We start from the raw sequence: 60948 nt of genomic DNA on the forward strand, positions 1-60948 counted from the left end.
TGTCCATCATATGGACAAGTTTATGCACATCAGTATTGTCCATTAGAATTGACCCTCCTAATGCCATGTATTGTCATTTATTGAAATAATACATCATTTGGGACCCCCCAGATGCCTTCAGGCTCAAGGCTCCCAGAATCCCCTGGGTCTGACCTATTTGTAGTTCTGCTACTGGGGCAGGCTAAAAATGGAAACAGCCAACAATGAAATCCCATAGGTGAAAATATTTGGGCCTCCCTTCCCTATTTTATTTATTTAAGGCCCTCATATGGGGGGTGTTTGGGAAATTATCATGTTAGAACATTCAGTTAGTATAAGCAACCACTTCTGTACTGCAAGCAGTCTGTACTATGAGATTCTCTGAGCCCTTGCAGGGCCCACTACATTCCAGAGCCTCCTACCAGTCAGACTCTCTATTTATGCACCTTCTAACATTAAATATGGGCCACCTTGAGACTTTTCATTGTCTACACCTATGGTAGGTGTTCTCAATATTATGAAAAACATCCAATCACTCCAGCCTTTATACATTACATTTTTGGCTAGCTAACTATATTAGAAACATTTTTTATTTCTCACAATTTATCAATTTACCCAGTTTTTATTTTTACACGGAACTGTTCCTTTAAAGGAAAACTATACTCCCTGAACAATGTAGGGGACAATGTAGGTCTCTATAAAAATGTTACATAAAACAGCTCATGTGTAAAACCCTGCTTTATGTAAATAAACCATTTTCATAATAATATACTTTTTTAGTAGTATGTGCCATTGGGTAATTGTAAATAGAAAAAAAAAATTGTCCTTTGTATAAGCCAAACATTTCTCTCCCAGTGTGCAGAGGCCCCTGTTCACTGCAAGTAGTAGCACCTGCATATACACTCAGCTATGGTATGGGATCCGTTATCCGGAAACCCGTTATCCAGAAAGCTAAGAATTATGGAAAGCCCGTCTTCCATAAACGCCATTTTATCCAAATTTTTCAAAATGGTTTCCTTTTTCTCTGTAATAATAAAACAGTATAATGTACTTAATCCAAACAAAGATATAATTACTCCTTATTATAAGTAAAACCAGCCTATTATTGAAAGATCTGTTATCCAGAAAACCCAGGTCCAAAGTATTCTGGATAACAGGTCTTATGCCTGTATGTCACAAACTGGGCTATGTGTGCCTAGAGTTATGTATAGAGAGCCTTTCCTATAGTAGAAGAGCCATAGACTTCCAGTCGGTTACTTGATCTTACTCTTCCAGTGTGGAGAACAATGTTGATAGAGCTGTATTGTGACTAGATAGGATTACAGAGGGTGTGGATCATTGGAACACTAAACACAATCACACACACATATATACACACACGGGTTAGTTGATAAGCACTACCTAGATCTGACTTCAGAGTTCATGTTTATATTAGTAATGTACAGGGCCAGGAACTAGGGATAGTCAGAAGAGGCATGTGTAGGGTTGCCACTTGTCTTGACCTGGACAGCCAAAGTCAAAATTACCTGCCCAGTTTTCCAAATCAGGAAATCCAGGAAGGATTATCCAAGATTGATAGGGTGATTGTTCAATCACCATGTCATCACCCCGGCCCAATGACGTAATCCCCCCACCTCGTCTACATCATCACCCGCCCCTGTAATGTCCTCTAGCATCCTCCTCTATAAAGGGGGTTGGGGTACCAGGCCTTAATCTCTTCTGTCCTCTACCCATGGTCCGGGAGTCCCCCCCCCCCACTGCCGGAGCCTCATCTAATAAATGCTGTGTGTTTAATGGCTGCTGTAGGTGACTAAGCCAGTAGCAAACTTCAGAGTTTAAAAGTCATGTGATTTAATGGGGGTTTGATACCGTTGGACTAAACACTCAGGGTTTGTCCAAATCCAAATCCTGCAGAAATTGATAGGATTTGGCTAAATCCCAAACAGTATCCTGGAATGAGCACATATCCCGTCGGGCTGTAGGCAGAACTGGTAGCTTTCAGGACTATAACAAAACAGGGAGAACACGACCATTTGCCTATCTTGATGTCTCACAGTGACATACTGCATGTTCTGCTTGGAAATGTGCTGGATTATTGCTCTCTAACGAATAGCATTTAATACTACTCTGGTCCCAAGGTCCTGAAAATGCTTCTATATCGGTTTTACCATGAGTAATGTGATGGCTAAATAATAGCCTGAGTCGTTCACTTCCCAGCATTCCGTGATCAATGGGCTATTCAGAGTCAGGTTTACGCTTATAATGTACTTAATCCAAACAAAGATATAATTACTCCTTATTATAAGTAAAACCAGCCTATTATTGAAAGATCTGTTATCCAGAAAACCCAGGTCCAAAGTATTCTGGATAACAGGTCCTATGCCTGTATGTCACAAACTGGGCTATGTGTGCCTAGAGTTATGTATAGAGAGCCTTTCCTATAGTAGAAGAGCCATAGACTTCCAGTCGGTTACTTGATCTTACTCTTCCAGTGTGGAGAACAATGTTGATAGAGCTGTATTGTGACTAGATAGGATTACAGAGGGTGTGGATCATTGGAACACTAAACACAATCACACACACATATATACACACACGGGTTAGTTGATAAGCACTACCTAGATCTGACTTCAGAGTTCATGTTTATATTAGTAATGTACAGGGCCAGGAACTAGGGATAGTCAGAAGAGGCATGTGTAGGGTTGCCACTTGTCTTGACCTGGACAGCCAAAGTCAAAATTACCTGCCCAGTTTTCCAAATCAGGAAATCCAGGAAGGATTATCCAAGATTGATAGGGTGATTGTTCAATCACCATGTCATCACCCCGGCCCAATGACGTAATCCCCCCACCTCGTCTACATCATCACCCGCCCCTGTAATGTCCTCTAGCATCCTCCTCTATAAAGGGGGTTGGGGTACCAGGCCTTAATCTCTTCTGTCCTCTACCCATGGTCCGGGAGTCCCCCCCCCCCCACTGCCGGAGCCTCATCTAATAAATGCTGTGTGTTTAATGGCTGCTGTAGGTGACTAAGCCAGTAGCAAACTTCAGAGTTTAAAAGTCATGTGATTTAATGGGGGTTTGATATCGTTGGACTAAACACTCAGGGTTTGTCCAAATCCAAATCCTGCAGAAATTGATAGGATTTGGCTAAATCCCAAACAGTATCCTGGAATGAGCACATATCCAGTCGGGCTGTAGGCAGAACTGGTAGCTTTCAGGACTATAACAAAACAGGGAGAACACGACCATTTGCCTATCTTGATGTCTCACAGTGACATACTGCATGTTCTGCTTGGAAATGTGCTGGATTATTGCTCTCTAACGAATAGCATTTAATACTACTCTGGTCCCAAGGTCCTGAAAATGCTTCTATATGGGTTTTACCATGAGTAATGTGATGGCTAAATAATAGCCTGAGTCGTTCACTTCCCAGCATTCCGTGATCAATGGGCTATTCAGAGTCAGGTTTACGCTTACCGTATTTTCAGAGGATACTTACTCTTGTCTTTGCTTCCTCATTTTGCATTAAGGTGGCCATACATGGGCCGATAAAAGCTGCTGACAGACCCTGTCGGCAGATATTGGCCCGTGTATGGGGCCCCCCAACGGGCTTCACCGATCAAGATATGGCCAAAAGTCCTCAAGGTGGGCATATCGGGGAGAGATCCGCTCATTTGGCGACATCACCAAACGAGCGGATCTCTCCGTGTATGGCCACCTTTAGGCTTTCCAAAACCAAACATTCTTTAAAATGTTGTGTACCATTGTTTGGCTTTCTTTTCCAAAACTCTAAATTCCACCACCAAAATTGCACCTCAGACTTACTGAAAAAGGTGTGTCTATAAAAAAAACAAGTGCCATGAGGGAATAGAGGGAGTCCCTGCTACTCAAGAGGAGGCCATGAGAAAGCAGACTGACTCCCTGCTAAATCTAGCCCAGAGTGGAGGCCATGAGAGAACAGACTAACTGTTGAACCTTGCCTAGAAAGGAGGCCACAGAAAGGACAGAGGTAGTCTCTGCTGAGCCCACTCTAGAGGAGACCATGAAGGTCCTTGAGGCTGCAGACCTAAGGAAACGGCCTGACCTACAGTCTAGATGAAACACGGATGACAGGGCCTGATTTCCCGGGCTGACTAAACTGCATGAACTATCTGGATGTGTCGGACCAATGTTAAATGTTTGATGGTGAATGTTAGTAGTTTTAGGGCTATTCCACACGGGGAGATAGCAACGCGTTTGCGGTCGCGGCGACAAAGCGCCGCGACAGTCGCCGCGACCGGCGCAGGCGACAGTTTTGTATGGGCGCCTATGTAAAAACGTCTGTGCTAACCACACGAGGCGATGCGCTTTTCAACAGTCGCCTGAAAAAGCCTGGCGTCGCTATCTCCCCGTGTGGAATAGCCCTTAGATGTAGCAGACAAGGGTGTCCTATTGTTTCCAACAATGGAGCAAGAGAAATCTTAATAAATGTCATTAACAAGCTGAAGGAATAAGCAAACAAGAACCAGCAGCTGTCAGAAGCCTAAATATGCATATTAGCCAGCGGGGCACACACAACAACACAAGACTCTTTAGGAAAGTGTTAGAGGTTAAATAGGAAGAACAAAGGAACGATAATATCCCTTTATCCCAGTCTTTCCCTATGAACTTTAGATTGCAACTAATTTTATCAGCTGATTTCGTTACACGGCAATATAAGGGCTCTTACACACGGCCGTTCCGACCTGCGCTCCCCTGCGTTCCGTTTTTTGGCGTTCAGCCGCAGGGGAGCGCAGGAATAGACGCAAGTCATTATTTGAAATGGGCCTGTACTCACTAAGGCGCGTGTAGGCGCCGAACGCAGGAAAAATGCAGCATGTTGCGTCTGAACCTGCGTTCGCCGCCTACACGCGCCTGAGTGAGTACAGGCCCATTTCAAATAATGACTTGCGTCTATTCCTGCACTCCCCTGCGGCTGAACGCCAAAAAACGGAACGCAGGGGAGCGCAGGTCGGAACGGCCGTGTGTAAGAGCCCTAATAGTTTATAGGGGAGATCGTAAATCTATCAGTGGAAAATAAAATTCCATTAATACTCACTTGGGGAAAAGTAATAGTAGGCTTTTATTGGGAAAAGTGTGTTTTAATCTACATCTATGGGAAGATTATTTTTTATTCTATGTAGTTTATTCAAATTGTCCACAGTATAAAAGGTGGGATGTAACTAGCAATATCTAATGTAAATGCAGGTATGGGACCTGTTATCCAGAATGCTCAGGACCTGGGGTTTTTCGGAAAAGGGGTCTTTGGATCTCCATACCTTATGTCTGCTAAAAATAATTTAAAAATTAAATAAACTCAATGGGCTGGTTCTGTTTCCAATAAGGATTAATTATATCTTAGTTGGGATCAAGTACAAGCTGCTGTTTTATTAGTTTTATTATTACAAAGAAAAAGGAAATATTTTTTAAAATTTTCAATTAATTAATTAAAATCAAGTCTATTGGAGACAAACTTCCCGTAATTCAGAACTTCCTGGATAATGGGTTTCAGGATAACGGATCCAATACCTGTATTAATAAGTAGGATAGCGCACATGACATAGGGCAGCTGGGAAATTGACAAAATGTCTAGCCCCATGTCAGATTTCAAAATTGAATATAAAAAAATCTGTTTGCTATTTTGAGAAATGGATTTCAGTGGAGAAGTCTGCTGGAGCAGCACTATTAACTGGTGCGTTTTGAAAAAAAACACGTTTTCCGATGACAGTATCCCTTTAACAACACAGGTGCAGTCTATAATAGTTACCTGATGCATTCACTTATATAGACTACATGACTGCAGCTGCACATGGTGGGGGCAGCCTAGTATCAGGCATAATGTTTGCCAGAGGTCCTGTAACCCTTAGCAACTGATCAAATATTTAGTTTCAAACAGCAGAGCAGGATGGTAAATGCTGATTGGTTGCTTTGGGCTACTTAAACTGGAGTAAACTCTACATTAACAATTTCAGAGGCACACAGGGGTGGGGTCCTATGTTTCTTTCTAGCCAGGGACCCGGTTGACATTTGCAAGCAGTTTTTGTGTTCTCCCTGTGTCCGTGTGGGTTTCCACAGGGTGCTTGGGTTTACCCCCCACACTTAGGGGCCGATTCACTAACTTCGAGTGAAGGATTTGAAGTAAAAAAACTTCGAATTTCAAAGTGTTTTTTGGGCTACTTAGACCATCGAATGGGCTACTACGACATTCGACTACGAATCGAACTATTCGAACTAAAAATCGTTCGACCATTCGATAGTCGAAGTACTGTCTCTTTAAGAAAAAACTTCGACCCCCTAGTTCGCCATCTAAAAGCTACCGAACTCAATGTTAGCCTATGGGGAAGGTCCCCATAGGCTTTCCTAAGTTTTTTTGATCGAGTTTATTCCTTCGATCGTTGAATTAAAATCCTTCGAATCGAAGGATTTTTACTATTTGCGCTAAAATCCTTTGACTTTGATATTCGAAGTCGAAGGATTTTAATTCCCAGTCGAATATCGAGGGTTAATTAACCCTCGATATTCGACCCTTTGTGAATCGGCCCATTAGTGATGGGTGAATAAATTTGCCTGGCACAAATTTGCTGCGAATTTCTGCGGTTCGTCGGCAGCGCATAAATTTGCTAATCACCAGTGAAAATTCACCGGAGAAAATTCGCCCGCGTCAATTTCCGATTTTCATGATTTTTTTCGTGAAAATGTCAGATTTTCAAGATTTTTTAGTGAGAACCTTCAAATTTCAAGATTTTTGAGTGAAACGTCCGATTTTCAAGATTTTTTTGTGAAAACCTTCAAATTTCAAGATTTTTGAGTGAAATCCTTCAAATTTCACGATTTTTGAGTGGAATTCTTCTAATTTCACGATTTTTGAGTGAAAACTTACGATTTTCAAGATTTTTTCGGGAACTTTCAGATTTCACGATTTTTCGACGTTTCGCAAATTTTGCGGGAAATTCGCAAATTTTGTGGTCAACTGAAATGGGAGAGGTTCGCCCATCACTACCCACACTCCACAATACAGGCAGATTAATTGACTCCTGATAAAATGTATTATCCAAAAATCTGTTATAGGGAAGGCTCTGAAATATGGCAGCAGGCCCAAACTGGCAATCTGTAGGTTCTGACAAATACCAGGGAGGCTGCTGTAAAATGCCAGACACTCATTATTTTTTAGGCTAGTGGGGGGTGCTGTTTGGGTCTCTGTGTAATTGGAGTTTTTGATTCCCAGTCCAGACCTGCATGAGGGCCCGGATTTGTGGAGAGGCCACCAAGGATGTGCAGGAGATACAATAGTTTTTTTTAATATCCTTTGCGCCAATCCCCAATCTTTTTGCACAGTAGATAAAATAGTTTTTAAAATGTAAGTTTTTTAAATTTTTTTAAATTTCCTGTGCACCAATCCCCATTGCTTTGGTCCCAATGATGAAAATTTGAGCAAATAAAAGGGAGGGGACAGGCTATAAATGACAGTAGGCCTTGGGGTGCCCGCTATGTAAATCCGGCCCTGCCTGTATCTGGATGGCACTGCTGTTTCCAGTAGGATAAAACTTGTGTCCCCCCATGTGTCCCCCACCCTGCACCCCTTTCCTCTTATACAGATATAGATCTAGCTGGGGGCTATTCTATTTGTAGGGGACCCCCAGGTGTAATCCTTGGCTCAGCAGGTAGGTGCCCTGTGTCTGGTGTGACCCCCATATTTATTCTCAGAATTATATTCATGAAAAGTAGGAGGTGTCACTTTGGACATAACTGTCCCTTGAACTAGAGCCTGAGGTGCAGCCGGAGAGTCTGTACAGTAGCAGAGACCTCTAACCTGGAAGCCACACACAGTGGGGTCGGCGGGGAGAGGCCTATTGATTGTTCTCTGATCATCTGATCCCGCCGCCTCGGGCTGTGAGTGAGTGGGTGAGTGAGTAAGTGAGTGAGTGAGTAAGTGAGTGAGGGTCTGTATCGGTATTGTTCCCCCAGCAGCAAGTGCTTCCCCCTCCCGCGGCGCCTCCGACCCCTCCTCTCCCCGAGCTCAACCCCTCGCCCCTCCCTCATCTACTCGCGCTGATCTGCTGCTGCTGCTGCTTCACTTGTATTGGGACTGGGCGCTGCTGCTTCTCCGACTCCTCTCGGATTTACCTCAGCTATTTATTCCCTCCATTGGACCCGGACAAACAGCCTGGACTTTTGCACGTGGATTTAGTTCTGTTTATCCGAGCGATGTGTCTGGGGGTCGCGGCTGATGTAGAGACTCCTGTAGCCTCCGAACTGACCCGGGACTGCGTGTAGCGAGCGAGGAGCTGCTGGAACAGGTAGAGGAACTGCTGAGTGTAGCCCTGATGTATTTTACTTGTGTGACTAGTACTGCTCTGATCCCTGCCCATTGCCCCTATGTGTCTCCTAACCCAATAATAAGCTAACAATCTATTGCACCCCATGACTAGCACTGCACCCTATGTGTCTCCTAACCCAATAAACTACAAATCTATTGCACCCTAGCACCGCACCCCTATGTGTCTCCTAACCCAATAAGCTAACAATCTATTGCACCCCATCACTAGCACTGCACCGCACCCTATGTGTCTCCTAACCCAATAAACTACAAATCTATTGCACCCCATCACTAGCACTGCACCCCTATGTGTCTCCTAACCCAATAAGCTAACAATCTATTGCACCCCATCACTAGCACTGCACCCCTATGTGTCTCCTAACCCAATAAGCTAACAATCTATTGCACCCCATCACTAGCACCGCACCCCTATGTGTCTCCTAACCCAATAAGCTAACAATCTATTGCACCCCATCACTAGCACCGCACCCCTATGTGTCTCCTAACCCAATAAACTAACAATCTATTGCACCCCATCACTAGCACCGCACCCCTATGTGTCTCCTAACCCAATAAACTAACAATCTATTGCACCCCATCACTAGCACTGCACCCCTATGTGTCTCCTAACCCAATAAGCTAACAATCTATTGCAGCCTCCATCATTTGCTCAGACCCTGTGTGTGTTTGTGCTGTGCCAGGTAAGCTAGCATTCGTTTGCACACCTATCATCAGCCCTGAACCCCTGCCTGTCCTCTACCAAATAAGATAATCCATTGCACCCCCAACATTAACCCCCAACCAACTGGTGTGCTTGAGGGGGGGGCACACTAAAAATGTGCCTTAAGCGCTGTTTAGCAGGTGAGCTTACACTCTAGTGCATCCTATAAATTACATTGCTGCATCTGTAGGAGCTAACAGCACCCCAGTAAGTGTCTTTAAAGGGTCACTTTATAGAGGTTGCTGGGAGTTATACTTGTGTGACCCTTCACTGAATTGCTGCCTTAACTGGCCGGGTGACAGGAGCTCACACAGGGATTCTGGGAGTTTGTCTTTATCCAGGTGCCGGCGTTACACCTGTTGCTGGGAGCTCTCTGCTGGTGGATCAGGAAGGCTGCATAGTACAGGCACTATCCTGCACACACAGGGTTAACTAGCTCCTAGAGCAGAGTGTAGAGTTGCCAGTTGCCATGCTGATCAGTGTTGGCAGTTGCTGTTGTTTAATAGTAGGAAAAACTGCCGGATTGGAATCGCTGCCCATAGTTAGTGGGTTAAACGCATTGCTGTCTCTCATTCTGCACAATTACAGAAAGCTTTCAGTCCTGAGCACTTCTGTTCCCCTTGTTCCTATAGATCTACTACTTGAGCTGAAAGAATAAATTCATGAAAAGGAGCAGCGGGTCCTTCTGGTTTGGGGACTGGATTACTCGGCACTTGATAGGGAACAGCCGGGGGAATAAGTCTCTTAAGCCTGGGAAGACTTCTTGTCCCAAGCATTGAAGTGTGTGCCGGCCACCCCCCTACTAATCCCACTGTGCATCTTCCCAGCTTCTCTTGTTGCTAAGCGGCTTCACTTCCTGTTTGCCCAAATTCCCATGCTTAGCCCAGAAACCAGCCGCAAGGACCAGACAAAGGCTTTCCCAGCCTAAAAGGCTTTTGTGCTGCTTACTGGCTCTTATTAGCATATAAGTGACGGGTTTCTAGTCCACAAACATGCAAATGACCCATCGGATGGCACTTCAACATGGGGCACCCACTTCTTCTCACCCTGCAGCACCTCCAATGCGCTGAGATTCTCTTTTTTTTTTTTTCTTTAATTAGTTTCAAAAATCCCCAATACGTGAAACTATTTTGCTTAGGATTTGCAAATGTGTCTAAGGATAAGTGGCTTGCAGGCGGCATGATCAGCCCTGGCTCAAGAACGGAGGTCACTGCTCTGACTCTTCCTCTGTCCTAAGTAATTCAATATTCCTTTGCTTCTGTCTTTAATTTAATACTATATGAACCCTCCAAAAGATAAATATAAGGCAGGGGCGTAACTACAGAGGAAGCAGAGGGACCCAGGAGGTATAGGGGGGCCCATAAGGCCATAATTAATGATCAATTTCAATATATATTGGTAAAATAGGACAACCTCTGAATATGTGGGGTGCCCTAAAATGAATTTACTGTGGGGCCCAGTAACATCTAGTTACGCCGCTGATATAAGGAAAAATGTGCCCCCTACTTTAAAATATAAGAATATGGGGTGAGTTCCATGACAATATAAAGGCCCACAGACATCTAACATCCTCATTTTCTACATGCTCAAGTTTCATGTGACCAAGGTGACATCACTATAATGATGACATCACTAAGCACCATTTATAAGTGTGTATTTTACTGGTTATTTGCGGCTCTTGTGAATTATAAAGCTATAAGATGTCAGTGATAGGGTCTGTGTCCTTATAAAGGCAAAAGGAGTTCAAAATCCCTTCCCCCTGCTGCATTGCTAGGGACCCCCCACTTCTCTAGCTCCGCTTCTACTTCTGATTTGGAGCTGTCGATTTTAGCATCCCGAGATAGCTGGAGAGGAACAGCCATGCCAGACATGATATATTGATATATAGGGTTGGAAGCCATTGCCATAACTAATATATGCATGTCTTCTGAAAGACCAAGTCCTAACCAGCTCCCCTTGATCATCACATCCCCAAGGAGCTCAAGGCAACTTAGTGGTAATATGTTGATAGGTCTTGTAGGAAACAACATAAATGTCCATAGAAATGAATGCATGTGCCAACTGCCATACTGAAACACATCTGTATTATGTATCCATATGGAGAACAGGTCCCAATATTTACTTCTTGTGGACTTTGCCCTGAGAAATGACAGTTGGATAACCCACAGAAGCTTCCTTTCCGCAAACTGTGGTTGGAACAAATGCTCTAAAGCAGTGATTCCCATCCAGTAGCTTGCGAGCAACGTGTTGCTCCTCGACCCATTAGATCAGTGATCCCCAACCAGTAGCTCGTGAGCAACATGTTGCTCTCCAACCCCTTGGATGTTGCTCCCAGTGGCCTCAAAGCAGGTGCTTATTTTTGAATTCCAGGCTTGGTGGCAAGTTTTGGTTGTATAAAAACCAGGTGCACTACCAAACAGAGTCTCAGTGTAGGCTGACAATCCACATAGGGGCTACCAAATGGCGAATCACAGACCTTATTTGCCACCTCAAGAACATCTTTCATGCTTGTGTTGCTCCCCAGCTGCTTTTTCTTCTGAATGTTGCTCATGGGTTCAAAAGGTTGGGGATCCCTGCATTAGATGTTACTCCCAGTGGCCTCCAAGCAGGTGCTGTTTTTGAATCCCTGGTTTAAAAGCAGTCTTTAGTTGCATAAAAAAGATGTATACTGCCAAACGGATCCTCCTGTTGGCTGCAAGTCCACATAGGGGCTACCAAAACCCAATCGCAGCCCTTATTTGGAAGCCCCAGGGACTTTTTACATGCTCCTGTTGCTCTCCAACATATTTTGTACATAAATGTGGCTCATGAGTAAAAAAGGTTGGGGACTCCTGGGTCTAGTGGAGCTATGTGCCGTTCATGGAAGTGGCTGTGGGCAGAGCTGTAAGAACAGATTTGTGTTGTGGTTGGTGTATAGTAGGGCTAGGTGCTGTAATGCTTGGGAGCATTACCTGGCAACGTAACTGATTAACAGCTCCTGCTTGGGAAATAAATCAAACTCCTGTTATTGTACCTCCAGCCTCTGGTTGAGCGGAGTCTTGGCTCTCGTTTTGCCTTTCCCAGTAGCAGAATAAATATGCGAGCGTGTAGCTTAATCTCTGTGCATTTACCTTGGGTCCTGGCTGCCAGAATTTAAATTCTAGTCTATTAATCAGCCAAGCATTTCCCATAGGATAATCTTGCACACAGAGCACCTTTCATTGAAAAATCTGGAAATGTTGTGCTTTGGATTCTCTCCCAAAATTTCCATCCAGTGAAACGCTTTGGCTTTACCCACTCTAAAAATAACCCAGCCAAAAATACTCATATAAGAAGTGTACAAGGCATTCATATTTTTATTTAGGATGTATTGGCTGCTTTTTTCCTTTTTTTTTTTTTTTTTTTTTGTCTTTTCAACTCATTTAGTAAAGCTAGCCTAAAACTGAAGAAATACTATATTTTATATGCTGAGCAAACTGTACCAACCCAGAGGTTCAGCAGCTCTAGAACAGTAATGATCAGTCCTTTCAAAGTTGAGTTTCCCATCTTGGGTCTTGTTAGGCTATCTTTTAAGTGCCAGGGGCACTGCACATGCTCAGTGTGCTTTGGGCAGCTGAGCTAAGCTTAGGGGTCGTTGGAAACCATCATGCAGAAAACGGGTTTGTCTGCTATATGAGCTGATGCCACAGGGCTGATCAACACAGAGCATGTGCAGTGAATCAGCAGAAAAGAAGATGGGGAGCTACTGGGGCATCTTTGGAGACTCAGACCTTCCCTGTTTAAAGGCCGTGGTTGCCTTGGGCTGGTACATAACCCAACATTCATTTCTAGACTACGTTTTTGTTAAGCTGTAGTTCTCCTTTAACTGCTTCTCCATACATTACATTTATACATTTATAAATCAGCCCTTTTTAAAACCCCTGCACCTTGGTATGATAACAAATTGATAAAAGTGTGTTTATCTCTATTAAACTGTTACAATAGGACTGACCCTGTGAGAGACAGATGCCGGCAACTTCAAAAGGGACTTTTTTAAATTCTATTTTTCTGTGCCTTAAAAGTACATTATTTTCTGGATGACATGCCCAGCCTCCATTAAGGATGTCTCCAGCTGAAGTCTTGACAACCTACTCTTAATAGAAACAAAGACTCACTACTCGCTCACTTTGTTTTACAGGGGCAAGCAGAAGAGTGACCTATGGAGTTCCACAGACAATAGATGTAAAGACGAGGCATAAAAGAGGTCCAGCCAATGACAGCCTGGATCTCGAGACAATCTGTGAATACGGCTTATTGTTTCTGAACCTGAGATTGTCCCTACCCAGATGCTCACATGGTTGAGAGTATGACGTCACTTTGTAATGGCTGTGAGAATGGCACAATAGCTCATTCTCAGGCTGTTGATAATGTTGACTCGAGAACTTTAGCTGATGGGACCAACCATGGTGGAGAACCCAGCACCAACCAAGAGGATCTGCACAATGATAATCAGAACTCTTCTAAGCTTGTGTACTTTTTTACCACCTCAAAACAACGGACCAACTTGAATAATGACCGCCCTCGTTCCATGATGGCTGCGGGCAACTCATCGACGTGGAATGCTTTGTCTTCCTTGAGAAAGATGGGCTCCTTCAAGAAACTCAAGTCGTCTGTTCTACAGGGAATCCAAGCAAAAGAAAATGCTAATATTATAAGTGACCCAGAGACTGAGTGTCAGAAGTATACGCCCTGCAGAATACCTATATCAAAATCCATGCAGGATGGATATAATCTGACCGATGGGTTACAGTCTGACGGATCAGATGCAGAGGAAAGCGATAACTCCTTCTTGAGGAGCACTCATAGATCTCGCAGCATCAGGCGCGCCTACGGATCTGGCCGTATTAACTTATCGGATACAGGCAAAGCTTGTTCCTCACAAAGCCCCCTCAGACCCTTATCACCAGTTGGCCACGAGCACAGTAACTGTGAAATCATAGTGAAAGACTTAAAAGGCAGTCAGGTTATTTACAGGCGGAGTAAAAGTACGGACAACTTGCATTTCCTCAAAAAGAGCTCGTTCAAGCGGAAATCTACCTCCAATCTAACGGACATCAAGTCCAACAGCGAGAAAGAAATCGTACAAAAGGCGTCACTTAGCACTTCTCCAGATTCCGACAGAATGGCCACAACTCCAGAAAGAAGGTCAAAGCGATGGAGAAGCCCCATTAGGGCAAAAGACTTTGACCGGGTATTGAAAATAATGAGCAATGTCACTGATGGGCATTGGAAAAGAGAGGGGAGTAGGTGCACATCCCCGGCCCCTGAGGAATCCCATAGAAGTAGGCCAAATAGTCGTTTGCATGATGATTACTCCAGGAGAGTGTCCAACAGTGCAGACACCGAGAGACAGAGGTCCAATCTTAATGCCCCCTCCCCAGTTCCTCTGGCTGTATGTCGTCTTAGCTATACTGATTCCAACATGGATTATCCGGACTCTGAAGCCCAAGGGAAATCTGCAGAAAGTTGGCAGTGTGCTGAAAGCCTCTGTACGGAACCCTCTAATAAATCTGATACAAGCAGTAGCATGCAACAGTTGGATAATGAGGTTTTCTATGCAGACAGTGAGGAACCAAAACCTCACACTCCATCTGCCTCTGGTACCCCTGTAAGACCCACTGCTCCTAAGCCTCAGAGCCCCAGTATGGAACTGTACAAATCAGCCATTTCCATCCATTGCCAAAACCACAGCACTTTGTCACTGAGCTCAATGGAAAGTGATGAAAGAACAGAACCAGCTGCTCCTAAGCTTGAGAAGAGCCCTGCGTCCTTTAAAGACTCTGCAAAACTGACTTTCTATGACGATGGCAATGAAGATAGTGGAATCAGCAGCCACTCTCAGCTGAGTCTCAATGCGGTCAGTGAAGAGAAACGAGAAGAGGTAAGAATAAGATTAGATCCTTTTGTTTGTTTGGCACCACTTTATATAAGTTACACTTGAAGTTCTGACAATGTGCTGGTTGCTAAAGCTTTATTGTTAAGTGCAGCACAGATTTAGTGGACTGTTCATATAGATTCTGGGTAAAACTGTCAACAATTACAATTCCTCACACAGTATTAGAATTGAATTATGTGTTATTCAGTTAATCTGAAGCAGGCATTTCCCCCAGCAAGTGGAATTTTTAGGGTGGGTGTGTAATAGTGCAGCTCTATCTCCGCACGCAATTGTATTGGGGGGAAAAAATAAAGTATTGGAAATACTGACTGTAATGAATTGCATCACATGAAAAAAGCAAGTACCAATACTTAACGCAGCAGGAATTATACTAGGGTTACTTTTGTTGTGCTGCTGCCCTCTTGTGGTCAAAACAGGCATAAGGGACAGTTGTAAATTTTCAGTTTTTTTACACCCGGAAAATTCACATAGAAAATGACTGTGAAGTTGCTCCGCTGGCAGAGAAAATGCCACTTCGCTACCCCTCTAACACCCCGTGTCTTTAACCAGTGATATGAATGGCAGGATTGTTACACCAATATGAATTTATGCCTCTTAGATAGGATCATTGAATTGTTTATTTGAAAAAGGGTATTGTGAGAATAGAGTGCCTTATTTTGGAACTTTCTGAATATTGGACTTCCAGATAAAAGAGCCCATAGCATTGCTTAGGGTGCCCTTGTGTAGCTGTGTGGTTTGTGCCACTGAGCTTCTAGTTTCTTACTATTGGCTCTGAGGTTTGCACTTGTGTTTCTAGACATGACATGAGCGTGGTGCTGAGAGTCAATGAATGTGTTGAGAAATTAGGAAGGAAGTCTGATTGCAAATGTAAAGCATAGTTGCAAAACCTTATGCTGAGAATTCTATTTCAGTTTTTTCACTGAGGGAGAATCTTCAAGTGTTTAAGTCTTAGTAAAAAAAGCAGAATTGTGTATTAGGCGCCACAGAGATCATGCTAAATGTCGTTCCTTGGCGGGCAACTGCTGTAAGGCAATAACTTTCTGTGTGAGCCATGGATGCCATCCTGCAAGCTAGGAAAAGGATTTATCCCAGCCACCTGGTGAGTAAAGGAAAACCTAGCTACCACCTTACAGTGTATAAAGTCTGGTCACTTACATGCACCCAGTAACAGGGAATTTGGAAGTTTTTTTAGGTATTTACTTCCAGCTTATAAAATATTTTTTTCATTATTTGGGGTTTCAGATGTTGTATAGGTAAAGATGGTGCCTATAGTAACAGTAGATAATAGTCTCTGGGAAGGGAGTGTGACTGTGGGATAGCAGGTATAGTAACGAGAGATGGTGCCTATAGTAACAGTGGGATAATAGTCTCTGGGAAGGGAGTGTGACTGTGGGATAGCAGGTATAGTAGGGAGAGATGGTGTCTATAGTAACAGTGGGATAATAGTCTCTGGGAAGGGAGTGTGACTGTGGATAGCAGTTATAGTAGGGAGAGATGGTGCCTATAGTAACAGTGGGATAACAGTCTCTGGGAAGGGAGTGTGACTGTGGGATAGCAGGTATAGTAGGGAGAGATGGTGCCTATAGTAACAGTGGCATAATAGTCTCTGGGAAGGGAGTGTGACTGTGGGATAGCAGGTATAGTAGGGAGAGATGGTGCCTATAGTAATAGTGGGATAATCGTCTCTGGTAAGGGAGTGTGACTGTGGGATAGCAGGTATAGTAGGGAGAGATGGTGTCTATAGTAACAGTGGGATAATAGTCTCTGGGAAGGGAGTGTGACTGTGGGATAGCAGGTATAGTAGGGAGAGATGGTGCCTATAGTAACAGTGGGATAACAGTCTCTGGGAAGGGAGTGTGACTGTGGGATAGCAGGTATAGTAGGGAGAGATGGTGCCTATAGTAACAGTGGGATAATAGTCTCTGGGAAGGGAGTGTGACTGTGGGATAGCAGGTATAGTAGGGAGAGATGGTGCCTATAGTAATAGTGGGATAATCGTCTCTGGTAAGGGAGTGTGACTGTGGGATAGCAGGTATAGTAGGGAGAGATATTGCCTATAGTAACAGTGGGATAATAGTCTCTGGGAAGGGAGTGTGACTGTGGGATAGCAGGTATAGTAGGGAGAGATGGTGCCTATAGTAACAGTGGGATAATCATCTCTGGGAAGGGAGTGTGACTGTGGGATAGCAGGTATAGTAGGGAGAGATGGTGTCTATAGTAACAGTGGGGATAATAGTCACTGGGAATGGAGTGTGACTGTGGGATAGCAGGTATAGTAGGGAGAGATGGTGCCTATAGTAACAGTGGATAATAGTCTCTGGGAAGGGAGTGTGACTGTGGGATAGCAGGTATAGTAGGGAGAGATGGTGTCTATAGTAACAGTGGGATAATAGTCTCTGGGAAGGGAGTGTGACTGTGGGATAACAGGTATAGTAGGGAGAGATGGTGCCTATAGTAACAGTTAGTAATAGTCTCTGGGAAGGGAGTGTGACTGTGGGATAACAGGTATAGTAGGGAGAGATGGTGCCTATAGTAACAGTGGGATAATAGTCTCTGGGAAGGGAGTGTGACTGTGGGATAACAGGTATAGTAGGGAGAGATGGTGCCTATAGTAACAGTGGATAATAGTCTCTGGGAAGGGAGTGTGACTGTGGGATAACAGGTATAGTAGGAAGAGATGGTGCCTATAGTAACAGTGGGATAATCATCTCTGGGAAGGGACAGGGTTACCGCAACTATTTTAGGGCAGCTGCAAACCCTTTATACCGATTTCCTTGAATCTGCATCAGCAGCATTAGATTAAGGCTGAGCCTATTCAAGCTCTTCTGCAGAATATAATACTGTATTCTACATACACAAGCCAAGGAAGCTTTAGCTTTGTGTGTTGATGTAATCACTCCCGTTTGAATGCAGAATCTAATTTTATTCTTCACCCTCTGTGTGTTAATAATGAATTGTACATGCTGTAAATGGTGTGACTTCAATGAGTGAGCTTTATTGCGTGACAATGTTTTGTTTTTAAAATGACACTTCGCTATCTTATCTGGAACCGGGTGAATGAATTCCCGGACACTGCCGATCTCCTACCTATAAATAAGTGTAAATAGATCAATGTATGTCATTCTAGGATTCTTCTAAACCTTACTAATGTCCTGCCTTGTGTTATTTTAACTTTTGAAACTGAGATACAAAGGCATAATATAATTCTTTTTGCATATCTCTTTTTATTGCTTCCTTCAGTGTACATATGGACTTGTAGATTATCTATGGGGGATAAGGAAAGGCAATGTTCCCTTAAGTTTGAACATACCTGCAGGAAAGCAAAGCTGCAAAGAGGGGGTGTGCCGATTAGAGCACCTTTGCCCACCTAGTCCTTATCTAGAGCTAATAAAGATATAAAGAGGATGCCGGCTGCACAAATACTTACTACTCACGATATTAAACAACAGGGAGTAGCCAAATGAACTCAAACCCTGTATGTCATCCCTGTAAACTGTACTTATTGCCTCTCTGCTCTTTCAGGGGAATATTTAGAGTCCAATGGAAAGGTATTCTGTGATGAACAACCCATATTTTTTACTGGATACTTTATACAGGAATACCTGTTATCCAGAATCATTGGGACCTTGAGTTTTCTGGATAACAGATCTTTTCATACCTTGTCTACTAAAAAAAATAATATGAATATTAAATAAACTGAATAGGCTTGTTTTGCCTCTAATAAAAGGATTCATTAGATCTTGGTCTGGTTCAAGAAGAAGGTACTGTTTTATTTGTACAGAAATAAAGGGAATAATTCTTGTGAAATGTAATTATTTGATGAAAATGGAGTCAAAGGGAGACGGGCTTCCCGTAATTCAGCAAGAAGATTGGAAACCGGCACAAGTGATCTAACGTTTCGGGGCAAGCCCCTTCGTTAGAAATACTCAGAAATTAGGCAGTGCAATTCTTCTAGGAGAACACCAGTGACATCATCAAAATAAGCATATACAATTGATAAAGAAAATGTTTTGATACCTAAACTCATACCATAAGGTCAAAGTGAAATAATGATTGTCCATAATATAAATCAAATTAAAAATATCCAAAAAGCAAAAGTAGCAAGTCATATGTAACAAAAGAAGCCAAGCAAAATGAAAGCTTTATGGGAAACCGTATTGTAATAAAGTAGTTATTAGCTGTTTTACCCGGTCAGTCGAGATGGGAAATCTGTCCCTGGTTTATTCAAAATCCATATTCTTCTCTGTGAATCAAAAGACATTTATGTGAGTAACAATTAATACAGTATTAAAACTTACATCATTTACAAATAGTAAGACAGGTTAAACTCCTCATTATGGCTAGTGAAGGGCGAATTTATTTGGCAGGCGCGAATCCCCGCAATTCACCACCGCTGAATAAATTTGCGAAACCGCAGCAAGAATTTGCCAGCGTCAAGAAAAATGGACGCCGGCGCATTTTCGCCAGCGATAAATTCGCCCATCACTAATTATGCCCACAGAAGAGCTTAAATCCAGTTAGACTCATGCTGAAGTAATACTTTTGCCTTCTCCTGTCCAACTTTTATTTTTACTTTTTCAAGTATCTGCCATCTTACTTGGGACACCCTAAGGCTGTTTAAAAAAAAAAATGTTTTGCAAATGTAGTTTCTTTTCTTTTTTTGTAACTACTATCAAGCCCTTGGTTCTTATTTGTACTCTCATCCTCCTTGGGTTGGTTGGTAATTTCAGATGGTGGACTTATGTTCATTAAAGGAACAGTAACTAGTGTGCCTGCACTGCTGAATAAAACACATTGCAGTTGAAAATTACTGCCTGGAGCTGTATTGATTCTATATTTTTCCTTGAATTATGCACATGGGGTGTAACACAGACACCTACTGAATCTTACAGCAATAAAGTGAAGAAATTGGAGGCTGAATCATACCTATAAAAAATAGGTGTTTTAAAGTAATGAAAATATAATGTAGTGTTGCCCTGCACTGGTAAAACTGCTGTTTGCTTCAGAAACACTACTATTGTTTATATAAATAAGCTGCTGTGTAGCAATGGGGGCAGACATTCAAAGGAGAAAAAGCTCAAGTTACACAGCAGATAAGCTCTGTTTGTCTAATGGTGTTATCTGTTATCCATTAGTTAACCTGTGCCATATAGCCGTTTTTCAATTTCCGCCATTGCTCCACAGCAGCTTGTTTATATGAACTATAGTAGTGTTTCTGAAGCAAACATATCAATTTTACCAGTGCAGGGCAACACTACATAATATTTTCATTACTTTAAATCACTTACATTTTTTGGTGTTACTGTTCCTTTAAGCCGTGTCTTTAAAGGTCGACTTGTTTGCCTTACATAAGATAACCAACATGAACAATATATAACATCAGCACTGTCACATGTAAAACACCCCGTACAGGTAATTTGAACCCTTTCAAAGGGTGTGTTACACATTCACCACAAATAATCCCATTACAGTGTCCACAATTAAACACAGGGATGTGCCTCCCAATTTGCCAGTGTGCATCCCCTGAATATTGTCATTGACATTGCTGGCTTTCACTAAATTCCCCACCGTTTTAGCTCTGCTATAAGAAAACAATGGTAATTGAAGAGCCTGCCATACTGGGGGTCAGACTTAAAGGGCATATAAAGGCAAAAAAATAAAATCCCATTTTTACTTTAATGAAAAAGAAACCTATCTCCAATATACTTTAAGGGGAGTATTTATCAAGGGTCGAATTTTGAGGGGTTAAAACCCTCGAATTCGACCATCGAATTGAAATCCTTCGAATATTGAATTCGAAGGATTTTAAAATAAGCATTCGATCGATCTAATAAAAATCGTTCGAATCGAACGCTTTGAAAGATTTTCAGCGACCGATTGAAGGATTTTTATTCGATGCCAAAAACGTAGAAAATGCTTGTAGAAGGTCCCCATAGGCTTATAATGCAATTCGGTAGGTTTAACTTGGCGAAGTATTGAATTCGAAGTATTTTTAAAGAGACAGAACTTCGACTATCGAATAGTCGAACAATCTTTTTATTCGAGTCGTTCGAATCGAAGTCGAAGTCCAATTCGATGGTCGAAGTATCCAAAAATTTACTTCGAAATTCAAACTTTTTGAAATCCGATTATTCACCCGAGGCTTAGTAAATCTGCCCCAATGTGTACCATTTTTATAATAAGCCTGACTGTATGCAGTGAAATTCTCCCTTCATTTACTGCTGTGGATAGGAATTGTCAGACGGTCCCTAACTGCTCTGTAGTTCCAGCTGCAGGGACAAAGATCATGGAGCCATATTTAAACAGATAAACTGGGATTCTATTTGGAGGATTATTTTGGTGCAGCCAATGGTTCTGCAGAGTTGGAGAACGTTTGTATCAAACAATTAGGGATGCACCGAATCCACTTTTTTGGATTCGGCTAAACCCCCGAATCCTTCATGAAAGATTCCAAACCGAATACCAACATTTTTTACTTCCTTGTTTTCTGACAAAAAGTCACAAAATTTCCCTCCTCGCTCCTAATTTGCATATGCAAATTAGGATTCGGTTCAGCCGGGCAGAAGGATTCGGCCGAATCCGAATCCTGCTGAAAAAGGCCAAATCCTGGCCGAATCCCAAACCAAATTCTGGATTCGGTGCATCCCTATAAAAAATACAAAAACTATAAAATCCACATTAGATTACATGACACAGGACCCAGTGCAGTCTGTATATTCTGATTATTAACCAGTCTTGCTGTATCGGCTTCTGGCAGATATTATTTGACTTGTGCTGTTTTGATAATTTATGACGATCCCTAAGCAGCCCAGACCACACTGAGCATGTGCACAGTCTTGGTCTTGCAAAGATGTTTAACAAAGTTACAAGATGGTGACCCCCTGTGGGCAACTTTGAAAGCATAAATTATTTGTTTGATTAGGCTTGTGGTGCAGTAAGTCCCCCCAATATTTTAAAATACGATTCTTGAATTACCAATAAACCCTGAAACGAACAGAATGCACGTTCCTTTCCCACCCATATCCCTAGTTTTTAAGAGCTCCTCATCATTATAACTTTTTTCGAAAAAAATCATCTTATTAGACTTGGTCATATAGTTCATATAGTTCATGACTGGAGGTTATACGTCGTTCACTGATAAAGTAAAAATAAAAGCTGGACAGGACAAGGCAAAAGTATTTCTACAGCTCGAGTCTTACTGGATTTGGGCTCTTCAAACTAAGGTCCAATGTGGCCATAATGAGGAGTTGAACCCGTCTTGCTATTTGTAAATGATGTAAGTTTTAATTGCTACATAAATTTCATTTGATTCACAGAAAAGAATATTGATTTTGAATAAACCAGGGACAGATTGACTGACAGGGTAAAACAGCTGACTACTTTGTTGCAATTCAGTTTCCTGTAAAGCCTAAATTTTGCTTGGCTACTTTTGTTACACTTGACTTGCTGCTTTTGCTTTTTTCACTGAGACTTAAAATATGAACTCCTATGGACAGTGGATATTTTGAATTTTAATTTATATTATGGGCAATCATTGTTTCATTTCAACGTTATGGCATGGGTTTTTCTAACAAAAAATGCTTTTGTATCAGTTGTATATGCTAATTTTGATGATGTCGCTGGTTTTATCCTGTAAGAATTGCACTGCCTCATTTCCGAGTAGGTATGTCTGACGAAGGGGCTTGCCCTGAAATGTTACATCACTTGTAATCAATAAACACGTAGGGCTTATCCCGCTTGTAACAACCTTGTCGTGCCTGCTTCTAATCTACTTGCTACAAATTGGAGGGTGCCGATCCTTTAGGAGACATTGATCACCAGGTGGAAGCATTGTACTAAGGGTCAGGGTGTGCTGTTGTGTATCTTGACCTTCCTGTAATTCAGAGCTTTCCAGATAAAGAATCCAATATCTGTATAGGTCTTTTGAACCCTATTAGAAGGCAATTAAACCGCTTGTATGCAGAGTAGGGATGCACCGAATCCAGGATTCGGTTCGGGATTTGGCCAGGATTCGGCCTTTTTCAGCCTGGCCGAACCGAATCCAAATCCTAATTTGCATATGCAAATTAGGGGCAGGGAGGGAAATCGCATAACTTTTTGTCACAAAACAAGGAAGTAAAAGATGGTTTCCCCTTCCCACCCCTAATTTGCATATGCAAATTCGGATTCGGTTCAGTATTCAGCCGAATCTTTCAAGAAGGATTCGGGGGTCCGGCCAAATCCAAAATAGTGGATTCGGTGCATCCCTAATGCGGAGTACCAGAGTACTAGGTATCCAGGATTCCAGGTATCCATGTACTGAATCCAGGATTAAGTTCGGGATTCGGCCTTTTTCAGCAGGATTCGGATTCAGCCGAAACCTTCTGCCTGGCCGAACCAAATCCCATTTTGCATATGCAAATTAGGGGTGTGGAGGGAAATCGTGTGACTTTTTTTCACAAAACAAGGAAGTAAAAAATGTCTTCCCCTTTCCACCCCTAGTTAGCATATGCAAATTAGGATTCTGTTCGGTATTCGGTCGAACCCTTGCAAAGGATTCGGGGGTTTGGCCGAACCCAAAGTAGTGGATTCGGTGCATCCCTACAGAGTACCCCGGGAAATCCATTCGCAGCATACTAACTCAATGTATATCATGCGTCTGAGCAGATTTGGAACCAAAACCCCAGCACTGTGACGCAGCAACGATATCCATATAGTGCAGTCATGTCCTATATTAGTACTGCAATAGCTGCTGTACTGAGCATCTGTGTTTAGACAAGAAATGCATCCTGGATACCTCTACTGGGGTCCCTGGGGATTGGTTTATCGCAATCAGTCACAGGCAGCCAATCGCTTCCTACCCAGGGCATGTAGAGCAGAATCCGAACAGAAAGTGGAGGGTCACATGGAGGATGTAGAGACATATGTATATATATATATATATATATATATATATATATATATATATATATATATATAATATATATATATATATATATATATATATATATTTATATATTTTTTTTTTTTTATTTTTTTTTAACTGCCATGGGAAAATAATATGCTGAAGCTTTTTAATGCAAAGCTCATTGCATTCTGGCTGTAGACGGCATTATTTAGGCCAGAAAGCTTAATCGAGTGGGTGGCCTGAATCAAGCAAATAGAACTGACAGTGTCTGGGCTAGGCTTATGGCTTGGCATTTCCCCTACACCTTTTTTTAGTCTTTTACAGCTCAATAGGCTTCTGATCCCTCTGATCCAGTGGGGATTAAATGCAAGTGCAACGGCTGCTATGCTGGGGACTCTGCCACCCGCTAATGATGTTGCTAATTTGGTTGCTTAAACCATTTCTGTAAGCCTTAAAGGAACAGTAACACTAAAATAATTAAGTGGTTTAAAGTAATGGAAATAGTATGCACAGTTGTGCTGCTCTAGTAAAGCTTGCATGTTTGCTGCAGATATTCTACTACAGTTTATATAAACAAGCTGCTGTGTAGACATGGGGGCAGCCATTCAAAGCCGAAAAATGAGAAAAGGCACAGGATACACAGCAGATAACAGATACCCTCTGTGGTATACAATGGGATTCTTCAGACCTTATCTGATATCTACTGTGTATCCTGTGCTTAGGGTAGGGACACACTGGGCGATTTGGGGAGATTTAGTCGCCTGGCGACTAATCGCCGCGACTTTCCACGACCAATCTTCCCCGAATGCCTCCCCTCACTCTGCGCCTGGATAAAATGAAAAATCGCCTGCGCTAATCACACGCGGCGATTTGTTTTCCGAAGTCGCCCGAAGTTTCCTCGTGAGGCAACTTCGGGCGATTTCGGAAAACGAATCGCCGTGTGTGATTAGCGCCGGCGACTTTTCATTTTATCCAGGCGCAGAGTGAGGGGAGGCATTCGGGGAGAAAAGTCGCTGCGATTAGTTGCCAGGCGACTAAATCTCCCCAAATCGCCCAGTGTGTCCCTACCCTTAAATGGCTGCCCCATGGCTACACAGCAGCTTGTTTATATAAACTATAGTTGTGTTTCTCAATCAAACACACCAGTTTTACTTGTGCAGGGCAAAAGTACATTATATCATCATTACACTTTAGTTTTTGCAGTTACTGTTCCTTTAAAGCAGCCGTCTGCTAGTTCATTAGTTGAGCAGGACTGTGCCTGGTTTTTCGGCTTCGGGGATAGTACTGCCTTTAATCAACAATATAAAAACCAATCTGCACTTCTCAATCAGAATAGCTGTAAGTCACACACTGCTCATTTGAGCTTATTAACCCACTTTGGCACAAAATTGCTCCGGTGCAGTAACCCATGGCAACCAAGCATTTGTTTCTAGCTTTCTGGTTGCTATGAGACGCTGTTCTGGAGCAGCCGTATTATCTTTTTGTAATGTTGTCCGACTTCCCTCGGCTGTAGTGGTGCCAGCAGATTGGAGGGGAGCCAGTGGTTTCCAGTGTTCTGAAAGGAAATATGGCCTCAGCCTGGTAATAATAGAGCTGTAAGTTTGTAGTGGGGAAAATATGTGACATTTTCTTACAAGATCACATACAGGACTTTTGTATCCTCTAAAGCAGAGTTTCGGTAGATTTGCCAATGTGTATGGGGATCAGAGTTAGACTGGGATCCTAGCAACCAAATTGCTAAAATTGTAACCTGGAGAGCTGCTGAATAAAAATTGAAATAACTCAGAAACCACAAATAACTAAAAATTAAAACCAATTCCAAATTGTCTCAGAATATCACTCTCTACATCATACTAAAAATGAATTTAAAGGTGAACAACCCCTTTAATGGAGACTGAATATATAAGACCCCCCCCCTCATGTTGGAGTTAGGGGCTGATTTATCTAGGGTCAAATTTCGAGGGTTAAAAAACCCTCGAAGTAAAATCCTTCGAATAGAACGATTTTAAGCGATCGATCGAATGATTTTTATTCGATCAAAAAAAACTTAGAAAAGTGCTCTGGAAGGTCCCCATAGGCTAACATTGCACTTCGGCGGCTTTAACGTGGCGAAGTATGAAGTCAAAGTTTTTTTTTAAAGAGACAGTACTCAGATTATCGAATGGTCGAACGATTTTTACTTCGAAACGTTCGAATCATTTGATTCGATCAAGTTTGACCAATTCAATGGTCGAAGTACCCAAAAAAATACTTCGAAATTCGAATATTTTTGCATTCAAACTATTCACTCGAGCTTAGTAAATCTGCCTCTTACAGTGCAATTAGTGAAGATTTGAATGATATGTGGTGATAGAGGTATGGGATCCGTTATCCGGAAACCCATTTTCCAGAAAGCTCCGAATTATAGAAAGGCTGCTTCCTATAATCTCCATTTTATCTAAAAAATGGTTTCCTTTTTCTCTGTAATAATAAAACAGCAGCTTGTACTTGATCCCAACTAAGATATAATTAATTCTTATTGGAAGCAAAACCAGCCTATTGGGTTTATTTAATTGTTTACATGATTTTCTAGTAGACTCAAGGTACCAAGATCCAAATTATCCATTATCTGATAACCCCAGGTCCCAAGCTTTCTGGATAACAGGTCCCATACCTGTTCTTTATTTTTAAAAGCAAATAAGTGAGGCTAAAATCAGCAGCAATGTCTCTACTTTACTGCAATAAAGCCTGCCTTCTGGAAAAACCAGTCTGTGTTTGTGCAGTAGGACCGGCAGGTGTGTGTGTTTGTTGCAGTCGTACACAACCTGCCCATGAAATGGTCTTTTGTATGTTAACATTCTGTTGGTTGTTCTAGACCTTTTCTTCCTGTGCAGTTCTGGAATAGCCGGCTAAACATTACTAGGTTAAACATACAGTATAAATGAAAAAACCCTAATTTTGTAGGCATTTATAAGTAATATATGGTGTTGCTTTTACATGGTGCTAAAATTAATATTATCTTTAAAAATAGCCCCTTTATTGGAGCTCCATAGATGTTCACTGGTCCCTGTTTCAAATGAGGGGTGGGTGTGTCCTAATGATCCCTGCCAGAAGCACAGTAGGAGGGGGACAGCCAATCACAGCCCTGCAGTCATACAAGCACAGACAGGCTTCAGTTCCCAATCAGGTCCTGCTAGCTGCTGATTGGTTCCTGTCCTACAGTTAAGTGAGCCTGTACATCCTGGGAATTCAGGGAGCAGGAAGGTAAGGGAGGGATTATTAGGGGCTTTGCAGAAATATTCAATAAATCAGCCTGAAACACTACTCTTTTAAACACAATTCTTCTATGTCTAAATGAGTATAATGCACTGGTACATTCTTATTTTTTACACAAAATGTCTTCCTTATAGTTGAATGTCTCTGGTGTTTCAGTCTGGCAGCTCAGTGATCCAGGTGCAGATTCTGAACTGTTACAATTTGCTACATTTAGTTGATACATTTAGTTGATACATTTCTCAGCAGTATCTGTGGGATATTAGGAACTATTGTATCAATTCTAGGGATGCACCAAATCCAGGATTCGGTTCCGGATTTGGCTGGGATATGGCCTTTTTCAGCAGTATTCGGATTCGGCCGAATCCTTCTGCCCGATTCCTAATTTGCATATGCAAATTAGGGCGGGAAAGGAAATCACATGACTTTTTGTCACAAAACGAGGAAGTAAAAAAAGTTTTTCTCCAAAAAAAAAGAAAAAAAAGTTTTCCCCTCCACACCTTTAATTTGCATATGCAAATTAGGATTCGGGTTGGTATTCGGCCGAATCTTTCGTGAAGGATTCTGGGGGTTTGGCCGAATCCAAAATAGTGGTTTCGGTGCATCCCTTATAAATTCTAACAGCTGCCTTTAATGAAACTCAGGGATTCAGCTCATCAGGGCCAAACATAAGAAATGGATAAACGAAATGTATCAATTTAGAACAGTTTACAAGGTCGGCGACCCCCCTCAGAAAGACATACAAAGGTGAAAAATAATAATTTAAAATTAGAAATACAGTCAAAAATAGAAAGTAATTACAAAAGAATATCTGAAACAAACTGAAATAAAAAAAAAAGTGTTGGACGGTGAACAACCCCTTTAAATCTGGAAAATGGGAACCATGGGAAAATGAAACCAACAGTTTAATATCACACATACAGTATCTACTGTCGGAGGGCAAATTGTAATTAACTGTGTTCCTGAGCTCACATCTATTGCAGCTTTTATCAGTATGTCCAAGTCAATTTGCTTCTCCAGATCAGAATGGAATACATGTCCGATAGCATCACTGCTGGCTGATTAAGCCTGACCATGACCTTGAGGAAGCTGAAGTAAAGCCAACATGCTCTGGGCCCACAGCAGATTAGTCAAACTGCAGCCTAAACAGTGGTGGTTTTTTTTTATGTTGTGTTTAATATATAATCGGTTCATTGTTAGAGGGCATCAGTATTTGTTTTCCCATAGACCTTTGTCCGGAGGAATTGATTTTTTTTTTTTTTTACTTTGTTTCTGATATCCCATGTCCAAACACAGCGGTGCTCACAACTAGGCCACCTGGCTCGGCCAAATACTGAATCCGGATCCTAATTTGCATATGCAAATTAGGGGGTAGGAAGGGGAAAACATTTTTTACTTCCTTGTTTTGTGACAAAAAGTTACGTGATTTCCCTCCCCATCCCTAATTTGCATATGCAAATTAGGATTCGTATTCGGTTTCAGCTGGGAAGAAGGATTCGGCCAAATCCGAATCCTGCTGGAAAAGGCCGAATCCCGAACGGAATCCTGGGTTCGGTGCATCCCTAATATATATATGTTAATACTGTTACTTTATATTTTCCCATATATGCCTTGATCATTTCTTACAAATGATCAGCCCATACCTGCTGTGTGTCGCTAGTGCATTGCAGATTTAGGATTCCTGCTGGAATCGGCCAGGTTGTCAGTGACTGACAGCATCAGTGTGTTGGTTGTAGCTGGACAAAAAATGTTAGGTTGAGGAATTCTTTCATTATAATCTCGAAATAATCAATCAATAATGACTATTTGTGAATCTGATTTCTTAAAACGAACACACTGCACAAAATGTGTAGCTGTATATAATCTGTTTTCATTTGAGCCGGATTTCTATAATGGAAAGTTGAATTTTACTTTTTTGCCATTGCACCCAACTTTATATCACAGAATTCAGACAGAAAGAGCACGAGTTACTGAATCTGATGCTAAAGGTTGTGTTGGGCTATTGGTTCATGCAGAATGTGAGATTCATTCATTAAATTAAATCTGATACTTCCCCATGCAGAGTGTTCTTTCTGCTCTGCATTTTGTCTGATGGTGGAATTTCCTCCATCCAGGTTGTGTTTAGCTTTGACTGGCATCTGCTTTAACCTACCAGCTCCCTGATAAAACACTACAGAGCAAAGCACAACCTAGGGGTATTTTATCATGTCCGTAATCCAATGCTGGATCTAGTTTCACTTGATACCTTGATTGCAGTCATATTATGCACACCACCTTCCTTAAAACAGATCTGCTGATAACGACAACAAAAACTTAACTGCAACGATACTTGGAACCTTCTGTTTGATTTTCAGATTTCTTTTTCTTTTCTAAAAATAAGCACATTTCAAACTTGTGTTTAGAAAAATGTATACACCGAGAGAGATAAGGGGTAAAGTCTTGAAGTGCCACGGCTGATAACTTAAGGTTGTTCTATATATGGATCTTACTGAGGTCATGTAACTGTAAGAGACCCTCTTCTGTACACATGGACCAACCACTACCATTGGCTGTTTAGATGAAGCATTTTAACAACTTTTCCCATTGAAATGAATGTTGTGACATGTTGTGCCACGGTGTGACTTATGAGCCGTGTCACGTCAAAACAACTTCAGAAGTGGAGTTGGTGGCTGCTGGCAATTAAGTATTCACTTACCAGCCTTTAATGGGGTGGTTCACCTATAAGTAACTTTTATTTTTTATAGAATAGCTAATCCTAAGCATCTTTTAATTGGTGTTTATTTGTTTTTAGTGTTTTTGAATTACTTGCCTTCTTCTGACTATTTTGAGCTTTTAAATGGGGGTCACTGACCCCATCAAAAAAAACCCCCAGATATTCTGTAAGGCTACAAAATTATTGTTATTGCTACTTTTTTTTTTACTCATATTTCTATTCAGGCCCTGTCCTGTTCATATTCCAGTTTCTTATTCAAATCAATGCATGGTTGCTAGGGTTGTTTGGACCCCAGCAATCAGTACAAAGACTATGAATATGCTTTCTTTAGGGATTCTGTCATGATTTTTATGATGTAGTTTTTATTTCTAAATTACACTGTTTACACTGCAAATAATTCAAATAATTCAATCTACAATACATTTCATTCCTGAACCAGCAAGTGTATTTTTTTTTTTTAGTTGTAATATTGGTGTGTAGGTGAATCTCTGGTCATTTTGCCTGGTCATGTGCTTTCAGAGAGAGCCAGCACTTTAGGATGGATCTGCTTTCTGACAGGCTGTTGTTTCTCCTACTCAATGTAACTGAATGTGTCACAGTGGGACCTGGATTTTACTATTGAGTGCTGTTCTTAGATCTACTAGGCAGCTGTTATCTTGTGTTAGGGAGATGTTATCTGGTTACCTTCCCATTGTTCTGCTGTTGGGCTGCTGAGGGGGAAAGGGAGGGGATGATATCACTTCAACTTGCAGTACAGCAGTAAAGAGTGATTGAAGTTTATCAGAGCACAAGTCACATGACTTGGGGCAGCTGGGAAACTGACAATATGTCTAGCCCCATGTTAGATTCCAAAATTAAATATAAAAAAAAATCTGTTTTCTCTTTTGTGCAGGATTCTGCTGGAGCAGCACTATTAACTGATACATTTTGAAAAAAACAAAATTTTTTTTTCCCATGACAGTATCCCTTTAAGTATCCCTGGGGTGGTAAGATATATACCCTTTCTGATAATATAAAACAAATCCAAATACACAGAAACAGAGGAAGATGAAAGTTCTTGTTTGTAAAATCCGCCACTTTATATGGGGGGGGGGTCCAGGTGCACATGCCCGAGACCTTCAGCTTAAAGGGATACTGTCATGGGAAAAAAAACAACATTTTTCAAAATGAATCAATTAATAGTACTGATCCAGCAGAATTCTGCACTGAAATCCATTTCTCAAAAGAGCAAACAGATTTTTTCATATTCAATTTTGAAATTTGGCATGGGGCTAGACATATTGTCAATTTCCCAGCTGCCCCAAGTCTGACTTGTGCTCTGATAAACTTCAGTCACTCTTTACTGCTGTACTGCAAGTTAGAGTGATATCACCCCCCCTCCCTTTTTCCCCCCAGCAGCCAAACAAAAGAACAATGGGAAGGTAACCAGATAGCAGCTCCCTAACACAAGATAACAGCTGCCTGGTAGATCTAAGAACAACACTCAATAGTAAATATCCATGTCCCACTGAGACGCATTCAGTTACATTGAGAAGGAAAAACAGCAGCCTGCCAGAAAGCATTTCTCTCCTAAAGTGCAGGCACAAGTCACATGACCATGTTTTCCGATGACAGGGTCTCTTTAAGGAATATATCACAAGTGAACCACTTTTCACATAGGCCCTTTCTGCCCTAAACATAGCCCTGGGCACCTTGAAAACAATAACTGTATTTTGCACCTATGGAAACTTTTCTCTGTCCGGGTTCCAGGACATTTATTTGCCTTTGTGTCACTCTCTGTGGTTAGTAAAAGAAGGGGTTAAGTTGCTTACGTTGGACAGACACTGTGTGACAAGGTACAAGGTCCACATGCAAACAGAGTGAGCAAATAATACTTAGGCGCTCAATGGGAAAAGCCGGTGGCTGAGGGGAAAAAAAGTTACTTCTCTGTGGGAAAATGTGCTCTAAATGCTGAGGAGCCGGGATGCCGTCACTTAGCTGCCTGCCGTTCCGATGTATGTTTGGGACACCATTGCCGGGCTCAGACACAAAGGTGGGTAGGCCTTGATGGAAGAGAAGAGCAGGATTATGGTTAATATCTTCTTCAGATTTAAAATATCTATATTTAACCTCTGCAGCTCAGGTTAAGCACTTTCTATTCCTATATCTTTCTTCCCTGTTCTTAACCTTGGCTTTGATCAAATTTTGGGCTGGTAAAACACTGGCCAGTAGGCAACGGCATCTTCATCTGCTGTTGAACTACATTCCCCAGCATTCCTCGACAGCCAGCAGCTGCAGGTCACACATACTCCAGAATCCAAAACTATGCAATTCTCTTTCACTATAGCAGATAATCTGCACAATGCAAGTCAATAGACCAGACAGAGGTTCCCATCAGAGGGGACAGGCCTGGTATAATCCTTTGCCGGCTCTTTGTTGAAGCATTACACTAGGGTAGCCGCTTGCTGTGCCTTAAAATATCCGTGTGCAATGGTGCATGTGCCGCACAAAAGAAAATAAAGATACAATGATCAGCCCTGAGATCTGTTTTGTATAAACTGCTTTATGTTTAACATGGGAGGCTGCTAATGAAAGCTTTGTTTTTTTTGTACAAAAAAAGTAACACTATCAACCAAAAATCAGTATTTTGTGTCTAGAACAGACCTTTAAAGAATGGCAGAGAGCAATTTGTTTACTTAGATTCTGAGAAAGTTAAAAGTTTTGTTTTTATTTTTGGCTAGCGCGAGAAAAGTGCTGTCCTGTTGCACGCACAGGTGCACCGATGCTTATCATAAGTCATTTATTAATTACCGAACCCTTAAGTACATATCTATATATATCTAGCTGTGTCCAGGTTGCAAATTGTTTTTATATTCTATGAGGGGTTGTGGGGTGTTAAAGGGCAGTGTTGTGAACTCGGCAGTGTTTTGCATGAGACGTTCTCCTCCCAGTATCTTCTGCGTGCCACCAGGCATCAAAGCTTTATATAATAGAGGAACTTGTCTGACTTCTGTGCATTGTTCCGTAGGTTTGCAAATAAAGCAAAGTTGATTATGACTGATAGAAAGGTGGAAATGTGGGTGTTCATCACCACTATCCAAAAAACTGATATAACTGATAAATGCATATTTGTGTCATTGTCAGGGCAGCTTATGGCTACCTTCTATAATCAGTTGCACCCAGTTCACATAAATGAGATTGTCAGAAACAATGTTGGAACAGTATTGTCCTCTTCAGTTGCACATTGGATGTCAGCAGGGGGCATCTGTACAATGGTGTAACATGGTTCCGTTAGCTACTTTGGAAATCACCTTTTTGCAGTGAGCTTCTTATATGCCATTAGGGATGTTCTAGAGCAGTGGACCCCCAACCAGTGGCTCACAAGCTATATGTTGCTCACCAACCAACCCCTTGGATTTTGATTCCAGTGGTCACAAAGCAGGTGCTTTGTTTTCAATCCCTGGTTTGGAGGCAAGTTTTGGTTATTTGGTATATTGAATATCTTTGATGTGACTTTAGCCTTGAAGAGAAAAAGTCAGACTCTTACTATTGGTGCATAAAATGTGCTACTTAAAGGAATTGTTCAGTGTAAAAATAAAAACTGAGTAAAAGGTTGTGCAAAAATGTTTCTAATATAGTTAGCCAAAAATGTAACATATAAAGGCTGGGCTGTAAAGGATTGGATATTGGATGGTTTCTTTGTTGCCACTGATTGGTTACCAGGCAGTAACCAATCAGTGACTTGAGGGGGGTCATATGAGTCATAACTTTTTTGCTTTTGAATCTGAGCTAGAGAGCTGAAAAGCAGGAAGTAGTGTTCTGTTCTGTTAGACATCCACTCATTCCAGCCTTTAGATTCCAATAGAAAGACTATGAATTTAGATTTACATTTTTGGCTAACTAACTATAGCAGAAACATTTTTTTTATTTTGCACATACTATCTACAGTATTTGCCCAGTTTTTATTTTTACACTAAACTGGTCCTTTAACTCCAGCTAAAGCAATTTCTAAAGGTGGTTTCAGGAATTGATTTTGTCCATCTACTGTATATTATGTTATGAAATCCACAATTTGCATGCACTGTTGACATTGTTGAATTACAGCAGTTTTGTAAACAAATTGAGTTCTAGATAGCCGCATATTGGCTAATTCTTGCTATGTGCATGAGGTCAATGTTGTGACCAGATCATCTGAGGAAGTGGAAGGATTTTGCAACATACTGGTCAGTCCTAAATGCCAGGAATAAGGTTAAAGAAGGATCGAATCAGTGCATTTGACTGCATCCAATACAACTGTAAATAGGCACTGTTATGTGCATGGTGAATTATAGATGTATTTAAGTATATATGAAGCTCTTCTTCAACTTTATATTCCTGACCATTCAAAACATTTCACTTTATGTTGTTTTCCTGTTTTATTAAGAGAAGAAATGTATCATAATCCACTTTTCACTTTTTTCGTAAAATACATTGCCTCCTGTCCATGTTCTGCTCAGTTTTCCAACCTGCTCCTGTATAATGTAACGGTTCTGAATTTCTCCAATGCACCTTATTTGCACTGTTCGCCTTTTTGAAAAGGTTGACAATGAAGAACCCTTCAAGAAATCGCCACCTCAAGATGATGAAAAAAAGGCTGATCCTCAAAAAGTGGCATCTCGAAGATGGAACTCTGCAAAATGCAGGTCTAGACAGAGGCCACTGTCTGACTACGGTCAGTCTGCTATCCGTAGCTTCTCCATTCCAGAAGATTCTGTTGCCACGGAGTCCCATGAAACCGATAATGGGTGTCGATTTCCCTCGCAGTCTTTTAGTGCGGAATTGCGGGAGCAAGAGCATACCCCTATGTACCAAGTGAACTATAGAAGACGTCCCATCTCTGTAGGTGGGGTCAACTTTTTTACAACGAGCGAGGATGAAGAAATGGGAGCTATGCTTCAACAAGTAAGAGGTCTTGGAAAGCATGAAATGGCTGCAAAATAAAAACCTTTCAACTCTCTTCAAACTCCTCCTGGGAATGGTGCTTTCTAACCTAGATAGATTTAGTCCTGTAATCCTCAATATTTTCCCCTGAATGAAATAATAAAATGTGCATGTTATCTCACTAACCCCTGATTCCATTGCTTTCCAATTAATCATCTTCCTTCTGCTCTGCAAAGTGGATCATTTGATGTAATCTAAATGTCTTCAGCTGATTTGTAATGGCTTATACATGGAAATCTATGCATAATCCTGTAAAATGTTGTCTAAAGAAATGCCAAATTTCAGGGATTGTTAAAGCTGTTGCCCCCCAGCTCCTAATTTCTCCCTACAGCTTTGAACTTTGGTAGGATGCAAGTACTGTAGTTTCAGTGTGATCTCATAATTAGATCCTGGTTGTACCACTGAGGAAGGAGAAAGGCTGTAACGTGAGTAAATGGTTGGGATGCAAATTAAGCAAGACAAACATGAGATGAGGGAAAAACTATCTGTCTAAATACTGGTGCAGTTGGACACATACTCTAGCTGCCCAACTTTCACAAATACAACCGTTACGTTGGTAATTAGGTAAGGTGTGCATGTGTAGGCTGAGATAACACTATCATCTCCATCATGATGTGGATGTTCTGTCACTTTTTTTGACACTATTTTTGGAAGAGTTTTTTAACCACTTTTCTATATCTTTCTGCATTTTAAATAAGATTGGTACAATCCATTAAGGTGTAAGTGGTGGAGGGATGGAGTAGTCATCACTGCTTTTTACAGTTAAGTGGGATATAAAAAGTATGCAGAAATCGATGATTTTGTTTATTCTCATTTATGAGACGTCCAAGTGGTTCACAGTGTCCATCCCTTAATTTAATTAATAATTTTAGCCAGGTGTATTAAACCCTCTCCATGCCATAACATTATAGTACTGAAGGCCATTAGGCATATGCAATAAAGGGCATTATTGCTAAAATAGATACAGTGCAAACAAAGGCATGCTTTTTGCCTTTTAGTTTTCTATATAAATGAACAAAATGGTGCAAAATAAATGCAAAGAACAGGTACAGTTTGTTTTGCTCTGTTTTAGGGGCAGATTTATCAAAGGTCGAGGTGAAGTTTCGAAGTGAAAAAAACTTCAAAATTCGAAGGTTGTATTTTTTTGAAGTACTGTCTCTTTTAAACTTCGACTTAGACATTCGCCACCTAAAAGGTGTCGAAGTGCCGTTTTAGCCTATGGGGGACCTCCTACAACCTGTATGGAGGCAATCGGGGGAGTTTGGGAGATCGAAGTTAAAAAGACTTTGAGCTGCGATCGTACAATTCGAAGTACTACCCCAAAAAAACTTAGACCTCCATTCGATTGGTCTTTTTGAATTTGAAGTTCAAAGTTTTTTTTAACTTCGACCTTTGATAAATATGCCCCTTAATGTCTTGCCTTTAATTTTCTTTGTTTTTATTGTTTTTTTTTTTAAAAAAAAAAGATTCAGGTTATTTTATTTCTCAATTATGATAGCTATTTTTCCTATCTACAGCCATTAGTTCTAGGGATGGGTGAATTTTTTCATCTTGTTTCAGCGCAGAATTGACGCCCATAGACTTGTATGGCTGCGTGCGTCAAAAAAAAAAAAAGACGCGCAACAAAAAAAAAATTTTGGACGCCCATAGACTTTAATGGGCATCGGCGACAGTTCGCCAGCGGCAAGTTTTTAACGAAATGGGTCAAATTCGCCCATCCCTAATTAGTTCCTAATGTCACCTTTATATATCCTGCCCTTTCAAAATAGGCTTTTTCATAAAAATAATGCCAAGGAAGGTTTATATTGGTAAGTCACCAAGTACAAGTAAAAAATATAATTTAAGAAATAAGGATCAACCTGCTTTGCTTGGGTGGAAATGTAGAATAATGTTTGGACATAACTTGTCCACTTTATGTAATTAGTGTTTCCCTGAATTACATTTCCACACCATGTAATCATACTGTGTGCAGAATGACTGCAAACATCCCAATTTCTTAGTCTGACAACAAATAAGTTGACATATGCATTCCCTTTATATGTCTAAAGATTCCTATTGTTCATTTTGTATTGATTGCCTGAAAATTACCAACGTGATTAAAAGAAACCTAGATAGAATTCAAGGAATTCACGAGAGTCCGAATATTTTATGTAGCCATTTTTTCGGAATGTCTTCTGTAGGTCGGGTTTGGTTGGGCATTATAGGCATTTTTAACAATACAACCTAACCATCTTGCTATATATGTAACCTACAGGATCAACCTATTAAATTTCAATTAATCTGTCCAAAGTAAAACTTCCTCTGGTGATGTATGGTGACATTGAGAGCCAAAGCCCTTCCTTATTCCTGTTATAGCCATTCTTTCAGGTCTTCTGTCCAAATAAAAGGGGCTATAATTAGCCATAACATGCAATGACCAGTTGTACAGTATACCGATGCTCCCTCCTGGCAAATCAGCCTGATATCTTGAAGGTTGACCAGTGTATGACCGCTTTAAGGTCTCACTATGATGTTTTTTAGCTATTCCACCCCTTCCTCCTGGGCAAGTACTAAACGTGTAGGCCATTGAGTATGAACAATATTGTAGCAAGAGTGTTGAAAGAGAGAAAACTTCATCACATCATTTAACAGATGCACTACCTGACCAGAGGAAGAATTTGTTAGGAATAGTATGGCCTAAGGACCAAATGGTAGGATGAAAGATGTGACATAGAAATGCATTACTCAGATAATCACTGACAACGCTTTAGAGTTCAAGGTCTGCATGTAACCTAGTAACAGTAAAATGAACCTACATATAATTAACTTTTGGTGATTCTGGCTTACCTTTCTGCTTATAGGCATATTGGTGGCCCTTGTTGAAATTTAGACTTTTTATTCTGCCTTTGGTTCGATGATTAAAGGTACTCCTTTTTTTGAGATTATACCACCTTCCTCATTGTTAAAGAGGTGTCATAAAGTTTTTTTATGTTTGACATTTTGTTAATGATATGCTTTTTTTGTGTCTTATTGGCAGCCAGTTCCTCGACCCCCAATTCCAGCCCACAAAGTTCCTCCATACAAGGCTGTCTCTGCCCGTTTAAAACCTTTTGCCTTGTCCCAAAGCACGCCAATAGGCCTAGATCGAGTTGGACGTCAACAACAGCTAAGGGCTTCTAACAGTAAGTTCAGAGTATTATTTTACTGCGATGAGCAAAGTGCTACATTATTTTTACATAAATGCTTTATTTACTTATTTACAAAAAGTATGCAATAGCTAGTATATCATATCTCACAGTATTTTTAATTGGGCTTTAATGTATCCTTTACATTCTCTTGTTGTTTTTCTGGATTGTGTTATCACTGCCTGTGCACCAGATTGTGGTATCATTGCCTGTTCCCTGGCCATACTGTGCCTTTGTATGGTTGAAATGGTTGACTCCCTATTTTATCTGTAGACAAATGCAAGACTGCTTAGTTAAAATACCAGTGTGATGGGTGCTAGATGTCGTTTCACAGGAATGTTGACCTCGCAACAAATTCACCGTTAGAAAAAATAGGTGTCAAGAAAGCTAAAGAACTCGTTAACAGAATATAATATTCATAAAAGCTTGAACAAAAGCAGAACAATCCTATTGGGTTCATTTAATGTTTAAATCATTCTTAAGTAGATTTAAATTATGGAGAGCCGTAGCTTTCTGGATAACGTGCCCCATACCTGTAGTGTATAAAAAAGAACATTGAAGTATTTATTTATAATCAATTTTATTCTGCCCTCGACCATTCATGGCATGCCGCTAGTGATGGGCGAATTTCTTCGCCAGGCGCGTTCACACGATTCACCGCCGGCAAATAAATTTGTGAAACCATCGCAAAAATTAGCCACCATTGAAAAACGGACGGCGGCGTCCGTCAAAAACGAGCACATTTTTTGGCGAAGCAAAGCACCCTAAATTCGCCCATCACTACATGCCGCCCATAAAATACTGCCTTGCCACAAATCTGGGCCTGCACACATGGGCCAATAAACTGCTGACTCAATCTGTCTGCAGCTTTTATCGGCCCGTGTATGACCACCTTAAGGCTATGGGCACACAGGCTGGTGGCTCGGGCTGTTGTCAGCTGATGTATATTTGCGGGCTGGGAGAAGCAGATCTGCTCTGTGCCCCTGTTCCATTGATTTGTAATACTCTGGCACAAGGGGCCAAATTGCCCTCCCAGGTCTTTACCCACTTTAACTTGTATTATTTATTAAATCAGGGAGCACAAAGTTTGAGGGACTTATTCCATGGAGTAGTATATCTTCCATCAGGGGATTATCCTTTCGTTTTTTTTCCCCTCAGAAATAGGGTTGCCAATTTTCTGGAAAAAAATACCGGTCTTTCTATTATGTATTATAATCCTATATATTTATCATTTTTCCTTATTAATAACATTGGGATCAACCATCATTTTTGTCGGCCAGGCCGGTAAAATACCGTCCAGGTGGCAACCCTACTCAGAAACCATAATAGATGACATTCCAAAATGAAAATTGGAAACACTTTTTGCCCAACCCTTTTAGCTGTCAAAACCATGCCCATAGCAGCCTGTGTTAAACCGGGATTAGCCCATAACCCTATGGTAAGCCATTTTACATTTATGACAACCAGTTGTACCCATTACATCAGTGTACATATTGTTTTTTTAGCTCTATAAATGGCAGGGGCATAACTACAGAGGAAGCAGATCCTGCGGCTGCAGGGGTGCCAAGGAGTTTTGGGGGGCCCCATGGGGCCCTAATTAATGAGCAATTTTAATATATATTGGTAAAAAATCTCTGGATATGGGGTTGAAAATTAACTTGCTGTGGGGCCTGGTAACATCTAGTTACACCACTGATAAATGCCCATGTAGATGCCACATTGATTACAAAATAAACATAACCGCTCTTTATGGGTTCAGTAAATATTAGCCACGTAAACAAGTACATTGTGAAAGTATAGAAATAGTGAGCCAAAACAAATGAACTCATTATCCATAAAGAGTAATAAATGTCAACTGATTTATCTGCGCCCATCAGCACCCAGACATTTGTTTTGTCCTTGAAGTGCAACCTTTAAACTTCCCTTTATGCTCAATTGCTTAAGTTAATAACCGCGATCATTTGGATCCGCTGGCCAATAACGTGGGCAGATCTCTTGGCAGCTGCTGCCAGTCTGTAGACTGCATCCCTATCGATGCTATTGTATTGTTTCCTTCCCTACGGGTACCCCATGGTGGCGTCAGAAAGCCGTGAAATTCACAGCCACGGGGAGTTTGGAGCTGTCAGCTCTATCCTGTGTGGCCTGAGAGGCAGGCTAGCAAGATGCCAGGCATGAATAAGCTCCATCCACAGCAGCTCTAGCAGAGCCGTGTGAGCAAGCAGCTTTTTAAGCTCTTAATGGTTCTGCTTTTTTTTTTTTTAACAAAAAAAAGGCCAAACCCCTTTTTGTGCGTATTTTTAGCAAACAGCATGGTAGCCAGAGGGGAAATGGCACACTTTTGGAGTCTGGAGAGCCTTCACATGGATGGGTATTTGTGTAAGTGGTACATGTCTCTGTCTGTCTCTGCTTTGGGTATAGTACATCATTCCCTGTGCAGATTTGGTTGTGCAAGTTCCGGGGGCTAAACGTGGGCTGTGGGGCTGCCGGCAGTAACTGGGAGCAGGGGTTACATGTTCTGCAGTGCAATACTGCATGGAACAGCTTGGCTCGAGCGAGAATCAATAGGAATTCAGAATCCACTTTTTTTCTATGTTTAAATGCTATCCATTACAGCAAGCATATCTGCTTCGTTGTGCAGCATAGGGGAATGGGCATTGCAGTAACCCTGGAAATCATTTTAGCAACTTTTACTGTTCTGATTTTGATTAAATCATTTTTTTTTCATTGTGTGAATGTGACGTTGGCACTGTAAGTGGCATGAATTGTATACTGAGAATTTGCAGAACAAATTGGGCAATCTTCTGTTTTTTTTTTTTAATCAGGTCTGCCTAGCTTCCGACTCCTTAGCGTGTTAAACTACAACTCCCAGTACACCTATTCATCTTTTAAGGATGCTGGGAGTGGTCATTCAGCAGATGAGCCTGCTGCTCAATGGAGAGAGAATGTGAATGGCTTTTTTGGAAGCTTTTCACCTTCCATTCATAATTAGAAGGATATGTACTGTATAATAGCCAAGTTTCGACTGCTTTGCATCAGTAGCCTTGAAATTGCTGGGGCAACATAACGCTTTGTCGCCACCTCATTCTTCCCCAGTGCAAGGTGCATTACAGGACTGTTTTGCACAATGATAGATGGCTATTGGGAGTGCCACTTCTGCTTTCAGTAGCTCTGAGTATATTCACAGGGAGAGCTTGTTAGCAAGTATCTGCATAGCAATGCGTGGGCATGATCAATTGCCAGGTGATGGCTGGATTTGCTGCAATTTTGCCATTCTATGAATCACTTCTTTATACTATATCATATGCAGAAGTATGTTTTTTGGGGGGTTGGGTTTTTGTCATGTGTCTTTGAGGAACACAACTTGTTTAGCTGACGTGGAAAGAGGTTTGCCATGTTGCTGCAGTTGGTATATCAGAAATGAATCGGCTTTTGCAAGGATTATTCCTAGTTCCTTGACTGTGCGATAGGCCCCTATAAAACAACTCAATACAATCTCTAGGGACAGATTGTAAAGCTACTTTATATTCTCCATCCTTCTAATGGGGCAACTGAAATAAATGCATCCCCTACAATTTGCAAAACCCATTATCTAGAGGATTTTGGAGTTTCTTAAATGATTTTGTAAACCTAACAAGACATAGACATGAGAGATTAACAAGTGCATGGCTGCTGCATATTCAATACTTTTTACTTTCTTTAAAAAAAAAAAAACCTATCTCCAATTTAATTAAAAAATATGTACCGTTTTTATAAGAAACCTGACTGTATGCAGTGAAATTCTCCCTTCATTTACTGCTGTGGATAGGAATTGTCAGACGGTCCCTTACTGCTGAGCAGGGAAACAATTATACTTATGAACAGCAGGGGGAGCCCCCGCCTTACTTTCCAGCCATGCAGAACTCAAGCAGCTTTGCTTATGACGATCCCTAAGCAGCCCAGACCACACTGAGCATGTGCACAGTCTTAGTCTTGCAAAGATGTATAACAAAGTTACGATGGTGACCCCCTGAAGTCAACTTTGAAAGCATAAATTATTTGTTTGATTAGGCTTGTGGTGCAGTAAGTTCATGTTTATATTTAGTATACAAAATACAGCATTTCTAGCCTTATTCTATTTTACACTTTACATGCCCTTTAATAACATAGAAGCACATTCTCATCTTGTATAAGACCAGAAGACCTCAGTTGTTTATGTAGTGTGTAATGTTCCGGTGATGTGGTGAAGCAGGTCTTCATATTAATGCTAAACATAATTTTAGGGCTTGTGCTGGAGCTTTAGTTTCTCAGGAACTGGGATTAGACAAAGATTCAGATCTTGAACTCATCACTTCAGTTTGGCGGATCACCTCAAGCAGCAATTTCAGAGTAGGATATATCTAAATAGGAGCATCACATCTGGTATTTCCCTATCTCCTGACAATATATACAAGGAGACAATTAAATGTTCTGACAATGAAATGTCTTGTTATGAGAGCTTTTTGCTTTTGAATATAAACCACCTGTAGATTTCCTAATCATGTCTTACCTCAACGTATTCTATAATGCTATTGCTCAGTTAGTCTAAATGTTAACCATGCAAGGATGTTTGACTCCAGTAAATGGCCAGTTTATACCCTCTGCTTTTTCTATAAAATATTCATGATTCTTGCTCATTATCACATCCATTTTGCATTTTCTGAGGTTTCTATCATCTCAATTTACACTGTAAGACCGGACTTCTTTATTTATTTGATAATCAAGGTCTAAAATAATGTTAGTGGCCTCTCTTTGAAACCCAATGCCTTTAATAACTGTATAATAGCTAAGAATGGAAACAAGAATAGTTGCAGACTGCAGCTTCTACTTCTTAAGATGAGCTTAAAACCCCCTGCCATTTTCCACTCGCCAGTCTCTATCACTCTCAGTTTGAAATAACTTGAAATAATGAACTAGATGGAAGGAACAATGACGCAAGTTATGTTGGTTACCATGCAACAAGAGCCAAGTTCTTCTTTAGCTTCATATGGGAAATGATCTCTATGTTATGTATACCTACTTTTGCAGTGTAATTTCACTTGATTGTCGTCTGTTCTTCTTACTTTGCCTTTTTTTAATGCTTTTGCTTTACTGCTGTACCATGTTTAATTCATCCCCCATTCTGCAACCTGGAGTTACTGAAAACACTATATTCCAGATAGATGATTGAGTTTATGCTCCTTCCTCATCTTTGATGTATTCAGATAATTGTTACAAAGGTATCCATTTATAACTACTTTAAATCTTGACCACAGACAATTGTATTATGTTCATGGTGGAAATACTGGAATAATACTTGTATAGGTTCACCAAATGCAGAATTTCAGCTGAACCCAGTCTCAACTCGGAAATTTAAAGAAACAGTTATAGCTTCTGCAGACTAGTACTGCCTTACCAGCAATTCTTGATTGATTGTTTTTAAAAATTAATCTTGAGGCTGTTTTGGCCTCTGAGATTCTGCCCAATGTATACATAAAATGGAGCGCCATACTTCAGGAACTTAATAGTCTGTTTTGTGTGCTCAGTTTCTGCAGATGGAGGGGCTGAGTCTTCTGCTTTGGTTGATGACAATGGGAGCGAAGAGGACTATAGCTATGAAGAGCTTTGCCAAGCCAATCCCAGATACCTGCAACCAGGAGGAGAGCAGCTAGCAATTAATGAGGTTCATAGTCATACTGTTCCATCCAGTTACTTTGGTACTAGCAGAAAAGGAAAAAATGCAAATGTCTGCCCTAAATCGTATCTTTTATCTTCATTGACATGAAGTAAAGTCATGTCAATCCCGCATGCATTATTATTTATTTAAAACCATGCTGGTATTTTCAGATATGTTAGCCATAAACTGATGATAGGCTATGTGCTTTCCTTATCATTGCATTTGTCCTTCTTCTGTCAATTCTTGCACAGGTTTTTTTCCCCCACAAATGCACATTAGAGCCTACCCTAGGGTGCTAGCCTAATCTTATATTTTGTTGTCCTTTAGTTGATAAGTGATGGCAGTGTGGTGTATGCAGAAGCTCTGTGGGATCATGTTACAATGGATGATCAAGAACTGGCCTTCAAAGCAGGAGATGTCATCCGTGTTCTCGAGGCTTCTAATAAGGACTGGTGGTGGGGAAGAATTCGAGACCGTGAGGCCTGGTTTCCTGCTAGCTTTGTACGGGTAAGATATTTTCAGTGGTAAAACTAAATTATTTCTAAGCAAAACATTAGAACTAAGCCAACCTGGAGCTCAAGGATTTCATAGGTTGGAACTGAATAACATATAGCCAATCAGATAATAAACATGTCAAATATGTTAAGGGTTGCAACTTCCAATTCACCTTATAGATGAACACTGTTGTTTTCTACTGAAAATGCAGTATGGTAATAATGAATAACTTCTGCAAGGCTATTCTGTATCTTTATCCTGAACAGTAGTCATCCCTTTCCACTGCGTTTTCCTTTTGTAGTTACGTGTCAACCAGGAGGATGTATCCGAAAACTCTTGTAGCTTCCATGAAGAAGATCATGACATGACTGTTTCAAAGTCCCGCCACAAGAATGCTGAGAACATGGGCCAGATGAGGGCTAATGTAGTTCGCGAAATAATGGACACAGAGCGGGTCTACATCAAGCATCTTAAAGATATCTGTGAGGTACAGTCCAAAACCTATTTTGCAACCGAGAACATATGATGGACACGCTCATACTGCTAATATGGTTATATTGAGTGAGGGCTGTGGAGATGTAGCCAGTCAACATTGCCCAGGGATCTTTGTCATAAAAAGGGAGACTGCTAATTCAAATCTAGACACTACCTGAAAATACTATAGTCCAGTAACAAAAGTAAACGATAATAAGGGAGAAGAGCTCACAGTTCACCCCAGTCTAAGGGTGCACGTATATAAAACCAAACAAAACGATGGGAGTCTTCCCAATAATCAACATAAGGTTTACTCATAGGCTGGTCCTATGAGTTAGTGCTGCAGTAGACACAAAACTCATTCGGCTTTTGTGCTTCATGTGCTAAAAAATGTTTTTTGGATTTTTAAACTTATTTGTTGATTATTGGGAAGACTGGCATCTTTTTGTTTGGTTCATATCTGTGGCATTAATGTCAAGGAGGGCGCATATTTTTGCAGGACCCTTATAGTCGTCCTCTCAAGACTTGCTTTCTTTTTATACAGGGATACATCAAGCAGTGTAGAAAACATACCAGCATGTTCACAGAAGGGCAGCTCAACACCATCTTTGGAAACATTGAAGATATTTACAAATTCCAAAAGAAGTTCTTAAAAGATCTTGAGAAGAAACACAACAAAGATGAACCCCACATAAGCGACATTGGGGACTGCTTTCTCAATAATGTAAGTTGTTGGGTTTTATTTTAAAATAGAACATCAAATGGGGAGGAAGAATAAATTACTAGATCATTCGATCAAATGCAGTTCTGCTGTATGAAATGAAATGGTCTTGCTTATAGGAGCAGTAAAGCTCAATGGCATACTGTAATATATTACTCCTCTGCATAACTACGTATTAATAATAATTATGTGAATAATAATTATTAATAATTGTGTGTGTCTTCACCCCATTAAGATGTTTTTTTTTAATAAGACCACTCTGTAGGTGTCTAGCAGGGACAAGCAAATACCTTCATCTTTATAGAAGGCAGGGGAAGCATTTTTTCTCCTTTTCTTCCATCCCTCTCCTCCTCTTCTTCAACTTGGAAGAGGCTTAGCCTACATTTATCCCTCCTGTAAAGAAGAAACATATGCCAGATTAATTCTCTTGTCCAAACTATAGACAAATAATAGTTGAGGCCAAAGATTGTTTGGGTGTTATTAAACGCCTAATTTTTAAGGCATGCCATATACACGATATATGTGTCTGGGTTCTTGTGTCTTGTCCTGCAGCTAAAGTGGATTTCACTGAAGCAACTGGTACATAAAGCTTCTCTATTTAACAATGAATGCTTCAAAAACATTCCTCTGTCTTTACCTATTAGTAGGCTACAGTATATCGTACTTTAGCTAGCTTTAGATCTATTTTCCTAAAGAGGAAGTTCAGTGCAATGGAAAATTGCTTCCCTTGCCTGGTCTTAATGCATTTCTAACAATTAGTTCTTTAATTTGTATTGTTGTAATTTTCTATCTAGTGGTTTCAATGTTAATTCAATAGTTGTCTCAATTCTTCTCCAGCAAGATGGCTTTTCCATCTACTCTGAGTACTGTAACAATCATCCCAGTGCGTGCTTAGAGCTGTCCAACCTGATGAAGCAAGGGAAGTACCGGCACTTCTTCGAGGCCTGCAGGCTTCTGCAGCAGATGATTGATATTGCTATTGATGGCTTCCTGCTGACCCCTGTGCAGAAGATCTGTAAATACCCTCTACAACTAGCAGAGTTACTGAAGTATACAACTCAGGAGCACAGGTAAATGTAATGTTTGTTTTCATATGGTGTAGCCCTCCTTGTACCAGTGGTAGAAGCATTTACATAGCCCAGTTGTCATTTAGGTTGATGGTACCCTATCTGACCCATGTGGAAAGCTGACAGGCCTCTGTGCCAAAATACTCAAGTGCTTCCTTCTAGAAATGTCTTCTGGCGGTCAAAATACCACGTTTTATTTAGGGATGCACCAAATCCACTATTTTGAATTCAGCTGAACCCCCGAATCCTTTGTGAAAGATTCGGCCGAATACCCAAAGGAATCCAATTTCCCTCCCGCCCCTAATTTGCATATGCAAATTAGTATTCTGATTCGGTTCAGCCAGGCAGAAGGATTTGACCGAATCTGAATCCTGCTGAAAAAGGCCGAATCCTGGCCGAATCCCGAACCGAATCCTGGATTCAGTGCATCCCTAGTTTTATTAGACTTAAGGTTGCCATACACTCTGAGATCTACGTACTGGGCCAAATCTGGCTAAACCAATAATTTGGCTCCTTGAATTATAGCAGAGGACATTGCAGGCCCGTTGGGAGAGGACTGCATCAATGCGCCAATGTGGACATCTCCAAAAAAGGATTTTTGAACCTGTCCTTTTGAAATTTGGATAATTTTCAGCGAGATATCAGCCATGTAAGGCACCTTACTTGGCCAATTAAGCTCCCAACTTGGTCAGAAGGGGCCAAATCAGCAGCTTAAAGGGGACGTGTAACCCAAAAAAAATATTTACAATTTTATCACATTAGTCAAGCAAAATGAACTTTAATTACACTATAGAAATTATTTGAATCTTGTTTCCTTTAGTCTGGGAATTCATAATTATAGCAAGCAGGCAGGAGCCATTTTGTGGACACTGTTATTAAGACAAGCCTTGTATCATCTCAGAATCTTGTTTGTGCACCAGAATGGGGGACCTGATGTCCATCCCCATGCACTGGCTACACAATTAAATGGTGAAGAGAACTGGGGGAATGTAGGGAGAGCAGTGACATCTAGGAAGTGCTGAATGGAAAGTGAAAGTAATTGTCTGCCCCGCCTCTAGAGGGGCAGACAATATCTGATTGACAGCTGAGCTTTTTAAATGAGCTTACAACAGCTATGAATGCTTAAATAAAAAATAGAAATTGGATTTCATGTTTAATTTAAAAAAAGGACTTTTATTATACATCTTTTTGTGTCTGGTCCACTTAAAATGTGCCCATGTTATGTCCAAACTCAGTCTAGGTTTCACCAACTGCCGTTGCTGCGATTAATGTCATTAGAGCAAGCGCTCCCTCTATGGACCTTAAGAAGCAGTATTTCCACCCCTTGCAATTGTGTCTTCATCAGTAGAAAATAAGCCAGCTACGTTCTTATAGGGGATTCTCAGCATTTGCGGTACAGCAATGATGTGTGTTGCCCTAGAAAAGCTTTTCAGTATAACTCGTTGTGCTTGGACTTGTCACATTACCAAATATTCTATCCTCTGTTAATGAGGCTGGTTCCTGAATAATATATGGAAACAAGTATGGCATGTATATACTAGTCATGTTGTGTTCCCTTGGTGGAATGTTCCGGATCACATTTTTCAGCTTGCACACAACGAGCTGCCAGTGTTCCCTTTTCAATTAGGACATTCATCAAATTTGGCTTTTGCTGTTATTTTGCCGTCCCCCCCCCCCCATGCTTATTGTTCCCTTGCCATAGAAACGTATGCCTAATTCCCTTTTCTCTTATCTATGATTTTAAGTATATCGTGTGACCAAGTGGCTTCCCTTCATGTGAGAGAATGGGTTGCCCTATCCGCTGTACAATGGCAGTATTGTTTCAGTGGGTTTTTGGGACCCTGCAGGGGGAGAGCCTGGGACCAGCCATGTGTGACAGCAACAAAATAAGAGTATTCTTTCAGTAGGGGCTCAGGGTAACTTTTTCCTGACCCTCATCTTCAAGTGCTCTGTTATGGGAGATTAAAGGGGCCGGCGGATGCGGAATGAATTTTGCAACAGTATGTGATCCAAATACCCTACTGACATTGAATGCTGTTGGCATCTGCAGAGATCCTGAGCGTAAATTTATAAAGGGAAATCACACTTAAGGCAAAATTATGATTTTTCTGCAAATAAAGTGTTTCTTGGCTGTGTTTATCCTGTTCCATGTAAAATCGGTCATATATGTGGGGTTGTCTAGTAGGATGGTATGGATTTTCTTGACCCTGCAAAAAATTGGATCACTTGGATGACCCATACATATCCCATACCTCCCAATATTTTTAAAATAGAAAGAGGAACAAAAAGTTTTGCCGCTCGTAGTGCAGCTAAAAATGTTGCCCACGCCCTTTGCATGGCCACACCCCCTAATTACCATGTCTATTTTACAAATTTGGTAAGTATGAACACATTTCTTGGAGTTTTAGGGTCCGGTTTTATGTGTTACAGTTTTGCTAATGAAAGTGGATTGCCCTTTAAGTCTCCGTTTCACCAAGAGACCTGCTTATCTTTGCTCATCCTAAATTGTAACAAATGTGCAGCTGCCACGTATTCTAGCCAATTAAGTTTTAGAAACGTTGTATCTTTTATTGGCTGTTCAGTACAGGGGATCAAAGAGGAACTTGAGACATTTCAGTAACAATCCCGGACTGAGCTGTCAAAATCGGGAAAAACAGGATAGTTGTGAGATATGCGTGGGAGGCTCAGGCAACACAGCCGGACAGATTGCCTCAGGCACTCAGCTGGCCTGGCACAGCCCTGTCTACCAGCAATTGCGCTCCCTGCACTAGAAGAGTCTAACTTACCTTGAATAATCAGAAGTTTGTCCCTTAACGTTACTAGGAAAGGTAATTTGCGGGTTGCTGCTACCTGAGATCAGTTTCTCAAACTCGCCACGAGGCAACCACACCCCTGACCCTGCTGTGCCTTTTGGTTTTTCAAGCTTTATCGGGTATCAGCCAAACATGCCCCTATAGTACAGTGCATGACAGCTGCCATTTCAAGTTTATTGAAGCAAATTACCTTTAATATTGTATTTAGATGTATTTGAAGCCCTATAAATAGAAAGTGAACTTATTTATTCATGTCATGCTGTCCTGAGCAATTTATATGTTTTCCCTGTTCTGCAGCATTTTCACGACATTAGCAGTATTACACCGCTAATTTGCTTTAGACTGCATCTCTTGTCACTACGTTACACTGATTTCTCCATTCTGCAGTATCAGAAGAACCATGCTTCTGTATGGGGATCATATTTACACAGCACTGTGGCTTTAAATTAGATTCCACCCACTCCCTCACTCCAAAAACATACATACAGGTTAATTGGCTCATGATAAAATTGCCTTTCTATATGTGAATGTGATAGGGACTGTAAGCTAAGCACTGGGGCCGAGACTGATGTGAATTGTGTATAATCTCTGTAAAGCTCTGCTGAATATGTCAGCTTTATATAAACAGAAAATATAATGATCTCTGCAGAGGCAAGAAAAACTGCAGCGCACAATGTACTATTATTTACTCCCTTTTGTTCAGTTGTTACTTTGATTTCCAACTGCAATTTGCAAGATGCAAAAGTAATTTTTCAGGTCATCTGTTTTTTTGTCCTAATTTAATCAGAGGAAGAAAGTAATTTGCTTTTACAGAGGGGCACGTGTAATTGGAAAACATCAAGGGAAATTAAAGCTTCCTGTTTGTTTTTCAGTGATTACAACAAAATAAAAGAAGCCTACGAAGCCATGAAAAATGTTGCCTGTCTAATTAATGAGAGGAAAAGGCGGTTGGAAAGTATAGACAAGATTGCCCGCTGGCAGGTTTCCATTGTCGGTTGGGAGGTAAGTGTTTCTAGAAATCAGGATTTTGTCTTTAGGCCATGTCATTTTTATTGGACGTGTGTGTAATAATGATAGGTCTCCCATGTTTGTCTTGTGAATGCAGGGGCTGACATAAAGGGGTTGGGGTGGAATGTGCCACGGCTGGGCAGCTTGGAGGGGAGCTGGCTATGAAGGTGGTGGGGTTTGGGTTAATGAGGGTCATGACTGGGCAGGTATGGGGCATAACGGGGTGGATTGGGGTTGTAATAAGTAATTTACTTTGATACATCCAGTACTGTAAAGGTGGATGTACATGGTTTGATAAAAGCTGCTGACTCAGCCCCTCCAGACAAAGTCAGAAGCTTATTGTCCCATATACAGGGTCCTCCTGACATGTCTCCTCTGGACCAAGCCAGCAGCTGATTGGCTCATGCACGAGACCCTCCTGATGGCCTCCCCAGCCAGATTTGTATTGAACAGGTTATAAAATCACATCAGGCGAGGACCATATCACGAGCCCTCCTTAGGATCTGATTGATTGCCTGGGGCCCAAATGAACAGATCAGCCCTTATTGGCACAGCACTTTGGTGACCAAATCAGGCAACGATCCATTATTTACCAGACAAGAATATCTACTGATGTATGGCTGATTTAAGAATAAGGAAGGATTGGTTGCTAGAATGAGACAAATTTTCATGTTTGCTATATAGAGACAATACGTCTAAAAGAGTGCATTTTTATTTCTTGTAACAGGGACAAGATATTTTGGCCAGAAGTTCAGAACTGATTCACTCTGGAGAACTGACCATGATAATTAAACAAGGAAAGAGCCAACAAAGGACGTTCTTCCTCTTTGACCATCAACTGGTCTTCTGCAAGAAAGATCTGTTGCGCAGGGACATCCTGTATTACAAGGGGAGAATTGACATGGACGAGATGGTGTTGGCGGATGTTGAAGACGGGAAAGATCGGGACTTTAATCTGAATATCAAGAATGCATTTAAAGCCATGAATCGATTAACAGACGACGTCAATCTTTTTTGTGCAAAGAAACAAGAGGACAAACAGAGGTGGATCCAGGCCTTTCTGGATGAAAGGAAAAGAGTTCAGGATGACAAAGATATGGGTAAGCAAGTAATGGAGATAATGCAAGTTATACTGTCAATGATAGCTGTGGTTTCCAATCTGTTAGGGTAATCAGTTAGGGTATTCTTTGGAAAGAATGGTCTCCTGGAGACTGATACTGTGTAACCTCCTTATTGTGCCGTGCAGTTATGGTGGACCCTGGTTGGAAACTATTCTTTACCAATAGGTATGGCCCTGCTCAGGTCCATTTTCTTATACCCATAATCAGTAACCCACAATTATAACCCCCCCCTAATCCACTACCCTTACTTACCTTCCGACCTGGGGACACGCAAAAACAGAAGTGACGTCATTTTGGACCAGAAGGGGCTTCACTCCGGTGCCTGATCCGCACAAAGATGGAAAAAAATTGACACAATTACAGTGGCGGGTGGAAGGGCTCAAGTCCGCACCTTTGTCTGTTACCCAGTTGGGTTACCCACCGGGTGTGTTCACGGTCAGGGATCTGGGGACTTTTTGCCCAAACCCTGACCGCAAGTACCCGCAGGTACCCGACCCGGTGCAGGACTCTAATCCCCCCATCAGCCAAAACAATTTCCCTCTGATACAATCAGTTGCTTAGTCTGAAACACACAACACAAGTTTTGCAGTTGGTAAAAAATTTTGAGAGACCTCCCTGGTAAAATGTTAAAGGGGTGGTTCACCTTTAGTATGTCATAAAATGGCTAATTCTAAGCAACTTTTCCATTGGTCTTCATTATTTATTTTTTATAGTTTTTTTTTTATTAATTATTTGCCTTCTTCTTCTGACTCTTTCCAGCTTTTCAGCTTTCTCGAAAAACTAATGCCCTGTATTGCTACAAATGTATTGTTATTGCTACCTTCTATTACTCATTTTTTTATTCAGGCCCAGATTATTCATATTCCAGTCTCTTATTCAAATCAATGCATGGTTGCTAGGTTAATTTGGACCCTGAAACTGCAAACTGGAGAGCTGCTAAATAAAAAGCTGAATAACTCAAAAAACACAAATAATGAAAAATGAAAACCAATTGGAAATTATCTCAGAATATTACACTCCGCGTTATACTAAAAATGAACTCAAAGGTGAAAAACCCCTTTTAAATATCTCACAACTATAAGAGTAAATAGAAGTATCAGAATAATATCTATTTTTGCCTTTTTAGCAATGCTGAATATATTTTATTAATGTAAAGCTTAGAAGCAAACCGGTTTTTAGTCCTTGATACATTATTATTGTGATTATGTTGATTGACCCAAAAAATACCCCGTAACCAGTCATTAGGTTAATTAAGTAATTTGATGCTGCACCTGTCTGTAGTACAAAGTGATTTCTCTATGACCCTTATCTTAATATAGTCAGAGGCGGCTTCATATTTCTTGAAAATGGCAATATGTTTTATTGGAAAAGGATGAAGCACAATTAGGCTGAAGTTAATTAATTGGGGTTCTTGGCAAGGATGCAGCTTACCCAACAGAATCTGTTCCATTATGTTAGAGCAGGAGTCTACCTGAAACATACTAAAATTTTATGCTCCATGGCAGAAAATAATTGTTGCAAGCAGTGGCTTTCTTTAGTGGGGTAGGGACACGCAGAATAGACCAATGGTCTGCTGATGTACTGGTGTTGTACTATATACTGGTGTACTAAGTGTTTAATAAAGGTTATTATTTCCACTGCTCTCTCCCCCTACTGTACCTGCTATCCTACAGCCACACTCCCTTCCCAGAGACTATGATCCCACTGTTACTATAGGCACCATCTCTCCCTACTATACCTGCTATCCCACAGTCACACTCCCTTCCCAGAGACTATTATCCCACGGTTACTATAGACACCATCTCTCCCTACTATACCTGCTATCCCACAGTCACACTCCCTTCCCAGGGACTATTATCCCCACTGTTACTATAGGCACCATCTGTTCCTACTATACCTGCTATCCCACAGTCACACTCCCTTCCCAGAGACTATTATCCCACTGTTACTATAGGCACCATCTCTCCCTACTATATTTGTTATCCCATAGCCATACTCCCTTCCCAGAGACTACCCTACTATTTTACTATAAGCAACTGATTGTGGCTTTTTGTCAAGCAGAGAATAAATAACAAAGCTCAGCAGCAAAGTTGGCTTCTTTCAGTGTATTTAGTTCCAAGCAAAGAGATCCTTCTGGGTCACAGGAGTTGGAAGAATTATTGAGATGAAAGTGTTTGAAAGAATCCATTTATTAGAATAGTGAAAGTCACATGCACCTTATTTGGTGAAACTCTAGCATTTGTGTGTTGTACCTTGGTATTTAGATTCATGAAACAGCCAGCATTGCCCCCTTCTGCTTATCCTGTAGGAGTTGAGAGGATCATATTTTTTTCTGGCGTGTTGAAGTGGAAATCTCTTGTTTACTTCTTTTGTTTACTTTGCATGTTTGTGACTGTGACAACATGGCCTGTCTCCTCCAATAACAGAAACACGAATGTCTAGCCTCTTATGTCAATAGTGTATTCAGCACAGGTGCTGTTTTATGTAAGAATAGCTGATGGGGTTGGATTGCGTGAAGAACGTGGGTCTTTGAGTTCATTGGTGGCATAGAACTACAGGCTGTGTGACATGTCAAAGTAGCAGTATAGCTATTAAACCAAAACATTACTTGCCATTTAAAAGGATTAAAAAAGTAAGGTTGAAGCCTGACCAGGGCCTTGCATGACTTCATTAATTTACAGAATGTCATAAAGAAAATGTAACCTTTATCTAGTTGTTAAGGCCCCACTTATTCTAGCAACCAAGCCGGGATATGAGTGACACACTGAGAGAAGAATACATGTGGGTCTGAATAAAAAGTTAAGCAACAACAAATAAAACATTAAATATCTCTAGTATTATACATACCCAAGATGATGAAATAACCGCACCAAGATTAGAAATAAGAACAGAAATAATATTTATGTATAACACTTGGTCTTCATTGCAGGGATGGAGATCTCAGAAGACCAAAAGAAGCAAGCCATGCACAATGCCAAGAGATCAAGGCAAGGGAAGATGAAAGGTGAGTGGTTGATAACCCAACAGCACCTCCCGGGGGCCCCGGGCCCTTTAGTCAGACACTAAAGGGAGATGTTCTAAAAATAGGCAAGTTTGCTCCAGCTTCAGTAACCAATCAACAGGTTGGTTGCTATGGGTTACTAGACCAGGAGCAAACTATATGCCTTTTATTACATTGCCATCTTTGTTCTACACCTGGCAGTATACTGTTTTTAAGGCAATAAGTGACATTGTAGACTGGGCATGTCCCATAGCAAGCCAGCCTTTTTTTTTTTGCTTTGTTCTCTTCCCTGTCTGTACTTCAGGGGGGGGGGGGTCTAGATTCCATCACTGCTGCACAGAAGGAATGGCCCCTCTGGTAATGTGTAACTTTGGCCCTCAGACACACTTTTATAATTGACTGGAAATCTCATAGAATTTTAGCTTATAAGCTTCGGTGCATGAAGAGAAGCCAAAGGTCACAGGCAATCAGGCGTTATACATCCATAACCTTCCTGCCCAGCCAGTGCGCTTCATACTGATTCTTTTCCATCAGGAAAAATATATTTCTCATTGCCAGCCTGTGTGTATTGCATGCACAGTCCCCTATGTGCTGTTAGCTGCTTCCATCTAGTCACTACTGAGATCAGGTATCACTGGCAAATAAAGGGTTTTGTAAAAGCGGCTGTATGGATTTGTGCAGATATGGGGGTGGGATTCTGGTTTCAGCACCTACATTAGGCCAATGCTCTTCTTGAAGGGAATCTGGGAATTGTAGAGCAACAGCAGCTGGGAGTCCCAACACATGTGCCCTTCTCTTTAATCCCCTAAAACTGGTTCTATTGACTACCTAAACCGACAATTATGCACCTTTCTGTGTAGTATTTAAATGAGAAATATAATAGCATAACTGGTAATCCCTCTTATCTACGAGGCAATAATGAATAATATATGGTGCTGGTTTTACTTTGGGCTAAAAATTATCGTTAACTTCAAAAATAGACGCCTAATTGGAGCTCTCTATAGATCTGCCTGAAAAGATAGGCTTTAGTCTCCTATCAGGTCTGGCAGATTCCTATCCTGCAGTGCAGTGGGCAGAGTGCTGCTTGCTCCCCTCCGCAGCCTGGGAAAGGAGGCAGCAGGAAGTGCAATGGATGGGCTGGGCTAGTAGGGGTTTTGCAGGAATTTTCAAAGAATGAGCCTAAATCAGAACTGTTTAAAGGAACAGTTCAGTGTAAAAACAAAAACTGGGTAAAAATAAAAAAGTTTCTAATATAGTCAGTTAGCCAAAAATTTAATGTATAAAGGCTGGAGTGACTGGATGTGTAACATAATAGCCAGAAAACTACTTCCTGCTTTGCAGCTCTCTAACTCTGAGTTAGTCAGTGTCAGGGACACATGGTACATAACTGTTCATTGAGTTTGCAAAGGATCCTCAGCATTCAGCTCAGATTCAAATGCAACAGTTATGACCCATGTGCCCCCCCCCCTCAAGTCACTGATTGGTTACTGCCTGGTAAACAATCAGTGGAAACCAAGGAAGCTGAAAAGCAGGAAATAGTGTTCTGCTATGTTAGACATCCAGTTATTCCAGCCTTTATACTACATTTTTGTCTAACTAAGTATATTAGAAACATTTTCTATTTAGCCAGTTTTTATTTTCATACTGAACAATTCATTTACAATAAACTCACTCTTGACTTGACTCTCTTCCAAGTCTACCCAAGTGTTTTTAGGCTTTCTTTCTCCCTTAACAATTATTGGGACATGATGTTTGTTTTGTATTTATTCTCAGCTACAAAATATATATATATATATATATATATATATATATATATATATATATATATATATATATATATATATATATATATATATATATATATATATATATCTATACACACACACACGTTAATCTTTTAACCATGTTTCTTCCCAAAGGGGTATCTTACAATGGAGTTCCAACTGTGCCCCCTCATCAGAACTTACACCCGATCCATCAGCGTCACATCACCGTGCCTACCAGCATTCCTCAGCAGCAGGTATTTGCACTTGCAGAACCCAAACGCAAGAATTCTCCTTTCTGGAGCACAATCACCAAGCTTGCTCCATTCAAGAAATAAGACTCTGCACTGGGAAGCCTCTAAAACAGAGTCCTTCTGCCCTCCAGGTGGCACTGTACTTGGTACTGGGTATTGGTCAGCAGCTGGCAGTGGACTGTAACCCTGATCTAAAAGGAGAACTCTTTTGTGGACAATTGAATTCTTCATCCAAGCACAAGTTCAGCATTTCAAGGTTAAATTCCCTGGAACGGAGAATGGAAATCGCCGAATTACACAAAAGAAAATGAAGGATCAAAAAAAAGAGAAAAACATGAAGAAACGCCAAAAAATGTGAAAAAACTTGACACAAAAGAGGGATTTATCGTGCCGTGTGTAATATAAGAATGTTTTGAACACAAATACTTCTAGTGACTATTTAATTTATTGCTATGGACTGGCTGAGCTTGGTTTAGGGGTGTTTTTGAAACTGTAAATACTGTTTTTATTCATTTGTAATGAAATTGGCAAGATTAGCTTGCCTGCGTTCTTTTCCATGGTACTGAATGGCATTTTTAACCTCAATGCCAAAACCTCACCGTCTTTCATGTCCTTAGTGAATGCAGCTTAAAAATTACACCGCCTGGTTTTATTTATAAAGACGGTTACTGAAAGGGAAGTAATCCTTGCCGCATAGTAAGTGTCTTCAAATAAATATGCAACATCGACCCTTGGCCACATTGCATAGTAAGCCTTCTGCTTCCAAACTGACGCAGGGTACATTGTATTGGGGTTTCTTTTCTTCCAGTTGCAAGATATTGGCTGGTTGCAAAGGTAGACTTCCCATCATCCCACTTGCTAGCTATACTGTATGCTGGGAATTGTAGATGTGCAGTAGCATCAGTAAAGGAGAAAGGTTTCCTGGGTGCCTTTTTTTTTTAAAGTCACAATTACGCCCTTATGCCAAGGGTGCTGGTCGAGTGTTTTGTTGTTGCGTTAACAACAAATCTTGTTTTCCTTTAAACAGGTATTTAAGGGAATAACTTTGTACACAGTGACCAGTAGAAGCTGCCATATTCCCTTGGATATGGTAAATAAAAGGGCAGTGGCGCCTGGGACTACTTTAGGTGTTTTAAGCACCACATTTTTGGAAGCCCAAAGCAGCACCCACTTAGAATTTAATGTGTATCACATGACAAGCACTCATGTTTGCCCTTGTCAGGCCTTAGTAGCATATGTACATCTTCCACTATATGTGTGTTTCCAGGCTACAATCACCTGGCAGTTGCTGACAGCAGTAATTGTTTGTTATGTCATTTATATTAAAGTTTATGGGGGTGACTTTCTAGTGGTGCCATGTTTTGAGGGTAGCAAAAAAGAACCAATTGTGCCACAAAACTAACAGAGTGCTCTATAATCAACTAGAACTCCACCACCATGTGACCATTAGGCAGGCAATATGGCAGCCCCTGGGGTTTAATGATAAAGATTAAAGGCTCTGCCTACTGCTGGAGGGCCCGAGGGTATATGCAGACCGTTCGGTTCCTGAATTAGGGTAAGGGCACACCTGGTGATTCGGGGAGATTTAGTCACCTGGCGAGTATTCGCCTCGTGTTTGGGGCGACTAATCTCCCCGAACGCCTTCCCTCTGTCTTGCACCAGCTATAATGAAAAGTCGCCTGCGGCATGGCACACGCGACGCTTCGTATTCCGAAGTCGCTCGAAGTTTCCTTGTGAGGCAACTTCGGAATACGAATCGCGACTAAATCTCCCCAAATCGCCCCGTGTGCCCTTACCCTAATGATTAAATTCAACAGAAACGTGCAGTCGGTTCAAGCCTTCTCCTTGGAGGTCCAATCTTTGTTTAAACTCCCCTTTAGCTCATGACAAGGTTATAGATACAGGAAACCATTGGTGTATCAGCCATTCATCAATAGTTTCAGATTATCTAGGGGAGCAAATACATTTTGCTCCTAAGTGGCCTTTTAGCTGGGCCTTCATGTGTATCTAGGGGAGCAAATTGCTATTCTGCCCAAATTTGAGAACTGGCCTTCAGACCTCAGCCATAACTCCCAAGATCTCCCCAGGAGGCAGCACTACAGTTTGGGAATCACTGCATTACAGGCTTCCATTAGCCTAGGCTTATAAATCCCTAGAATTTTGCTAATCTACGTCCGTTTGTTACAATGACCAAAAGCCTGGAATTTTCAGGTGATTCCTGTAGCTTTATGCTCAGACTCACCTCTCATCTTATCTCTCAACAAAAGGTTCATTTGCACAATATTCCCTTCACACTAGTGCCCTTTAGTCTTTTTTTTTTTAAATCTAAAAAGTGTCTGCATTCATAAAATCCTTTGTAAATTTGACAGCTGTTCCGTTGGAGAAAGTGTATGATGTATCTAAGACATGCTATTTATTTTGTGTACCTAACAATGTTCTCATGTTCACGCATGCCTATTTTTCATAATGAAAAAGACGTATTTTAATTTTGTTGTTGTTTCATGGGCAGAGAGAAGGACTTCGTAACCATCAATGCAAACGAGTGTTAGCGCTGGAATGTTTTTTGTTTCAGAGTTAATATGAAACTGTTTTTTGTTGGTTTTTTTTTTTAAATATTTTTAACGTTTGTATTTTCGGAGACTCTTTCATAAACAAAATGATTTCACTGTAACATTTCACGTGACATGAAATGTTCCAAGTGAAATTGTTCTTGAACATTTAAACCTGACCTCTTGTGTGTGTATGTGTGTGTTTTTGTTATACATATCGTACATGGGTTTACTAGGATCTGTTATCCAGAAAGCTTGCAATATGGGTCTTTCCAGATAAGCCTGTATGTAATCTGGAGCACAGCGCCTTAAAGGAGAACTAAAGCCTAACTAAAGAAGTAGCTAGAAATGTTGTACATTATGTTTTAGGCTTCTGTACCAGCCCAAGGCACCCGCAGCCCTTTAGCAGTAAAGATCTGTGTCTCCAAAGATGCCCCAGTAGCTCCCCATCTTCTTTTGTGCTGATTCACTGCACATGCTCTGTGCTGCTGTCACTTACTGAGCTTAGGGACCCACTCACAATATACAGTACACATAGAATAGAAATGGTGGGTGTCAGATATTGATTGTTAGATCCAATATATATTATAGGGGGCTCCATTTCCTAGCAGATGTATTAGAGCTCACTCAAATAACTGATTCCAGTACAAATAAAATATAACAATTCTGCATGTAGAGAGACATGATGTCTGTTGATTTTAATAACTTGAGCTCTAATACATCTTCTAGGCAAAAGGAGCCCCCCTATAAGATATATTGGGGGTGTCAATAATTGTCTGACACTTGACTCCTGCATGATGAGAGAATTCCTCTTTAACGTGTCATTGTCCTTAGCAAATTGGAGACCCCGTTAAAGGAGGGATCTAAAAGCTGAGGAGGAATTATTTGAGCATGAGGGTGGAACTTATACTACATTCATCACTTGCACTCACTGTGAAACCCTATTATAGGCAAATGCACCTGAGCATGAGCAGCAGGCTACAGACCTCCTAGAAATAGTCATATGAAAAAGTTTGGGAACCTCTCTTAATTCTTTGCAGTTGTGTTTATCATTGGCTGAGCTTTCAAAGTAGCAACTTCCTTTTAATATATAACATGCCTTATGGGAACTGTAGTATTTCAGCAATGACATAAAGTTTATTGGATTAACAGAAAATATGCAAAATGCATCATAACAAAATTAGTCAGGTGCATAAATTTGGGCACCCCAACAGAGATATTACATCAATACTTAGTTGAGCCTCCTTTTGCAAATGTAACAGCCTCTAGACGCCTCCTATAGCCTTTGATGAGTGTCTGGATTCTGGATGGCGGTATTTTTGACCATTCGTCCATACGAAATCTCTCCACTTCAGTTAAATTTGATGGCTGCTGAGCATGGACACCCTGCTTCAAATAATCCCATAGATTTTCGATGAAATTAAAGTCAGGGGACTGTGATGGCCATTCCAGAATATTGTACTTCTCCCTCTGCATTAATGCCTAAGTGTGTTTAGGGTCATTGTCTTGTTGGAATATCCAACCCCTGCGTAACTTCAACTTTGTGACTGATGGCTTCTTTCTCATCTCCCTGCCATACAGATGTTCTTTGTGCAAATTGCGCTAAATTGTAGAACGACGTGCAGATACACCATCTGCAGCAAGATGTTCTTGCAGGTCTTTGGAGATGATCTTTGGGTTGTCTGTAACCATTCTCACAATCGTCCGCATATGCCGCTCCTGTATTTTCTTGGCCCGTCAGATCTGTGTTTTACAGCAACTGTGCCTGTGGCCTTCCATTTCCTGATTACATTCCTTACAGTTGAAATTGACAGTTTAAACCTCTGAGATAGCTTTTTGTAGCCTTCCCCTAAACCATTGTAGCGCTATAGTAAACCGACTTGTGCTAGGGCCGTTTACTCTACTTTCCTTGGTGGGCTGAGACCACCGATGAGCTCTCTTTCTCAGGGGTAAGGCCTCGCAGTGGGGTGGAGGCAAGGGTGTAGTGTAACTGTAACCTGATGCGATAGCACAATGATGGGCGCCAGTAGTTCTTTATTGAACAAGAGCACAGAGATCATTTAGCACATTGATCCACAATGGAGT

The 60948-nt window shown here is 41.0% G+C and overlaps 1 protein-coding gene across 4 annotated transcripts; it reads left to right on the forward strand.

Annotated features, from left to right (window-relative positions):
* Positions 1-8005: 8005 nt before the first annotated feature.
* On the forward strand, positions 8006-59042 carry LOC108709967 (spermatogenesis-associated protein 13). 4 transcript variants are annotated; one of them, XM_018250280.2, is made up of 13 exons: positions 8006-8296; positions 13194-14936; positions 34361-34723; positions 37779-37923; positions 43467-43603; positions 43925-44104; positions 44394-44579; positions 45111-45290; positions 46125-46357; positions 50040-50169; positions 50903-51275; positions 54226-54300; positions 56217-59042. In XM_018250280.2, the coding sequence occupies exons 2-13, from the start codon at positions 13350-13352 to the stop codon at positions 56396-56398; spliced, it is 3771 nt and encodes a 1256-aa protein (XP_018105769.1). In that variant the 5' UTR covers positions 8006-8296; positions 13194-13349; the 3' UTR covers positions 56399-59042. The 4 variants fall into 4 exon arrangements, with proteins under 4 accessions (XP_018105769.1, XP_018105770.1, XP_041440450.1 ...); XM_018250281.2 differs by lacking the exon at positions 34361-34723 and having other exon boundaries at positions 8011-8296; XM_041584516.1 differs by lacking the exons at positions 8006-8296; positions 13194-14936 and adding an exon at positions 31415-31835.
* The last annotated feature ends 1906 nt before the right edge of the window (positions 59043-60948 follow it).

The sequence above is a fragment of the Xenopus laevis genome, chromosome 2S, assembly GCF_017654675.1.
Source record: "Xenopus laevis strain J_2021 chromosome 2S, Xenopus_laevis_v10.1, whole genome shotgun sequence".
Classification (NCBI taxonomy): Eukaryota; Metazoa; Chordata; class Amphibia; order Anura; family Pipidae; genus Xenopus; species Xenopus laevis.

Bases quoted from the DNA above. Each gene is read 5' to 3' on its own strand.
- LOC108709967 (XM_018250280.2), top strand. From the start codon at position 13,350: ATGGTTGAGAGTATGACGTCACTTTGTAATGGCTGTGAGAATGGCACA. The intron at 50,170-50,902 runs GTAAGTGTTTCT...TTCTTGTAACAG, and splicing joins TTTCCATTGTCGGTTGGGAG to GGACAAGATATTTTGGCCAG. The intron at 54,301-56,216 runs GTGAGTGGTTGA...TTCTTCCCAAAG, and splicing joins AAGGCAAGGGAAGATGAAAG to GGGTATCTTACAATGGAGTT.